The sequence below is a fragment of the Zea mays genome, chromosome 1 (assembly GCF_902167145.1).
Source record: "Zea mays cultivar B73 chromosome 1, Zm-B73-REFERENCE-NAM-5.0, whole genome shotgun sequence".
NCBI lineage: Eukaryota > Viridiplantae > Streptophyta > Magnoliopsida > Poales > Poaceae > Zea > Zea mays.
This window is the reverse complement of record NC_050096.1, coordinates 96,810,165-96,881,969: the sequence shown is the minus strand read 5'-3', so window position 1 is coordinate 96,881,969 and position 71,805 is coordinate 96,810,165. Positions and strand designations below refer to the sequence as shown.

General features: G+C 47.5%; 3 protein-coding genes across 4 annotated transcripts; 1 reads left to right on the top strand and 2 right to left on the bottom strand.

Annotated features, from left to right (window-relative positions):
• Window positions 1–45,960: 45,960 nt before the first annotated feature.
• On the bottom strand, window positions 45,961–47,078 carry LOC103637677 (glutathione S-transferase T3-like). Its single transcript, XM_008660263.2, has 2 exons — window positions 46,644–47,078; window positions 45,961–46,554 (listed from the first exon to the last, which is right to left on the bottom strand). Exons 1-2 carry the CDS (start codon window positions 47,076–47,078, stop codon window positions 45,961–45,963), a joined length of 1,029 nt encoding a protein of 342 aa, XP_008658485.1.
• Window positions 47,079–51,022: 3,944 nt separating this feature from the next.
• On the top strand, window positions 51,023–52,967 carry LOC100279269 (putative RING zinc finger domain superfamily protein). Of its 2 annotated transcripts, NM_001152290.2 has the most exons (4): window positions 51,023–51,374; window positions 51,479–51,600; window positions 51,744–52,024; window positions 52,107–52,967. In NM_001152290.2, the coding sequence occupies exons 1-4, from the start codon at window positions 51,316–51,318 to the stop codon at window positions 52,653–52,655; spliced, it is 1,011 nt and encodes a 336-aa protein (NP_001145762.1). In that variant the 5' UTR covers window positions 51,023–51,315; the 3' UTR covers window positions 52,656–52,967. The 2 variants fall into 2 exon arrangements, with proteins under 2 accessions (NP_001145762.1, NP_001311050.1); NM_001324121.1 differs by having other exon boundaries at window positions 51,179–51,600; window positions 52,107–52,960.
• A 5,499-nt stretch (window positions 52,968–58,466) lies between these two features.
• LOC111590598 (uncharacterized protein At4g15545) lies at window positions 58,467–59,375 on the bottom strand. Its single transcript, XM_023301395.1, has 2 exons — window positions 58,815–59,375; window positions 58,467–58,719 (listed from the first exon to the last, which is right to left on the bottom strand). Exons 1-2 carry the CDS (start codon window positions 59,013–59,015, stop codon window positions 58,627–58,629), a joined length of 294 nt encoding a protein of 97 aa, XP_023157163.1. The 5' UTR covers window positions 59,016–59,375; the 3' UTR covers window positions 58,467–58,626.
• Window positions 59,376–71,805: the final 12,430 nt, after the last annotated feature.

The following is a 71,805-nucleotide window of genomic DNA, read 5'->3' as shown; positions in this document are numbered from 1 at the left end:
CTTCATACGCAAACTAAGCATCTTATTTCACGATTATAAAATCAATAGAAAAATAGTAAATCAGCTCACCGTTCCAATAGCTGACTCGAATCCGCGAGATCGGTAATGATTCTCCGATTTATGCAATTTGTCGAGTGCGCTTGGCAGATACTATCCAAACTTCACGCACCCCACCATCCAACTTTTGGACATCTTCTTTTGGGGATTCTTTTGTCAGCACGATCATAATTCGGAGGCATCACGTAGGGACCGACATCGAGACGGGGTGACCGAACGATGACAGCAAGACAAAGGTTGGGGACGACCGGATATCAGTGACAAGCACTAGAGTTTTACGACGGCCTAGGACGGGTGTGGAGGCTGACAGCAGGGAACTTTGGGATGGGCAGCGAGGCTCGACAGCATCGGGGTTTTGTGACAAGACAAAGTCGAGCACACAAGGCGACACGAAGATGTTGGGCACCGACTAAGCCGTGCTGGGCAGAGCAGAGAGCTAACCCCGCGTTGCGTCCACAGCGAGCGCGTTTCGGGTAAGACCACGCAAGCACTAGACAAGGAAAACGATGAGCTCGATGGCACGCGAAGCTATCACCAGCGACGACACGACGATGGCGACATGGATGAGTGCGGATCGGCGCGGGCCAAACACCGGACAATCGTGGCAGCGAGGAACTCACCATGGGAGCAGTGGAGTTCGCGGCTGCGCGCACAGGGAGAACGGAACACGCGCGTAGGGCAGAAATCTGAGCTGAGAGCTTCGCGCCTGGGGAAGAAAGAGACTACGCAGGAAGGGGGGCCTCGGCCATGGGCGCAGCAGAGAGCTTCGACAGTGGCCATGGAGGGGCTCTGAGCTATGGTCGGGAAACAGGAGCGTGGCACTAGGGAGTTTCACGGTGCCGGAGCTGGAGGAGGAAGAAGAGTGGCTATGATGGGCGCGCCATAGGAGGATTGCGTGGCTAGGGAAAAGGAGCGGCGCTAGAGAGAGATGGAGGGAGAGAGAAGCCAGGGCGCGACACTGGAGGGCAGAGGGAAGGTTGCCGACTCGCTGCGAGGGAGCAGGGAGACACGGTCCGTGCAACATGAAACGAGCAGAGCTCCGGCCAGAAAAATTGCTCCTGGGAGCCGAGCACGAGAGGGGATAAGCACCGGCGGCCAGGAAATATCCAAGAGAGAATGACGGTGGGAGCTTTCCAGGTGCTGAGTGGCGGCCGGAAAAATCTGCCGATGGCTGAGGACGACAGCAGAGAGGATAAACGAGAAAGAGAGACGTCGAACAGTGGGAGGGGAGATATTTTTCCCATTTTTTATAGAAATTCATAGATATTTCGAATTGGGATTTTAGCGATGAATAAAGGGTCGACAGTACTTGTGACACGGTTTGATTCGATCCGAAATCCTGATAAATTTATCTGCGGTCTAAACGTCTGATTCCATGGTTGCGGGCCATTTGTGTGATAATCGGATCTCAATTATAATTCCTTGATTATCAATCTTGCGCACAATTTCTCTCGGACGATGCGCGATTCGGATTATTTTGCACTGAGTATTTTAGTCGTTGAATTCTAATAAATGTATTTGGGACACGGATCGCAATGGTGGATCAAGCTTCCAAGTTCGTATTTGTGCGAGCGATGTATTTTAAATAATCACCGGACGCACCGATTTTCGGAACAACGATGTTCTGAATATCACGAAAATTTAGGAAGAGCCCGAATAGATAAAAATAAAAACGATGTCGAACTCGCGACAGACGAAACAGATGCGATATTAAAATCGCAATAGACGAAGATGATTAAATTTTAGCATCTGTTTTATTCACTGATATCACGTGCTTAAATCCATACTCGTTGTCGAGCGGAATATAAACACCTGGGGTGTTACAGCCCTCCCCCTTAAAAGAATCTCGTCTTGAGATTCGCAGCGAAAGACTTTTAAGAGTAGAGAAACATGTAACCCATGTCCATATCAGCGATAATTGTGAGACATTTCCAAATATAGGTGGGTGTCTCAGGATGTTGTTGTCTATAGTGGACATAACATCGCCTTAGGTAAATTTAGAAATGTCCACCAATAGAAACGTTGTCTGCCAGGAGAACACATAAGGTTCCATGTGTGCAGTTTGCTATTTCTGATGACACTGTACTATCTGAGTCTGTTGGGCGAGCGACTAATACGCGATTTTACCCAAACAGAACCAGATGCAACCTCTTGGGTAAAACTCACAGAAAGGGGTTTACCAACAAGTGGTCACTTAAAGTTCATAGCACACGAGACGGGTGTGGATGTCGAATAACATCACAGTTAACTCGTGTTAGCCAGAGAATCCAAGTCCATCAAAATGATAGAGACTCAGAAAATATCAATGAAGAGATCCGTTAATGTTGACTTCGCAACCAATCCATTTTATCGAGCACTAGGCATGACTCGACTTGATCACACATGCTGGAAAAGCACACGTGAGGCGATCGAGGCATGACTAGAGCGATGATTAGGTGGTTATCAGTCGATTTTAACTTGATCTTTGTAAGAACTTTCTTAGGATGGGTTGAACCAAAGTGAGTTTAGACAACTCGATAAAACGATCTCTAAACTCCTTTGTTCATTGGGCAGTTACAAGTTAGTAGAACCAACTTGTTGAACTACTTTTAACATTGAGCAGGCCCTCTCAATACCATCGGTAAGCCAAGGGTTGAGGGATCACTTTTGTTAACAGGAAATTATGCACTTGGGTAGAAATCCATTAGGTCAAATTGTTCATCCGTTTCTCCATGTGAGACGAACTAACTTGGTTTAGAATACATGGAATAAATAAGAGAGCGAATGAACAAACTCCTGCATTTTAGCAGTATGGGAAACAGATCTCCATTTTGAGAGCTAATCAGTTGTCTCTTGACAATAAAAAGCTCCATGGCTTCACCTTTACACAAAGGATGCAAAGGGAATGTGTATGTGTGAAGTCACCATCAAAGTCAAGGAAAAGAGACCACACATAAAAGTGGTATGCCTTTTTGATCGAACAAAAATGATAGATGTTGCTTGATCTCTTGACAAACAACATAGAAATTGTTTCAAGGGAAGGTCAATGGAAGATAACACATAAGTGTAGTTCCATAATGGATCATGGCTAGAGACTTCGGTACCCGCATGCGCCAAGCAACAGAATCATGTGTGCGCATTCACAGGAGGCTCTCAGTTTCGCTGCGGCACCATAAGTCATTAATCATGACACCATCACCGAACTGGCACCAATAATGAATCTTACGTAGTAAAAACAGATTGTGCCAAGATAACACATTGATATAGTCTCATAATGGATTACAACTACTAACCATGATACCAGCGCGTGCCGAGCAGCACAACCGTGTGTGTGCACACACAGAAGGCCCTCGGTTTCGTCGCGGCATCATCAAGTTTAGTCATAACGCCATTACCAGACATAACCAATAAGAAATCTCACACAACACAAATAGACTGGGAAAGGATGACAATATACAAAAGAGACTCCACCTGTAAGAATAGTTACAAGTAGAGAACCAAATAGATCATGGCCCGATGAAATGAACAAGACATGTCCATAACCTAAACTTAATTGATGAAGGGAATATGATGGGAGACTGTTAATTCAGCCCCAAGCATATTTCTATGCCCATCATAGAGATTACAAGGTCAAGGATTAGTATCTGATTAGATACGGAGGGAAAAACAATCATAAGATTAAGTTGGTATGCCTTCGATAGATATAGGGAAACCAGAGGCATCAAATTCAAGAAAATGATCGGACATGTCTTTCCTGGGTTAGGTTGATAAAGCGACAAGATAATCCACAAGGAGAGGCCAAAAACAATAGAGACCCCAACCTGTATCAACTGAGCAAGGGCAGGATCTAGGATGGAAACATGACCGCTAGGGGTGTGACAAGTTAATTGCCAAGATCCTTATTTGAAGTCCGAATGCATCTTATGTCCAACAAAGAAATTATCTAAGCATTTATTTGTATGAGTTTGGTCACGGAGGGATAACAGAAAAATCAACTTTGGGTCATAGTTCACTAAATAAGAACATGGCCTAGTTTTGGGTTTAGGCAAACAAGTCACAAACCTTCTATCAGCACACAAGCATAAGAGCAAACACGTATAACACCTAAATGGATTACCTAAAGAACGGAGGACAGTTATTTCATTGGAGTTCATAATACAGCATTACACCACATTATCCACAATCACTGGTTACTGGAATAAAGACGAGAGAAGCATTTTGGATGTATAGGTGACAAACACAATGCAACAATCAGGATGCATGCTTGTCCTATGCGTCCTCACGAGTTTTGCCAACATATTGTGGCAATAGCGTTCTATCTCGGTGGCATACTTACGACTCTCACGGTATTTCGCTAGTCGTCTGCTACACATACGTTTTTGAAGTTAGTGTACCTGCAGAAAAAATCCATCACAGCCTAATTTCCCATGATGCAGGATCCACACATGACAGTTTATCACAGTTTATACTCCATATATCGCTATATGGAGGCCAGCTCATCATTAAGCGTCGAGCCATGCATAGGCGTCGTTGCCACACTTTAACCATAGGGCAACTCATTATGGTAACTCACCTTCTTACCTGAGCGTAGGTGCGTCATTGCAAGTACATTACATTTCTCAGTATTCCCATGTCTGTATACCCGTACACATCCATGGGGTACTGAATTCCCAGAAAAGTAATTACTCCACATCGCAGCCTTCATATATACATATGTGTAACATGTATATAATCAAGCGCTTTTTATGCTCTTCCCTAGACCGACGGTTGTTTGGTCATGCTCTCACATCTCACCTTACCTGAGCGTCGATCCATTCAGAACTGAATAGCCTCAAAAATAACAATACACATGTATGCAATATCCAGCTGGTTATGGGTTATGGTTTTCAACTAAGCCACCTGATAATCCTTATTTTAGGGCTTAACAGAGGATGTCGCTAGCATTATAGTTTTTTAAATCTGTTTTTCAAAACCAAACAATGTGTTTAGTTGAAAATAGGTTTTCTAAAACCAAAACTTTATTTTCAAAATACATATGTGACTGTATTATACTTAATCCTGCTCCGATACTAGCTGTGGCAGAACCTCCCAAGTTATTAGGCCCACATGCACCTGTCCTTGTCTCAAAGACCTCAGACGGTTATGCATGTGCACCAGATAACTTAACAGGATCCGTCCGAGTGTCCCAAGGACCCCGGATAAACCACTTACAACCAAGATCGCTAGATTAAGTAAACACAAATCACACACCAACATTTTGTAGCGGAAATCTTATTACCAAATTTTACAAGTTACATCAAGTTTACATTGTTTATCGGAGTGATTACAAAAGTGATTCAAAGAAATAAACATTGAACTGTTATAAATTATTTATAGTTTTGAAATATAGGCTAGCTCAAGTGACCATCCTCAATAAGAAGTATAGAAGAGTTACTTAGACTTATAAGAAGGTCGTGCCCACCGGCGCTTAACACCAATCACAATCAAAATGACTCGTGACCTGCAGCAACAATGGGTAAAACCCTAAGTACGCAAGTACTCAGCAAGACTTACCCCACTAAAGAAAAGACTCTCAAGGATATGCTGGTTAAATAGGAATCAAGGAAAAGGCTTTAGCAAGAATCAACTTAGATACTGTTGGGGGCCTTCGTCCTCCGAAGGTCCTCAAAAACGTAATTTAACAATGTCTTCCAAGCATGGCTTATGGACAGGTACCTTCGGACTCAAATTAAAAGCATACACGATGGGAAGAGCATGATCATGACGAAGGTCACCATTGCTCCGAAGCTACGCGCATGGGAGCTTCGGCTCAATCGCGGAAAAAAGGAACCGACTTAAAGGGGAAAAGGCTATCTAGTCCTCATAGATTTGTCTATAAGTCAATAATAAGTGTAAAGGGCACGGATATAATTTCTCATAGGCTGCGTCCTGTGTTTATAAATAGATGAACAGTACCCCCGTACTGTTCATGCTATCTTATATTCGGTTGTGCACAACACTCGGATTTTTGCCTTCTATCAAGCCGAAGGAACAAATATAATTAAATATTGTATTTAAATATTCAAGTTTATATAATGAAGATATGTGGATGATGTTATATGATTATTCATGCTATCTTTCATGTTTCATATGCTTTGTCTTTTCATTATCGCATACCATGATGATGAAGGTACGTCCTTCATGACCTTCATCCGAAGATCGTTATATCCTAAGGGAAATAATGCTTCGAAGGATGAAGGATATTAACATTTAATACTTTGTGTTGCCTTGTTCTTGACTCATAGCATTTTAGAACAAGTCCAGGAAGAAGAGTTGGATCAAGAAATCAGAAACATGGAGATAATCCATCAGCAAGTACAAAGGAAGAAGGAGAAGATGGCCCGACTGGCTGATCTTCAAAGGCAGATCGACGAAGCCACTAAAGAAGTACGCCATCTTGCTCAAGACGAACAAGATCGAAGGCCACAACACAGGGAGCTTCATCAAGAAGGCTTGTTCAATGAGGATGGATGGTATGATGATTTTAATCATGATACCTTTACCTTTGATGATGCTTCTCCCTTGGTAGCAGAACTGCAGGCTATCCCATGGCCCCCATCATACAAGCCACCTCAGCTCCCATGTATGATGGGCATTCAGATCCGAAGCAATTTTTGATGAGTTATGAAGCAACTATATCTTCATATGGAGGCAATGCAGTAGTCATGGCCAAGTCCTTCGTCATGGCAGTTCGGAACGTGGCACAAACATGGTATTCTTCTCTTCGTCCAGGGACTATTACTTCATAGTAGAAGCTCAAGGATATGCTAGTGACAAGTTTCCAAGGCTTTCAGACGAAGCCAGTCACAGCTCAGGCCCTATTTCAGTGCACACAAGACCACGAGGAGTATCTCTAGGCATATGTCCGAAGGTTCTTGCGTCTGAGAGCACGGGCGCCTACAATGCCCAATGAAATTGTCATTGAGGCCATGATCAAGGGGCTTCGTCCAGGACCCACTGCCCAGTATTTCGCTAGAAAGCCTCCACAAACTCTGGAGAAACTGCTTCAAAAGATGGATGAATACATCCGGGCTGACAATGACTTCCTCCAAAAAAGGGAGGAAGCTTACAGGTTCTCTGAGATGACCAGGGGCTTCAGAGGAAGGATCCACCCGAGGCATGTCTGGTCAATTCACAACTCCACTCAGAGTGATGACAGAGGAAGTCAGCTGCAGAGGCCGTAGTATACTTCACAATCTTCAGGGCAGCAACAAAGCTCTTTTCGGCCGCCAGCTCCAAGAGGCAGAGGCGCCAGGGGCTTCGGAGGAAGATATGGGGACCAGCCCAGAAAGATCTACTGCCTATTTTGTGGTGAAGACAAGGGCCATACTACAAGAATGTGCCAAATCACCATCCAAAAGCAGAAGGAGATCGCAGAAGCCGAAGGCCGGCAAAGTCAACCGAAGTAGGTCCTGCACACTGCTTCGTGTCACTCACCCTACATAACAGAATATGTGGGTAATCATCCTGCAGCTTCTATTGCTTCGGCTAGTCAGCCACAGGCTTCTTGGCCATAGCTTCCACCTCCGCCGCCACTACAACCTGCCTATTCACGAGGTCAGCAGCTAGAAGGGAGCCATCAGACTCATCAGCAGCGAGATCTCAGGGAGGAATCCGAAGCTCGCACAGTCAACAGTACTGTGCCAGAATCAAAACACATCTATTGAGAGATATCCTACCTCTGAAGCATTTTTACATTCATTGTCATTTTATTTTTAATAAGGAACAATCAATGTAAATCTAGTCTTCTTGTCATTTTTAATTTCTTGTAATAGCTTCGTTCTTGTCATAGTGAAATATATCTTTCCCACAGACTCACGAAGCTCAAAAACTGACGAAGCTCAAAAGTCGTTCCTAAGGGAATGCAGAGCTAAAAATCGCATTGCAAGTTTTACCGAAGCTACAAAAAGTCGTTCCTAAGGAGCGCAGCGTAAGTTTGCCGAAGCTACAAAAAGTCGTTCCCAAGGGAGCGCAGTGTAAGTTTTCTGCTCAAAAGTCGTTCCAAAGGGAATGCAGAGCCAAATACCGCCGAAATATAAGGCGAAGCGCGAAAAGTCAACGCAAATACCGCCGAAATAGAAGGCGAAGAAGTTCAAAAGACGTTCCTAAGGGGATGCAGAACTTACACCGAAAAATAAGCGGTGAAGCCAAAAAATAAACGACAAAGAGATTTTGATGGTTCCCAAGGGGACGCAGAGATTGTGTTTCAATGTGGGTATGTGTCTTCGGCATTAGCATCATTCTTTGCATCATATCATCGCATCATATCGCATAGCATCACATCATATATTATATCACATGAACAACATCAATTGGAAACGAAGCCGATCTTTGGAGAATGCTTTATAAAAAATGAAAAGATGCCAAGGCACAAAGTAAGCTGAGAATTACAGCTTCATTGGTTCTGATGTGGAAGAAGGGATCTATTGTTTATGAAGCATTGATGTTTTTACAAAGTGTGGATGATTCTTATGAGGCATAAAAACTCTTCTTTACGAAGCATGAAAAGAAGGGAATGTGTTTTTTCGCCGAAGGCTAAAAAACGGTACGTACATAAAGTTTCATGCATCGCAAAGAACTGAATTACAAACAATTTGCATATTGCATTCAAATTTATAAACACCAAATATTACACACATAGTTCAGCAAATATTATATTAATATCTTAGAAATGTTTTTACAATAGCTACTATTCTTCCTTCAGAACTTTTTATGCAGCTTCGCTAAGCAGTTTGGTAACAACTTCGTCCATAATTGCTTCGGCCATATTAATGATTTCTATCGATTTCTTTGTCTCCGGATCGGCTAGGGGGTCGAACGGCTCCGGTGGAGGAGGTAGCTCAGCTGCGATAGAAAAAGTCAATCAGTTTGAAGCCACGAAAACAAATGACGAAGATGCAAGCCATTAAACAATACCTATCTGTCTTTCAAGTTCTGCAGCTTTCTCAACTTTCTTCGCTGCTTCTCGAGGGTCGTGGATATCTTTTTCGCTCTTCTTCATTATTTCATGGGCCATTTCTCGGCTGCCATTTTCCCAAATATTAGTGAAAAATTTGCCGCCCAACAAGCTTGCTTCGGCCGAGGGATCCTTCGTGTCTTCCACGGAGAGGGCAGCTTCGGCCTTGGCCAAGGCTTTAACATGATCGCAACCCGCCTTCTCCAAGACGTCTGCAATTCCCCTCGCACCAGAGAAGGCGTAGACATCCCCACAATCACTCAAGATTTCCTCAAAAGCTTCGGCTTCACCACTGATCCACTCGATAACGCCCTCGGGGTCGCCTCGTATGAAGTTGTCTTCGCTTGAGTAGGCGCCCACGTTGGCGAAGCTAGTTTTTATCTTTTTCACGCACCCCACAGATTTTTCAAAACACCTTTCCTTGGATGCGTGAAGCTCTACAACTGTCTTTTCAAAATAATTTTCCCAGTATTCGCTGGCATCTCGATCAGCTTCAACGACAGCGCATTTTACTTTGGATTCAGCTAGTTGTTTCCGAAGGTCTTCGATTTCATTCTTCTGGGCCTCAGCTTGAGCTTTGGAGTTAGATTCGTCTTCTTTTATCTTGTTTACCAATGAAATTAATATCTTGTCTTTCTCATGACCCTCATTCCTTAGTTCAATCACTTCTGAACGAAGGTTGTTCAGAGCTATTGTATACCCTTCATCTTTAATATTTTTCTGGGCTCTAAGGGCATTGCTAAGGATTAGGCCCTGCAAGAGAAGAACAAGATTAAATATAAGCAAAAGAAACAATTCGTTTTCAGATACAAATTAACTTTTATACCTTTATGCTATTATATGCTAAACTGTCAGCCAATTCATCCTTCGACAATACTGAGAGGCCATCTTCTAACGTTGGAAATCCGAAGCTTCTACCCATCTCCCGGCAAATAGATATCTCTTTGCTGTCCGGGAGACAGTACAAAAAAATTTTCTCTCTGCTGCCATTAAACACTAATGCCCCCTTCGGATATTTCAGTTTCTGGGCATAGTGTTGAGCTTCTCGTTCTTCTTCTTTAGAGAGTCTTTTTCCCGAAGCATGTCGGATGATATATTCAATACTTTCTTTTAAAGCTTCAGGAGCAGGAGTGGCAGCTTTTTCAGACAAAGTCTGTTCTATAGCCTCTTCCTCTGCGGCCTTCTCTTCAATTTTCGAAGGTTTTTTCTAAGTAGGCTCTGAAGGCCTAGCTTCGGCATTAGCCTGGCTTACTGCAGCTCCAATTTCGGTCGGTTTTGTTTCAGCTTTGGTTTGCATTTTCGAAGCCTCGGCGATTTTCCGTGAAGGAGTAGACTTAAAGCCTTCACTGTTTCTAACACATCTAGTACATTTGCCATCCTTCTTTTGGGAGTTGTCGCAAGACTTTTCTATGCCTTCGGCACTGTTGAGAGCACCTAGAGGGGGGGGGTGAATAGGTGATCCTGTAAAAACTTAAACTTATAGCCACAAAACTTGATTAGGTGTTAGCACAGTTTATGCCAAGTGGCTAGAGAGGAGTCAAAACACAATAACCACAAGAATCCAATCACAGAGATGACACAGTGGTTATCCCGTGGTTCGGCCAAGTACAAAACTTGCCTACTCCACGTTGTGGCGTCCCAACGGACGAGAGTTGCACTCAACTCCTCTCAAGTGATCCAATGATCAACTTGAATACCACGGTGTTCTTGCTTTTCTTTTCTCAATCCCGTTTGCGAGGAATCTCCACAACTTGGAGCCTCTCGCCCTTACAAAAGATGTTCACAGAGAATCACAGAGCAAAGGAGGGATTAGCAACTCACACACGACACAAAGATCACTGCGAATACGCACACACAAGACCCAGACTTGAGCTCAAAAGACTAGCACACTAGAACGGAGCTCAAATCACTAGAATGTCGAACAAGTGCGCGAGATTGATGTGTGAGTGATCAAGAGTGCTCAAGGAATGCTTGGTGTCATCCTCCATGCGCCAAGGGGTCCCTTTTATAGCCCCAAGGCAGCTAGGAGCCGTTGGGAACAAATCTGGAAGGCCATCTTTGCCTTCTGTCTCGTGGCGCACCGGACAGTCCGATGCACACCGGACACTGTCCGGTGCCCGATTTGTTTCCATAGAAAGCGAAGCCGACCGTTGCCGACCGTTGCAGATCTGGCGCACCGGACAGTCCGGTGCACACCGGACAGTCCGGTGCTCCCTTCCGACCGTTGGCTCGGCCACGTGTCGCGCGCCGATCGCGCGGCCGACCGTTGGCCCGGCCGACCGTTGGCTCACCGGACAGTCCGGTGCACACCGGACAGTCCGGTGAATTTTAGCCGAAGTCGCCGGAGAAAAACCCGAGAGCGGCTGGTTTGCGCTGCGCTGATCTGGCGCACCGGACACTGTCCGGTGCACACCGGACAGTCCGGTGCCCCAGCCCGAAGCAGCCTTTGGCTGTACACAGCCACTCTCCACTTCTTTTCTTTTCTTCTTTCTCCTGTTTCTAACACTTAGACAAGATGTTAGTACACAAAACTAATGTACTAAGGCTTAGAAACATACCTTTACTTGTGATTTACACTTTGTTCATCCATGAGCATATTTTCACATTTAGGCCCTTGTGTTTGCACTCAATCACCAAAATACTTAGAAATGGCCCAAGGGCACATTTCCCTTTCAATCTCCCCCTTTTTGGTGATTTATGCCAACACAATATAAAGCAACTAGAACAAGTGCAAAATCACTTTAAATAAAAACTCAAATTGGTTTTATTCAATTTTGGCATATATGGATCATCCTTTGCCACCACTTGGTTTGTTTTTGCAAATCAAACTCAAATCTCTATCTCTAAGTCAAACACACATGTTGAAGTATAAAGAGAGTCATTCCAAAAGAGATTGATCAAAGATTTCAAAAACTCCCCCTTTTTCCCATAATCAACACTTCTCCCCACAAGAAGCCAACTTTTGAAAATAGAGACAATAAGAGACAATAAAAGCTTTTGACAAAACAAAAACTCTATTCTACTATTTTCAAAATCTCTCAAGTGGTAGCTGATCCATTTATCACTTTGGCCTTTATTTTCTCCCCCTTTGGCATCAAGCACCAAAACGGGATCAATCTTGGCCCGTTAACCCCATTGCCTCACCAAAGTCTTCAATTAAGAGCAAATGGCAATAAGATTTCATGAGATGAACTTGGAATTAGTTACCCTCTCATCGGAGTGCAGTGGAAGTCTTTCATGGTCCAAGTCCACCTTTTCCCTTTCAATCCTCCTTCGAGACTAAATTATCAAACTTAAGCACAAGGTTAGTCTCAAAGGGTCAAGTTGTAACACATCTCCCCCTAAACATGTGCATCACTTTGCAACGGACTTGTGAGGTCCAGGGAGTGTTTGTACAACTTGAGCACCATAATAAGTAACATAATGCAAAAAAGGAACATGATCAAAAGCATAACTACATGTATGCTACAATTCAATCCAGGTTCCGCGAATCTAAGACATTTAGCTCACTACGCAACCTGCAAAAGGTCTTCTCATCTAGAGGCTTAGTGAAGATATCGGCTAGCTGGTTCTCGGTGCTAACATGAAACACTTCGATATCTCCCTTTTGCTGGTGGTCTCTCAAAAAGTGATGCCGGATGTCTATGTGCTTTGTGCGGCTGTGCTCAACAGGATTCTCCGCCATGCGGATAGCACTCTCATTGTCACATAGGAGTGGGACTTTGCTCAGATTGTAGCCAAAGTCCCTGAGGGTTTGCCTCATCCAAAGTAGTTGCGCGCAACACTGTCCTGCGGCAACATACTCGGCCTCAGCGGTGGATAGGGCAACGGAAGTTTGTTTCTTAGAGTTCCATGACACCAGGGACCTTCCTAAGAATTGGCACGTCCCCGATGTACTCTTCCTATCGACCTTACATCCAGCATAGTCGGAGTCTGAGTATCCAACTAAGTCAAAGGTAGACCCCTTTGGATACCAGAGCCCGAAGCAAGGCGTAGCAACCAAATATCTAAGAATTCGCTTCACCGCCACTAAGTGACACTCCTTAGGATCGGATTGAAATCTAGCACACATGCATACGCTAAGCATAATATCCGGTCTACTAGCACATAAGTAAAGCAAAGAACCTATCATTGACCGGTATGCTTTTTGATCAACGGACTTACCTCCTTTGTTGAGGTCGGTGTGTCCGTCGGTCCCCATCGGAGTCTTTGCGGGCTTGGCGTCCTTCATCCCAAACCGCTTTAGCAGATCTTGCGTGTACTTCGTTTGGGAGATGAAGGTGCCGTCCTTGAGTTGCTTCACTTGGAACCCAAGGAAGTAGTTCAACTCGCCCATCATCGACATCTCGAATTTCTATGTCATCACCCTGCTAAACTCTTCACAAGACTTTTGGTTAGTAGAACCAAATATTATGTCATCGACATAAATTTGGCACACAAACAAATCACCATTACAAGTCTTAGTAAAAAGAGTTGGATCGGCTTTCCCAACCTTGAAAGCATTAGCAATTAAGAAATCTCTAAGGCATTCATACCATGCTCTTGGGGCTTGCTTAAGTCCATAGAGCGCCTTAGAGAGCTTACACACATGGTCGGGGTACCGTTCATCCTCGAAGCCAGGGGGTTGCTCCACGTACACCTCCTCCTTGATTGGCCCGTTGAGGAAGGCGCTCTTCACATCCATTTGAAACAACCTGAAAGAATGGTGAGCGGCATATGCTAGCAAGATACGAATTGATTCTAGCCTAGCCACAGGAGCAAAAGTCTCCTCGAAATCCAAACCTGCGACTTGGGCATAACCTTTTGCCACAAGTCGAGCCTTGTTCCTCGTCACCACCCCGTGCTCGTCCTGTTTGTTGCGGAACACCCACTTGGTTCCCACAACATTTTGCTTCGGACGAGGCACCAGTGTCCAAACTTCATTGCGCTTGAAGTTGTTTAACTCCTCTTGCATGGCCAACACCCAGTCCAGATCTAGCAAGGCCTCTTCTACCCTGAAAGGCTCAATAGAAGAGACAAAGGAGTAATGCTCACAAAAATTAACTAATCGAGATCGAGTAGTTACTCCCTTGCTAATGTCACCCAGAATTTGGTCGACGGGATGATCCCTTTGAATCATCGCTCGAACTTGAGTTGGAGGTGCCGGTTGCGCTTCTTCCTCTATCACTTGATCATCTTGTGCTCCCCCTTGATCAAGCGCCTCCACTTGAGGTACCTGTTCGTCATCTTCGGTTGGGGGTTGCACCATAGTTGAGGAAGAAGGTTGATCTCGTTCATCTTGTTCCTGTGGCCGTACTTCTCCAATCGCCATGGTCCGTATAGCGGCCGTCGGAACATCTTCTTCATCTACATCATCACAATCAACAACTTGCTCTCTTGGAGAGCCATTAGTCTCATCAAATACAACGTCGCTAGAGACTTCAACCAAACCCGGTGATTTGTTGAAGACTCTATACGCCTTTGTATTTGAGTCATAACCTAATAAAAACCCTTCTACAGCTTTGGGAGCAAACTTAGAATTTCTACCCTTCTTTACTAGAATGTAGCATTTACTCCCAAATACACGAAAGTACGATACATTGGGTTTGTTACCGGTTAGTAGCTCATACGACGTCTTCTTGAGGAGGCGATGAAGGTAGACCCTGTTGATGGCGTGGCACGCCGTGTTCACGGCTTCCGTCCAAAAGCACTCGGGGGTCTTGAACTCTCCTAGCATCGTCCTCGCCATGTCGATGAGCGTCCTGTTCTTCCTCTCTACCACACCATTTTGCTGTGGTGTGTAGGGAGCGGAGAACTCGTGCTTGATCCCTTCCTCTTCAAGGAACTCCTCCACTTGAAGGTTCTTGAACTCGGACCCGTTGTCGCTTCTTATCTTTTTCACTTTGAGCTCAAACTCATTTTGAGCTCTCCTGAGGAAGCGTTTGAGGGTCCCTTGGGTTTCAGACTTATCCTGCAAAAAGAACACCCAAGAGAAGCGGGAAAAATCATCAACAATAACTAAACCATACTTACTTCCCCCTATGCTTAGATAGGCGACGGGTCCGAAGAGGTCCATATGCAGCAGCTCCAGGGGTCTTGAAGTGGTCATCACATTCTTGCTGTGATGCGCTCCTCCCACCTGTTTCCCTGCTTGACAAGCTGCACAAGGTCTATCTTTTTCGAATTGAACATTGGTTAGACCTATCACGTGTTCTCCTTTTAGAAGCTTGTGAAGGTTCTTCATCCCCACATGTGCTAAGCGGCGATGCCACAGCCAGCCCATGCAAGTCTTAGCCATTAAGCATGCATCTAGACCGGCCTCTTCTTTTGCAAAATCAACTAAATAAAGTTTGCCGTCTAATACACCCTTAAAAGCTAGTGAACCATCACTTCTTCTAAAGACAGACACATCTATATTTGTAAACAGACAGTTATATCCCATATTGCACAATTGACTAACAGATAGTAAATTATATCCTAGTGACTCTACTAAAAACACATTAGAGATAGAGTGCTCATTAGAAATTGCAATTTTACCTAACCCTTTTACCTTGCCTTGATTCCCATCACCGAATATGATTGAATCTTGGGAATCCTTATTCTTGACGTAGGAGGTGAACATCTTCTTCTCCCCCGTCATATGGTTTGTGCATCCGCTATCAATAATCCAGCTTGAACCCCCGGATGCATAAACCTGCAAGGCAAATTTAGGCTTGGGTCTTAGGTACCCAACTCATGTTGGGTCCTACAAGGTTAGTGCAAATATCCTTAGGGACCCAAATGCAAGTTTTGTCTCCCTTGCATTTTGCCCCTAACTTCCTAGCAACAATTTTCTTATCCTTTCTACAAATAGCAAAGGAAGCATTTAAAGCATAATAAATTGTGGAAGGTTCATTCACTACTTTCCTAGGAGCATGAATAGCATTCTTTCTAGACACATGATGAATAGTATTTCTCTTAGGAACAACATTTCTCCTAGTAACATTTCTATCATACACATAAGAGGAACTAGGAGCAAACATGGCATGAGAGTCAAAATCATCAAAAGCATTATAACTCCTATAAGCATTTCTAGTTTGTCTCCTATCATAATACATAAAAGCATGGTTCTTTTGCACATTACTAGCCATAGGGGCCTTCCCTTTCTCCTTGGCGGGAATGGGAGCCTTATGGCTTGTTAAGTCCTTAGCTTCTCTCTTGAAGCCAAGTCCATCCTTAATTGAGGGGTGTCTACCAATTGTATAGGCATCCCTTGCAAATTTTAGCTTATCGAAATCATTCTTGCTAGTCTTAAGTTGAGCATTAAGACTAGCCAGTTCATCATTAAGCTTGGAAATTGAAACTAGGTGTTCACTACAAGCATTAATGTCAAAATCTTTACACCTAGTACAAATTTCAACATGTTCTACACAAGAATTGGATTTATTTGCTACTTCTAATTTAGCATTTAAATCATTGTTGACACCTTTCAAAGTAGAAATGGTTTCATGACAAGTAGATAGTTCAAAAGAAAGCATTTCATTTCTTTTAACTTCTAAAGCATAGGATTTTTGTGCCTCAACAAATTTATCATGCTCTTCATACAACAAATCCTCTTGCTTTTCTAAAAGTATATTCTTTTCATTCAAGGCATCAATTAACTCATTAATTTTGTCTATCTTAGATCTATCTAAGCCCTTGAACAAACATGAATAATCTACTTCATCCTCATCACTAGATTCTTCCTCACTTGAAGAAGCATAGGTAGAGTTGCGAGTACATACCTTCTTCTCTCTTGCCATAAGGCATGTGTGACGCTCGTTGGGGAAGAGGGTTGATTTGTTGAAGGCGGTGGCGGCGAGTCCTTCATTGTCGGAGTCGGACGAGGAGCAATCCGAGTCCCACTCCTTGCCTAGATGCGCCTCGCCCTTTGCCTTCTTGTAATGCTTCTTCTTTTCCCTCTTGTTCCCCTTTTCCTGGTCACTATCATTATCAGGACAGTTAGCAATAAAATGACCAAGCTTACCGCATTTGAAGCATGATCGCTTCCCCTTGGTCTTAGTCTTGCTCGGCTGTCCATTGCGACCCTTTAGCACCGTCTTGAATCTCTTGATAATGAGGGCCATTTCTTCTTCATTAAGACCGGCCGCCTCAATTTGCGCCACCTTGCTGGGTAGCGCCTCCTTGTTCCCTGTGGCTTTGAGAGCAAAAGGTTGCGGCTCGTTGATCGGTCCATTCAAGGCGTCGTCCACATACCTTGCCTCCTTGATCATCATTCGCCCGCTGACGAATTTTCCTAGTACTTCTTCGGGCGACATTTTGGTGTACCTGGGATTCTCACGAATATTATTCACCAAATGAGGATCAAGAACGGTAAAGGACCTGAGCATTAGTCGGACGACGTCGTGGTCCGTCCATCGCGTGCTTCCGTAGCTCCTTATTTTGTTGACAAGGGTCTTGAGCCGGTTGTATGTTTGAGTTGGCTCCTCGCCCCTTATCATCGCGAACCGTCCAAGCTCGCCCTCCACCAACTCCATTTTGGTGAGCAAGGTAGCGTCATTTCCCTCATGAGAGATCTTGAGGGTATCCCAGATTTGCTTGGCGTTATCCAAGCCACTCACTTTATTATATTCATCCCTGCACAATGAGGCTAGAAGAACAGTAGTAGCTTGTGCATTCTTATGGATTTGCTCATTAATGAATATAGGACTATCCGAACTATTAAAGTGCATTCCACTATCTACAATCTCCCATATGCTAGGATGGAGAGAGAATAGGTGACTACGCATTTTGTGGCTCCAAAATCCGTAGTCCTCCCCATCAAAGTGTGGGGGCTTGCCGAGTGGAATGGAAAGCAAATGTGAATTTGAACTATGCGGAATACGAGAGTAGTCAAAAGAAAAGTTAGAATTAACCGGTTTCCTTTGTTTGTCGTAGTCGTCGTCCTTTTGGGAAGAAGAGGACTCATCGCTGTCGTAGTAGACGATCTCCTTGATGCGTCTTGTCTTCTTCTTCTTCCCATCTCTTCGCTTGTGGCCCGAGCCCGAGTCATTGGACTTGTCATCCCTTGGCTCGTTGACGAAGGACTCCTTCTCCTTGTCGTTGATCACAATTCCCTTCCCCTTAGGATCCATCTCTTCGGGCGGTTAGTCCCTTTCTTGAAGAGAACGGCTCTGATACCAATTGAGAGCACCTAGAGGGGGGGGTGAATAGGTGATCCTGTAAAAACTTAAACTTATAGCCACAAAACTTGATTAGGTGTTAGCACAGTTTATGCCAAGTGGCTAGAGAGGAGTCAAAACACAATAACCACAAGAATCCAATCACAGAGATGACACAGTGGTTATCCCGTGGTTCGGCCAAGTACAAAACTTGCCTACTCCACGTTGTGGCGTCCCAACGGACGAGAGTTGCACTCAACTCCTCTCAAGTGATCCAATGATCAACTTGAATACCACGGTGTTCTTGCTTTTCTTTTCTCAATCCCGTTTGCGAGGAATCTCCACAACTTGGAGCCTCTCGCCCTTACAAAAGATGTTCACAGAGAATCACAGAGCAAAGGAGGGATTAGCAACTCACACACGACACAAAGATCACTGCGAATACGCACACACAAGACCCAGACTTGAGCTCAAAAGACTAGCACACTAGAACGGAGCTCAAATCACTAGAATGTCGAACAAGTGCGCGAGATTGATGTGTGAGTGATCAAGAGTGCTCAAGGAATGCTTGGTGTCATCCTCCATGCGCCAAGGGGTCCCTTTTATAGCCCCAAGGCAGCTAGGAGCCGTTGGGAACAAATCTGGAAGGCCATCTTTGCCTTCTGTCTCGTGGCGCACCGGACAGTCCGGTGCACACCGGACACTGTCCGGTGCCCGATTTGTTTCCATAGAAAGCGAAGCCGACCGTTGCCGACCGTTGCAGATCTGGCGCACCGGACAGTCCGGTGCACACCGGACAGTCCGGTGCTCCCTTCCGACCGTTGGCTCGGCCACGTGTCGCGCGCCGATCGCGCGGCCGACCGTTGGCCCGACCGACCGTTGGCTCACCGGACAGTCCGGTGCACACCGGACAGTCCGGTGAATTTTAGCCGAAGTCGCCGGAGAAAAACCCGAGAGCGGCTGGTTTGCGCTGCGCTGATCTGGCGCACCGGACACTGTCCGGTACACACCGGACAGTCCGGTGCCCCAGCCCGAAGCAGCCTTTGGCTGTACACAGCCACTCTCCACTTCTTTTCTTTTCTTCTTTCTCCTGTTTCTAACACTTAGACAAGATGTTAGTACACAAAACTAATGTACTAAGGCTTAGAAACATACCTTTACTTGTGATTTACACTTTGTTCATCCATGAGCATATTTTCACATTTAGGCCCTTGTGTTTGCACTCAATCACCAAAATACTTAGAAATGGCCCAAGGGCACATTTCCCTTTCAACTGTTACTTCCGCCGAAGGGCTTAAAATTTCTAACATTTTTGTTCCTTCAGTTTTTGGCTCGTCGGCCTTATCTCTACCAGTCTTTGACTCAGCTAGCTCGGCTGAGAGTACCTTCGGTATTATAGTCGGATCTTCAGCTTTCTGCGTAGGAGGAATGGGCTCCTTTGCTTCAGCAACTGAAGAAGTCTCCCCGCCAAATTCAGGCACCACAGTCGGCTCAATATAACGTGGCCTGTGGGTAAGGACTTTTAACTTCTTGCTCTTCGGCGCAGGCTCATTTGGAGTGGCTGAAGCAGCAGTCTTGGTCGAAGCAGCAGTTTTCGTCTTCTTTCTCTGTCCCCGCAGCGGGTAGCAATAGTCGGGGTAAACAATACCAATGGCATCAAAAACTCTATTCAATCTCTTTTTTCCTCGGCCCCCGAAGGATGTGGATAAGGCATTATCTTCCGCTTTGGAATACGGCCCAAGCAGTTCATCACTTGTAGCTTCGACACATCTCAGCCAGTCATCATTCGGTTCATCAAATTTATCGCCATATCTGAAGGTGTATTTCAGTCGAACCAGCTCACCTTCGCCAGACTTGGTGACAGTCTCCTTTGGCATTTCCCAACTCTCTACAAGCGGCCATACTCTGAATGCTATATGTTCTTGAATCAAGTCTCTTGTACCAATGAAGAAGCATACAGTGCCAAAGGCCTTCTGGCATGCTTCGGTGGCTTCATCGATCTCAACCTTCGGCCTTCGGAGGCCGAAGCGGGACCAAATGGGGCGCATAATAACCTCCTTAACATCCTCCCTAGCTACCAAGTCGTTCTTCACATAAAACCATTCCTCCATCCAATTTCACGGCCATCTTTTCCTAAATATTAGTATTGGGTAGCTGAGTTGGGACGGGCAATAAATCCATAACAACCGAAGTTGTTGTGGTACTGTTCTTTACCCATGGCTTTTGTCTCATATAAAAGTTTGTTCATACTACAGAAGCACTTTGCGCTCGGTTGTATCCCTTGACTCCTTACTGCCCAGACAAAAATCCCCATCCTTAATATAGCTTCGGGGGTAATCTGGTGGAGGAAGATCTAATAAATTTTCAACACTTTGACCACAAACCTGCTCAGTGGGAACCGAAGCCCAGCTTTGAAGAAGCTTCGGAAAATCACAACTTTGTTCTCCTCAAGCGTAGGAATGTTGTTGTCTTCGCCAGCCCTCACAATAGACATGTCCCGAAAGTATCTTCCCCTCATATTTTCAAGGTGACTTTGCTTGATGGTCGATTTTCCAAAAATTGCATGACTTGGTCTCCAGGGTCGATCCTCGGAGTCTTCGCCTCCACTCTTTGCATCATAACTGTCACTGTCACCAGTGTCTTCAGACAGGCCTTCCAGGATTTCCTTGGTAATCTTCTCTGTATTTGACTTCGCCATTGACTCGATAAACCTAGCTATATAAGGATTAGCAGCCTTCTTCTGCTCAAAGAGCTTCTCCTCTTCAGTGAGCTTCGTCTCAGCAGCAACTTTCTTGTCTTGAGACATCTTTTCTTCGGAAATGACAAAAATGTGTCCTTCAAACCGAAGCTTAGAAAGCCTGAGAAACTAAGCAAGCGTTGGTTAGCATGAGCTATAAAATTGAGCAAACAAGGCAAGTGGCACAAACAGTGTACCAAATCTGGTCAGGGTGAGTTCTTATTTATATGCTCGGCGCGCTCCAAATTGGAGGGTCCCGCCTGTCATTGACTGTTGCTATTCTAGCAAAGGGAAGGTGTTTTTTCGGACCTTCGGCTTAAGGCCTTCGTCCATGTCGCAGTCTGAATTCTTTATCCTAAACAAATTAATACTGAGAGGGGCTACTGTTGGGGGCCTTCTTCCTCCGAAGGTCCACAAAAACGTAATTTAACAATGTCTTCCAAGCATGGCTTATGGACAGGTACCTTCGGACTCAAAATAAAAGCATACACGATGGGAAGAGCATGATCATGACGAAGGTCACCATTGCTCCGAAGCTACGCGCAAGGGAGCTTCGGCTCAATCGCGGAAAAAGGAACCGACTTAAAGGGGAAAAGGCTATCTAGTCCTCATAGATTTGTCTATAAGTCAATAATAAGTGTAAAGGGCACGGATGTAATTTCTCACAGGCTGCGTCCTGTGTCTATAAATAGATGAACAGTACCCCTGTACTGTTCATGCTATCTTGTATTCGCTTGTGCACAACACTCGGATTTTTGCCTTCTATCAAGCCGAAGGTACAAATATAATTAAATATTGTATTTAAATATTCAAGTTTATATAATGAAGATATGTGAATGATGTTATATGATTATTCATGCTATCTTTCATGTTTCATATGCTTTGTCTTTTCATTATCGCATACCATGATGATGAAGGTACGTCCTTCATGACCTTTGTCCGAAGATTGTTATATCCTAAGGGAAATAATGCTTCGAAGGACGAAGGATATTAACATTTAATACTTTGTGTTGCCTTGTTCTTGACTCATAGCATTTGAGAACAAGTCCCCAACTGTAACGCCCTGAATTTGGGGGTAGAATTTTTTCTTCTTTTCTCTCACCAAATTCAGGTGTTACCCTTTCCTTTTCCCTTTTCCCCTCGCTAAACCTTGATCTTTTCCAAAGTTATAGCGGGTTTTGGCTTTAGACCTCGTGTAAAGCAAAACCTTAAAATACTTTATTTTGTGTGATGCACCATGCCGAACCATGCATACTTTTTGATTGTTTAAAAATGTGAAAGCATTCATCTAGAGGAAATTAGATTTTAGAAAAAAGAAAAGCTTTTTCTTCTCCTCTCCCCCCTCCTTCCCCATTTTCGGCCCAGCCGCCCCCCTTCCCCCCCCCCCCCCGCGTGGGCCTCGCGGCGGCCCAGCCGCCCCCCCTTCCCTTCCCGCCGTGGGCCGCCTGGCGGCCCAGCCGTGCGCCCCCCTCCCCCTTTGGGGCCAGCCGGCCCAACCGTCCCCTCCTCCCCTTTTCTTTTTCCAAAAATCCCCTCCCCGCGGGCCCCGCCCGTCATCCCCTCTCTCTCTCTCTCACCCTAACCCTAGCCGCCGCCGCCTCTCCCCTGCCCTAGCGCCGCCGCCGCCGCCTCCCCGGCGCCGCCGCCGCGCCGTCCTCCCCTCCGGTGAGGTTTCTCCCTCCCCCCTCCCCCCTCCCTCCTCTCCTCCCCTCCCTCCTCCTTCCCTCCCGTCGGCGTCCCCCGCCCCCGCGCCATAGGCGCGCCCGCCTCGGCCCCGGCGAGCTCGGCCTCGGCCCCGGCCCCGGCCCCGGCCCCGGCCGCCCCGGCCTCGCCCGCGCCCGGTCGCCCTCGGCCGCCCCGCGCTCGGCCGCCCGCTCAGCCGCCCTCCCCGCGCCGCCCTCGGCCGTCCCCGGCCCGCGCCACCCTCGCTCGGCCGCTCCCGGCGAGCTCGGCCCCGGCCCCGGCCACCCCGCGCCGCGCCGCCCCGCCCCCGTCGCGCTCGGCCCCGGCCTCGGCCGTCCCGCGCCCGCCCTCCCCGCGCCGCTCTCCGGCGAGCTCGGCTCGGCCGCTCGGCCTCAGCCGCCTCGCCCCGCTCGGCCCCGCCCCCGGCCGCCCTCAGCCACCCCGTCCCGCGCCCCCTCGGCCCTGCCCCATGCCCGGCGAGCTCGGCCGCCCCCCGGCGAGCTCGGCCGCCCCCCTCCTCGGTGAGCTCGGCCGCCCCCGTGCCCCGATTCGATCGCCCGCCCTCGCGCCCGGCCTCGCCCGGCCGCGTCCTCGCTCGCTCGTGCTCGCTTGCCCCGGCGTGCTTGCCCGCTCGCCCCACCGTGCCTTGCTCACGTCGTGTCGGCCCCTGCATGGCCTCGAGCTTGGCCCAGCGTGCCTATGGCGCGCGGCTTTGAGCTCGGCTAACATACGGTCCCGACATGCGCACGGCTAGTCCGTGGCGTGTGCGTGCGGCCTCGCGCGCGTGCCCGCGTAGTGCACGTGCCTTGGCACGACTCGTCGTGCCTTCGTCTACCCCCGGACGCCCCGTCTACCCCCCCCCCCCCCCCCCCCGTGTCCTATGCGCGCTAATCCCGTTGTTCATATTAATAAGATAGGGGTCTCAATTTGGAAATTGGTTACGTCAGTTAATTTGTATAGCTAATCATCTATCTCATTCAATGTTAATCTACTAAAAGTGGCCACGTTTACATTAGTGCATGTAGCTAATTCTTTTGTTAGAACCAATTGGAACTAGAGCACGTAACGTTTAGTTATTCATTTACCTGTAGTGCGCCTCGAGCATAAGCTTTAACTATCACGAGACCTTTCCCCATTTCTTTGTAACCAAGGTAAATTCATTATCGTATGTGATATTCTATGCATATTTACTTTATTTGTTCTCTTGTATGGTGTACTGTTTGTTTCCTAATTTGAATGGATGGATGTATGTGTGCTTGCAATCGCATAGAGAACGATCTGGTTGAAGAGCCCGAGGAACTCGCAGGAGAAGCCCCTGAGCAGCAGTCGGTTGGTGGAGGCAAGTGTCCCTTGACCTATCTCTGTCCTATTCATTCTTTAATTCACCTCCCGCATTATACACTTATGCCTAAGGATTGACTAGCTTTGTTATCCATGTCCTTGTTTACCTATTTGGGTTGGATTATTATTGTTTAGCTTTATGCTATTGCTCAACTCTAATCAATGAACATGATGAGATTATCCATGATACGCTGTTTTCCCTTCTCTTATTATGATGTTGTACTTGTGGCCTTTAAGGGGGCTCGAGCGGTTTCTCGAGTGCCTCTCCGTAAGGACCTATTCTATGGATGATCGCCCGAGAAAACAGTGCAACCATGAGGGTGGAATGGGATGCCCTTAGCTGAATAATTAGAGGATCCGGGGTGTAGTTTGCTTTGCCGTCGTGCCGTCAATGGGGCTCGGTGTATGCGGCTCGCTCTGCTAAGGTTGATTTGTCCCTTGGGGAGGAGTGTGGTACATTTAGGAAACCTAACGGGCGGCTACAGCCCCGAGGAATCTTTGTAAAGGCTATGTAGTGATGCCCTGCTGGGTCACCTTGGTAGTGATCAATGGAGAGTCATGATCTCCGGGCAGAATGGGAATCACGGCTTGTGGGTAAAGTGCACAACCTCTGCAGAGTGTTTGAAAACTGATATATCAGCCGTGCTCGCGGTTATGAGCGGCCAAGGGAGCTCCAGTGATTAGTGGTACTTGATCAGAGAGATTTTGGTTTACAGGTGGCAACGAGATTGATGGTTCTGGTTATGACTATGGTGCTGGTAAGTGGTATTCTTTCCGTTTGGAAAGGGTACATCGGGCTAATAACTTGGGTTAATGCTAAAACCTGGCTTTCTATTAGTAAATAATAATTTGACCAACTAAAAGCAACTGCTTGACTTATCCCCACATAAAGCTAGTCCACTACAGCCAAACAGGATACTTGCTGAGTATGTTGATGTGTACTCACCCTTGCTCTACACACCAAACCCCCCATCCCCAGGTTGTCAGCATTGCAACCACTGCTCAGGAGAAGATGAAGCTGTGGAAGGAGACTTCCAGGAGTTCCAAGACTACGACGAGTTCTAGGTGTGGGTTAGCGGCAACCCCCAGTCGGCTGCCTGTGAAGGCCGCGTTTATCTACGTTTCTTTTCCGCACTTTGATTTATTGTAAGGACTATATGGACGTCTCAGACGTATGATGTAATCGACTATTATTTCCCTTTTAATACTATTTTGAGCACTGTGTGATGATGTCCATGTTATGTAACTGCTGTGTACGTGAATAACTGATCCTGGCACGTACATGGTTCGCATTCGGTTTGCCTTCTAAAACCGGGTGTGACATAAGTGGTATCAGAGCCGTGCTGACTGTAGGACCGCTAACCTAGAGTAGAATGGTCGTTCTAAGGACTATAGACCTCTGCCCCTGCCTTGACTTTGATATCCCTTCAAAAGTTGGTCATACCGACCAAACCTATGTTCTACTATATATTATACCTTGCTGAAAAATTGTGTTTTATTCTAATCCTTCATTTATTTATGATTCATTACTTGCTGGTCATATTAATTCTGTTCTCACTCTTTTGCTTACGGTGTCTTTTGTAGATGGCTCAACTTAGACACACTGCACGAAAGTCCGTCATCCCCTTCTTACCCTCCCGCCTTGCTGAGCGTCCGCTTCGCCGTCCCGTGGCCGGACAGTCCAGCCACTTGGAGAGACTGCACCACCGCCTGCATGAGGAGCAGGAACGTCGACGACAGGAGCAGGAGCAGCAGGGCTCTTCTTTCTCGCTCCAGCAGGAGATAGAGTCCGTGAGGAGCTGCTCCCCTGTGCTTCCTGTGGAGGCGCCCCCTGCACCACCACTGGGCGCCCCAGCTTCTGGAGTAGCTGCTGGAGGAGACCCAGACGACGGAGGTGGCGACGACAGCTCGAGCCACGACACCTACCTCTCTGCTGACCATGAGCTGAAAGGATGGGTTGATCGACCCATCACTCGTGACGCTGCTCGCGGGTGTCACTTCCACGATGCGCTCGACACCCTGCTACGTCGGGCACTTAACCGGCGTACTTGGTCCATCGAGTATCGCTGTGTGGTCTACCAGCATAGTCGCGGGGTCTACCCGGACCGCTGGGAGGCGACCTGCTTGGTGCGCCGCCCGAAGAACAGTCTCTAGGGTGCGGAGGCCTGCTCAGAGCACTATTCTATCTCTGAGCGGGACTCAGCTGAGGCAGCCATGCAAGATGCTGCACGGTGTGCGCTTTCGCACTAATGCTCGGTTCTCGATGGGGTAGCTGACGGTCTCAACATAAAGTATTACCCCCGCCGTCCATCTGGCAGCACAGGAGGCGTGATTGTCTCACCTGTCGGTGAGGACAATCCTAGGTTGAGTAGCACAGTCAACCTAGCCGCCATGCTAAACACGGAGCTGGACCATGCATTAGACGAGCTGAGTAGGGCTCGTGCTGAGATCGCCCTGCTGCGGGCTGAGCGCGCGGAACGTCGTCACCTGGATGATGGTTCCCCCGCTCCCGTCGGGACTCAGCACCCGTACCGCTCACCTCGGCGTGGACGCCAGCCTTACGGCAATCCCGACTGCAAGACCAAGATAAATCTAGAACCATAGATCGTTAGAGTTGGATCTTGTAATTAATACAAAATATATACATAGAAGCTTCAGTCTTAGCGTTAGTCTCGCTTTTAGTTAGTCTTAGTTAGACAGGGTAGTTTGCTATATCCTGTGCATTTATGTTTGTCATGATGAACTATGTTTGGTTTGGATCTTTGTAATGACTGTCACCAGAGTGTGGGTATCCCCTGCATTTTGGTTTACCTGTTATATGTTAATGGAGTTAGCTATATAGTTGGGAAACCTTTTATTCCACTTTCCTCTTTATCTAAGAAGCTGTGTGGTCTGTGTTGGAGATCAGTGAAGATGCTCATCTGTTCAGTGCTGTTGAAGAATTCTATACTCTTTTCTTATGCTGCAAGATTTGCCAGATCAGTTCTGATGTGTGGTTGCATTCTGCAGATGTCAGAGAACAGGCGCAGAGGAGGAAGGCGTGCTCAGCAAGAGCGAGCCGCTCAACAGGATGAGGTACCCCAGCAACAGCACCTGCCACCCCCGCCCCCGATGTCGATCGAGCAGATGTTTCTGATGCAGACTCAGGCAGTTCAAGCCATCGGTCAGACTCTAGCCGCCATTCAGCAGCAGCAACAGCAGCAGGCCCCACCTCAGCCTCAGATGCCTCAGATGCCAGAGACAAGCGTGCTGAATTCATGAGAGGTCATCCACCAACGTATGCTCATTCTTCTGACCCCATGGATGCTGAAGACTGGCTGCGCACTGTGGAGCGGGAGTTGCACACCGCTTAGTGTGATGACAGGGAGAAAGTCCTGTATGGTCCCCGTCTGTTGAGAGAAGCAGCTCAGTCATGGTGGGAGTCTTACCTCGCCACCCATGCCCACCCTGACGCCATCACCTGGGAAGAGTTCAGAGGAAGCTTCCGTCAGTACCATGTTCCTGCAGGTCTGATGACAGTGAAGAAGGAGGAGTTTCTGGCCCTCAAGCAAGGGCCATTGTCTGTCAGTGAGTACCGGGACAGGTTTCTGCAGTTGTCTCGCTATGCTCCTGAAGATGTCAACACCGACGCCAAGCGGCAGTACCGTTTCCTGAGAGGCTTGGTTGACCCTCTGCACTATCAACTGATGAATCACACCTTCCCGACATTTCAGCACCTGATTGACAGAGCAATCATGACAGAGAGGAAGCGTAAAGAGATGGAGGATCGTAAGCGCAAGATCAGTGGACCCCAGCCTGGAAGTAGCAGTCGTCCTCGTTTCTCAAGCAATCAACCTCAGCAGTTCAGGCAGAACCAGCGTCCACCTCAGCAGCATCAACAGTTCCAAAGGCAGTATCCTCAGCATCAGTACCAGAACCGTCAGAGCAATCAGTTAGGAGGTCAGTTTCAGAGGCAGAATCAGCAGGCACCTCGTCTTCCTGCCCCAGCAAACCAGCAGAACCATCAGGCAGCACCAGCTCAGGTTGGAAACAGGGCATGTTTCCACTGTGGAGAGCAAGGCCACTGGGTGATGCAATGTTCGAAGAAGGCAGCCCAGCAGCAGTCGGGCCCCAATGCCCCAGCAAAGCAGAATGTGCCTCAGCCTGGAGCAGGCAACCGCTCTCAACCGCGCTATAATCATGGGAGACTGAACCACTTGGAGGCTGAAGCAGTTCAGGAGACCCCCGACATGATAGTAGGTATGTTCCCAATCGACTCCCATATTGCAGAAGTGTTATTTGATACTGGAGCAACACATTCTTTCATTACTGCATCATGGGTAGAAGCACATAATCTTCCAATTACTACCATGCCAACCCCCATTCAAATTGACTCAGCCGGTGGTAGAATTCGAGCTGATAGCATATGTTTGAATGTATGTGTGGAAATAAGGGGGATAGCATTTCCCGCCAACCTTATAGTAATGGGTACTCAGGGAATAGATGTCATCCTAGGGATGAATTGGCTAGATAAGTATCAGGCAGTCATCAGTTGTGATAAAAGGACAATCAAGTTGGTGTCCCCACTAGGAGAGGAAGTGGTGACCGAGTTAGTCCCGCCTGAGCCAAAGAAAGGAAGTTGTTATCAGATAGCTGTTGATAGCAGTGAAGCAGACCCAATCGAGAGTATCAAGGTTGTGTCCGAATTCCCAGATGTGTTTCCAAAGGACTTACCGGGTATGCCACCAGAGCGGAAAGTTGAGTTTGCCATAGAGCTTCTTCCTGGAACCGCCCCCATCTTTAAGAGAGCTTACAGAATATCCGGACCAGAGTTGGTTGAACTTAAGGAGCAGATTGATGAGCTGTCAGAGAAAGGTTACATCCGGCCAAGCACCTCGCCTTGGGCCGCTCCTGTCTTGTTTGTGGAAAAGAAAGATGGCACTAAGAGGATGTGTATCGATTATCGAGCTCTGAATGAAGTCACGATCAAGAACAAGTACCCTTTGCCCAGAATAGAAGATCTGTTCGACCAGTTGAGAGGAGCCAGTGTGTTCTCCAAGATTGATCTGAGGTTAGGTTATCACCAGCTCAGGATCCGACCTTCAGACATTCCGAAGACAGCATTCATTACCAAGTATGGTTTGTATGAGTTCACAGTGATGTCTTTTGGTTTGACCAATGCGCCAGCGTTCTTTATGAACTTGATGAACAGTGTGTTCATGGACTATCTCGATAAGTTTGTGGTGGTATTCATTGATGACATTCTGATTTATTCTCAAAGCGAAGAAGAGCACGCAGATCATTTGATGATGGTATTGCAGAGATTGCGAGAGCACCAGTTGTATGCAAAGTTGAGCAAGTGTGAGTTCTGGATCAGTGAAGTCCTGTTCTTGGGTCACATAATCAACAAAGAAGGATTGGTTGTGGATCCGAAGAAAGTGGCAGATATTCTGAACTGGAAAGCGCCAACAGATGCCCGAGGAATCAAGAGTTTCATTGGAATGGCTGGATATTATCGGTGATTCATTGAAGGGTTTTCGAAGATTGCGAAACCAATGACAGTGTTGCTAGGCAACAAGGTTGAGTTCAAGTGGACCCAGAAATGCCAGGAGGCCTTCGAAGCGCTGAAAGAGAAGTTGACAACAGCGCCTGTCCTAGTCTTGCCTGATGTGCACAAGGCCTTCTTGGTGTATTGTGATGCTTGTTACACAGGTTTGGGATGCGTGTTGATGCAAGAGGGAAGAGTTGTGGCTTACTCGTCCCGACAACTGAAGGTTCATGAGAAGAATTACCCAATTCATGATCTAGAGTTGGCAGCAGTGGTTCACGCACTGAAGACATGGAGGCACTATCTGTATGGACAGAATTGTGATGTTTACACAGACCACAAGAGTCTGAAGTACATATTCACTCAGTTAGAGTTGAATATGAGGCAACGAAGATGGTTAGAGTTGATCAAAGACTATGAGTTGGAGATTCACTACCATCCAGGTAAAGCGAACGTAGTGGCAGATGCTTTGAGCAGGAAGAGTCAAGTCAACCTGATGGTCGCTCGTCCGATGCCTTATGAGTTGGCCAAGGAGTTCGACAAGTTGAGTCTCGGATTTCTGAACAATTCGCGAGGAGTCACCGTTGAGTTGGAACTTACCTTGGAGCGGGAAATCAAAGAAGCGCAGAAGAATGATGAGAAGATCAGTGAGATCCGGCGACTGATTCTAGAGGGCAGAGGCAAAGATTTTCGAGAAGATGCAGAGGGTGTGATATGGTTCAAAGATCGCTTGTGTGTTCCCAATGTCCAATCCATTCAGGAGTTGATTCTCAAGGAAGCTCATGAGACAGCCTATTCGATTCACCCTGGCAGTGAGAAGATGTATCAGGATCTGAAGAAGAAATTCTGGTGGTACGGAATGAAGAGAGAAATCGCAGAGCATGTGGCTATGTGCGATAGTTGTCGAAGAATTAAGGCAGAGCACCAGAGACCAGCTGGATTGTTGCAACCATTGCAGATCCCTCAGTGGAAATGGGATGAAATCGGTATGGATTTCATAGTCAGATTGCCTCGCACTCGAGCCGGCTACGATTCCATCTGGGTAGTAGTGGACCGTTTGACCAAGTCAGCCCACTTCATACCTGTCAAGACCAACTACAGCAGTGCAGTATTGGCAGAGTTGTACATGTCTCGGATCGTTTGTCTTCATGGGGTGCCAAAGAAGATAGTGTTAGACAGAGGAACGCAGTTCACCTCTCATTTCTGGCAGCAGTTGCATGAAGCCTTGGGCACACATCTAAATTTCAGTTCAGCTTATCATCCGCAGACAGATGGCCAGACTGAAAGAACCAATCAAATTCTTGAAGATATGTTGAGAGCCTGTGCGTTGCAAGATCAGTCCGGATGGGACAAGAGATTGCCTTATGCAGAGTTCTCCTATAACAACAGTTACCAGGCTAGCTTGAAGATGTCACCATTTCAGGCGCTCTATGGAAGGAGTTGTAGGACTCCGTTGCAATGGGATCAGCCTGGAGAAAAGCAAGTGTTCGGGCCAGACATTCTACTCGAAGCTGAAGAGAACATCAAGATGGTCCGAGAGAATCTGAAGATAGCGCAATCGAGGCAGCGAAGCTATGCAGACACAAGAAGAAGAGAGCTGAGTTTTGAAGTCGGAGACTTTGTCTATCTGAAAGTGTCACCGATCAGAGGAGTCAGAAGGTTCGGAGTCAAAGGCAAGCTAGCACCCCGCTACATTGGTCCGTACCAAATTCTCTCAAGGCGTGGAGAAGTGGCCTATCAGCTCAGCCTGCCAGAGAATTTGTCTGTCGTGCATGATGTCTTTCATGTGTCTCAGTTGAAGAAGTGCTTGCGTGTGCCAGAAGAGCAGTTGCCAGTGGAAGGTCTCGAAGTCCAGGAGGACTTAACCTACGTTGAGAAGCCAGTGCAAATCCTTGAGGTTGCAGACAGAGTCACCCGAAGGAAGACCATCAGAATGTGCAAAGTCAGATGGAATCATCACTCTGAGGAAGAACCAACCTGGGAGCGTGAAGATGATCTGACGGCCAAATACCCTAAGCTCTTTGCTAGCCAACCCTGAATCTCGAGGGCGAGATTCTTTTAAGGGGGATAGGTTTGTAACGCCCTGAATTTGGGGGTAGAATTTTTTCTTCTTTTCTCTCACCAAATTCAGGCGTTACCCTTTCCTTTTCCCTTTTCCCCTCGCTAAACCTTGATCTTTTCCAAAGTTATAGCGGGTTTTGGCTTTAGACCTCGTGTAAAGCAAAACCTTAAAATACTTTATTTTGTGTGATGCGCCATGCCGAACCATGCATACTTTTTGATTGTTTAAAAATGTGAAAGCATTCATCTAGAGGAAATTAGATTTTAGAAAAAAGAAAACCTTTTTCTTCTCCTCTCCCCCCTCCTTCCCCATTTTCGGCCCAGCTGCCCCCCCCTTCCCCCCCCCCCCCACGTGGGCCTCGCGGCGGCCCAGCCCCCCCTTCCCTTCCCGCCGTGGGCCGCCTGGCGGCCCAGCCGCGCGCCCCCCCCTCCCCCTTTGGGCCCAGCTGGCCCAACCGTCCCCCCTCCCCTTTTCTTTTTCCAAAAATCCCCTCCCCGCGGGCCCCGCCTGTCATCCCCTCTCTCTCTCCCTCACCCTAACCCTAGCCGCCGCCACCTCTCCCCTGCCCTAGCGTCGTCGCCACCGCCTCCCGGGCGCCGCCGCCACGCCGTCCTCCCCTCCGGTGAGGTTTCTCCCTCCCCCCTCCCTCCTCTCCTCCCGTCCCTCCTCCTTCCCTCCCGTCGGCGTCCCCCGCCCCCGCGCCATGGGCGCGCCCGCCTCGGACCCGGCGAGCTCGGCCTCGGCCCCGGCCGCCCCGGCCTCGCCTGCGCCCGGTCGCCCTCGGACGCCCCGCGCTCGGCCGCCCGCTCGGCCGCCCTCCCCGCGCCGCCCTCGGCCGTCCCCGGCGCGCGCCGCCCTCGCTCGGCCGCTCCCGGCGAGCTCGGCCCCGGCCCTGGCCGCCTTCGGCTCGGCCGCCCTCGGCCGCCCGCGCCCGGCCACCCCGCGCCGCCCCGCCCCCGTCGCGCTCGGCCCCGGCCTCAGCCGTCCTGTGCCCGCCCTCCCCGCGCCGCTGTCCGGCAAGCTCGGCTTGGCCGCCTCGCCCCGCTCGGCCCCGCCCTCGGCCACCCCGTCCCGCGCCCCCTCGGCCCTGCCCCATGCCCGGCGAGCTCGGCCGCCCCCCTCCCCAGCGAGCTCGGCCGCCCCCGTGCCCCGGTTCGACCGCCCGCCCCCGCGCCCGGCCTCGCCCGGCCGCGTCCTCGCTCGCCCGTGCTCGCTTGCCCCGGCGTGCTTGCTCGCTCGCCCCGCCGTGCCTTGCTCACGTCGTGTCGACCCCTGCGTGGCCTCGAGCTTGGCCCAACGTGCCTATGGCGCGCGGCTTTGAGCTCGGCTAACGTACGGTCCCGACGTGCGCACGGCTAGTCCGTGGCGTGTGCGTGCGTCCTCGCGCGCGTGCCTGCGTAGTGCGCGTGCCTTGGCACGACTCGTCGTACCTTCGTCTACCCCCCCCCCCCCCCCCCGTGGCCTATGCGCGCTAATCCCGTTGTTCATATTAATAAGATAGGGGTCTCAATTTGGAAATTGGTTACGTCAGTTAATTTGTATAGCTAATCATCTATCTCATTCAATGTTAATCTACTAAAAGTGGCCACGTTTACATTAGTGCATGTAGCTAATTCTTTTGTTAGAACCAATTGGAACTAGAGCACGTAACGTTTAGTTATTCGTTTACCCGTAGTGCGCCTCGAGCATAAGCTTTAACTCTCGCGAGACCTTTCCCCATTTCTTTCTAACCAAGGTAAATTCATTATCGTATGTGATATTCTATGCATATTTACTTTATTTGTTCTCTTGTATGGTGTACTGTTTATTTCCTAATTTGAATGGATGGATGTATGTGTGCTTGCAATCGCATAGAGAACGATCCGGTTGAAGAGCCCGAGGAACTCGCAGGAGAAGCCCCTGAGCAGCAGTCGGTTGATGGAGGCAAGTGTCCCTTGACCTATCTCTGTCCTATTCATTCTTTAATTCACCTCCCGCATTATACACTTATGCCTAAGGATTGACTAGCTTTGTTATCCATGTCCTTGTTTACCTATTTGGGTTGGATTATTATTGTTTAGCTTTATGCTATTGCTCAACTCTAATCAATGAACATGATGAGATTATCCATGATACGCTGTTTTCCCTTCTCTTATTATGATGTTGTACTTGTGGCCTTTAAGGGGGCTCGAGCGGTTTCTCGAGTGCCTCTCCATAAGGACCTGTTCTATGGATGACCGCCCGGGAAAACAGTGCAACCATGAGGGTGGAATGGGATGCCCTTAGCTGAATAATTAGAGGATCCGGGGTGTAGTTCGCTTTGTCGTCGTGCCGTCAATGGGGCTCGGTGTATGCGGCTCGCTCTGCCAAGGTTGATTTGTCCCTTGGGGAGGAGTGCGGTACATTTAGGAAACCTAATGGGCGGCTACAGCCCCGGGGAATCTTTGTAAAGGCTATGTAGTGATGCCCTGCTGGGTCACCTTGGTACTGATCAATGGAGAGTCATGATCTCTGGGCAGAATGGGAATCACGGCTTGTGGGTAAAGTGCACAACCTCTGCAGAGTGTTTGAAAACTGATATATCAGCCGTGCTCGCGGTTATGAGCGGCCAAGGGAGCTCCAGTGATTAGTGGTACTTGATCAGAGAGATTTTGGTTTACAGGTGGCAACGAGATTGATGGTTCTGGTTATGACTATGGTGCTGGTAAGTGGTATTCTTTCCGTTTGGAAAGGGTACATTGGGCTAATAACTTGGGTTAATGCTAAAACCTGGCTTTCTATTAGTAAATAATAATCTGACCAACTAAAAGCAACTGCTTGACTTATCCCCACATAAAGCTAGTCCACTACAGCCAAACAGGATACTTGCTGAGTATGTTGATGTGTACTCACCCTTGCTCTACACACCAAACCCCCCATCCCCAGGTTGTCAGCATTGCAACCACTGCTCAGGAGAAGATGAAGCTGTGGAAGGAGACTTCCAGGAGTTCCAAGACTACGACGAGTTCTAGGTGTGGGTTAGCGGCAACCCCCAGTCGGCTGCCTGTGAAGGCCGTGTTTATCTACGTTTCTTTTCCGCACTTTGATTTATTGTAAGGACTATATGGACGTCTCAGACGTATGATGTAATCGACTATTATTTCCCTTTTAATACTATTTTGAGCACTGTGTGATGATGTCCATGTTATGTAACTGCTGTGTACGTGAATAACTGATCCTGGCACGTACATGGTTCGCATTCGGTTTGCCTTCTAAAACTGGGTGTGACACCAACAGATACTTTTGTAGAAATAGCTTACTAAAGTGAGTCCTTACTTTCAACATTTTAATGCTAGATTAACTATTAATAGACCTTATTTGCATCTAGTCTAATTTCATCATCACATTAATCAATCCAACATGATTTTTGCTCATTAAGATTCCATCCATGACTTAGATTACAGGGCAGTGACCAAGTCTTCATGTCCGAGAAGTAACGGCGATCCGAATCGATTAATACCCAGCTAGGGATCTCCAATCACATGACATATGTAGCACTTAACCCTTGCATATGTCAACTCGCCACCGAGGTTCTTAAGACCAGATCAGGTTCATGCCAGCCGAGAGCACAGATACACCACCGTCCAGCCTCTTGCCATGGAGGGTACACGCTACTCTCGCCATCTCTCCACTCCCATTGCGTGTTGTCTTATTCTGGTATTAGTCTGCCCGAGGCAAAGCTTACCCATGATGAGGCATGTGACCAGTTAAAAGGTCCTCGATCAGCAAACCTACATTCAGTATAATCCTTAATCAACCTGGGTAGAACATCTCCTATTCCTAGCCCAAGTCCCGATTTAAGTACTTCCATCCTTAGGATTGTTTGTGTTCCTTAGAATGAAAAGAGCATTATAGGGAACTTTGCAGTAAGATCCCACCATTGCTCCCAATGAAAATATTCTTGCAGGCAGAAGCCCTCCTTCCTCAGGATAACCCCTGAGCTAGGCATTAACGCAAAGGACAGCCTCTATCCGCAAGATTACCTCTAGGCAAGGCTAAGCAATTTTGTAAATCATATTTGATACTTCACCAGAAGTATCTATAACAGGATTGGATTTCAAGGTAGCCAATGCATCAAAGGGTTTCCAAGCAACTCCTATAAACCTAATGCACATTTCGCTAGACTTAAAGTGTGTAAAAATCATTTAAAAACACAAGGAAAGGGGTTGCATGCACCGGGGCTTGCCTGGATAACACTAGGTTAGTGTTGTTAGACGACGTCCGCTTGACGACCATCTTTTGCCTTGACATTCGTTAGATTATCCATCTTCAGGTTCGTCCGACTGACGACGTCGTCTTGCGGAGATGCTCACGCTTTCCGGCATCTTGTGGTCGACTCAGTTCTGGTTCTCCGCATCACGTGGTTAATTCACGTACCTAAATGAAATGCATTATGCACATGAATGCATATAGACAGGAATAGCACAGATCTAAATAGTGCTACATCGACAAGAATTAAACACTTAGCGATAAAGCGTCGTACTATTTTATACGAAAACACTAGTTATCGACGTACGACTAAGCGCAATAATTACGCTTCTCTTGTTTAATCATATTTAATCCTATTATCAAGCAAGAACAAATTATAAACATACACTATCATCCTTAGTTACAATATATCGATGTTACTTGATCCTAAATATTCGAAGTAGCAATCAACATCCATTCAAATCGCAAAATCGACCAGCATACATTCATGCCTGGTTTAGAGAGTATACTAATTGACTTACAATTTTAGCTTTACGGTTCTGGGACACCTAATGTTTATAAAATTATAGAAGAACCTTTATTAACCTTCTAAACTATTTTCCAGATTAATTTATATAACACATTAGTTGGTTACGACATTTACCGATCATAAACATAGACTGATTATACTAACTACTAGAGCATGACATCGACTCCATCGTGCAAACACACCGAATATAATTAACATCGACAGACCTACCGATAATTGCTTAAAACACTAAATTTACCTACGCGTCACCGAAATACTACACTCTGTAAAATACAACTAGTTCGAATATACTCGGCAACTAAACTTCTCGAAGCACACCTCACATCACTGGTATTTCTAACTTAAACTTCATACGCAAACTAAGCATCTTATTTCACAATTATAAAATCAATAGAAAAAATAGTAAATCGGCTCACCGTTCCAATAGCTGACTCGAATCCACGAGATCGGTAATGATTCTCTGATTTAGGCAATTTGTCGAGCGCGCTTGGCAGATATTATCCGAACTTCACGCACCCCACCATCCAACTTTTGGACATCTTCTCTTGGGGATTCTTTTGTCAGCGCGATCATAATTCGGAGGCATCACATAGGGACCGACATTGAGATGGGGTGACCGAACGACGACGGCAAGACAAAGGTTGGGGACGACCGAATATCAGTGACAAGCACTAGAGTTTTACGACGGCCTAGGACAGGTGCGGAGGCTGACAGCAGGGAACTTCGCGATGGGCAGCGAGGCTCGACGACATTGGGGTTTTGCGACAAGACAAAGTCGAGCACACAAGGCGACACGAAGATGTTGGGCACCGACTACGCCGTGCTGGGCAGAGCAGAGAGCTAACCCCGCGTTGCGTCCACGGCAGCGCGTTCAGGTAAGACCACGCAAGCACTAGACAAGGAAAACGACGAGCTCGACGGCACGCGAAGCTATCACCAGCGATGACACGACGATGGCGATATAGACGAGTGCGGATCGGCGCGGGCCAAACACCGGACAATCGTGGCAGCGAGGAACTCGCCATGGGAGCAGTGGAGTTCGCGGCTGCGCGCACAGGGAGAACGGAACGCGCGCGCAGGGCAGAAATCCGAGCAGAGAGCTTCGCGCCTGGGGAAGAAAGAGACTGCGCGTGCAGGAAGGGGGGCCTCGGTCATGGGCGCGACAGAGAGCTTCGACGGTGGCCACGGAGGGGCTCCGAGCTGTGGTCGGGAAACAGGAGCGCGACACCAGGGAGTTTCACGGCACCGGAGCTGGAGGAGGAAGGAGAGTGGCTGGGCTGGGCGCGCCATGGGAGGACTGCGAGGCTGGGGAAAAGGAGCGGCGCTAGAGAGAGATGGAGGGATAGAGAAGCTAGGGCGCGACACTGGAGGGCAGAGGGAAGGTCGCTGACTCGCCGCGAGGGAGCAGGGAGACACAGTCCGTGCAACATGAAACGAGCAGAGCTCTGGCCAGAAAATCTACTCCTAGGAGCCGAGCGTGAGAGGGGATAAGCACCGGCGGCCAGGAAATATCCAAGAGAGAACGATGGTGAGAGCTTTTCATGTGGTGAGCGGCGGCCAGAAAAATCTGCCGATGGCTGTGGACGACGGCAGAGAGGATAAACGAGAAAGATAGACGTCGGACGATGGGCGGGGAGATATTTTCCCATTTTTTTTTATAGAAATTTATAGATATTTCGAATTGGGATTTTTAGTGACGAATAAAGGGTGGACAGTATTTGCGACACAGTTTGATTCGATTCGAAATCCTGATAAATTTATCTGCGGTCTAAACGTCTGATTCCATGGTTGCGGGCAATTTGTGTGATAATCGGATCTCAATTATAATTCCTTGATTATCAATCTTGCACACGATTTCTCTCGGACGATGCGTGATTCGGATTATTTTGCACTGAGTATTTTAGTCTTTGAATTATAATAAATGTATTTGGGACACGGATCGCAACGGTGGATCGAGCTTCCAAGTTCGTATTTGCGTGAGCGATGTATTTTAAATAATCACCGGACGCACCAATTTTCAGAACAACGATGTTCCGAATATCACGAAAATTTAGGAAGAGCCCGAATAGATAAAAATAAAAACGATGTCGAACTTGCGATAGACGAAATAGATGCGATATTAAAATCGCAATATACGAAGATGATTAAATTTTAGCATATGTTTTATTCACTGATATCACGTGCTTAAATCCATACTCGTTGTCGAGCGGAATATAAACACCTAGGGTGTTACACCGACTGTTCTTACGAATCAGCGGGACTTCTTCTTCATCATCATCTTTATCAAATATACGGACAACAGTCGGTGCACGGTCACACCCATTGCCCATTGGGTTCAACTTCAGGATGGTCACACCCATTGGGATCAACTTCAGGACGGTCACACCCATTGGGTTCAACTTCAGCATGGACGCAACCATTAGGATCAACCTCAGGAAGGACCTCTGTTGGCACTTCACCACAAGCTGGAGCAGAAGGACCTGCATCCTGGTCCAAACATGACAGTCGCCGAAGTCGCCTCTTCTTTTTCTTCTTTTCCTCAACAGGCACAGTCGGGCGGCTAACTTGGTGAGGACGCTATTTATAGGCCGGTAGCAACTGTTCATCTCCTACCACGCCCACCGAAAAGTCGCAAGTATTCAATAAGCAATTCAAATCGCCTGCAGGCGAGTCAGGCAGCAGACGACGCTTCACGTAACACGACACCATTTGGACTAAGGTCAACTGCTTGGGTAATATGATTACACTCAGCGGTCACGTCAAGTTACCACTCTAGGACAATGTGCTAAATGCTTTGCGTACCAAGACGTCCCTTGGTCACACCCATTGGAAAACACCCATTGGGTGGGGGACGGCCAGGAATTTTCAATAGATTTTCTGAAGCAGTCACATCCATACAGTATACACAATGAATGTGTTAAGACAGAAAGAAGATATTGATAGAGATCAAAGAAAAGCCAAATATAGCTATTGAACTGCAAGTCTAGTCAGTAGAAGCAATGAAGCACAAAGCGAAATGAAGACCAGCCAAGAGCCATCTACCAGACGTCCAATCTGTCACCGATCAAATAAATTTCAAACCTAACAGGACATGGGCAGACCACGCTGCTAGTTTCTAAAGCACGAGGTGAAGATAAAATGATGATTTTTAAAGCATAAGATGAAGATCTTTGAGTGGATTATTTTCAATAATCCACTCAAAGCTCGGGGGCTACACCCATTGGTGCACCCAATGAATCTTTAACCCCAAAGGACAGAATGTTGATCTCCAAAGCATGATCCGATGGTAAAATGCTGGTTTCTAAAGCATGAGACGAAGATAAAATGATGATTTCTAAAGCATGAGATGAAGATCTTTGAGTGGATTATTTTCAATAATCCACTCAAAGCTCGGGGGCTACACCCATTAGGTGCACCTCTGGTGCACCCAATGAATCTTTAACCCCAAAGGACAGAACGCTGATCTCTAAAGCATAAGTTGATGACAGAGTGCCGATTCCTGAAGCATAAGGCAAAGATCGTCGAATGTACCAAAGGAGGACAACAAAAGATTGTTTTTTACTAAAGTCACTCAGAGTTCAGAAGAAACACTCAATAGATGCGCTTCCCAAGCGCTCATCACCAAAATGGAAATCAAAACCGCAAGCTAGACCTAGAATCTTCGGACTAATTATTTCAAAATCAACTCAAAGATTGGGGGCTTGTGGGGGACAGATATCCCCCGGGCCCACTAGAAGGTTAGAAGGCCTTGCAAACGGTTTTGGGCTTACTGTCTCGCAAGGCCATCCCTTCGTGGGCCAGGAGAGAAATGCTGGCAGAATGGGCTGACGCAAGGAATGAACAAGCGCGGGCCAAGGCGGTTCCGGGGTTTTGAGCGTTATCCGCAGCTCTGATCCGATTCTCCCGCGCGACCACCTTGGACATCGGAACTAAGTGAGAATAAGTTGGCAAGATTGTAGGAAGATAAGTTCTATCGGTTCACTATTACTTAGGCATGCAACGTTATCGTACACATATGTAAGTGCCCCACGGTCGGATATATAAGGCCTAGGGGGCACCCCATCAAAAGGCAGGTCATTCATCAGCCATCTACTCAATTCTCTAGCATCCTTCATACTAGAGCATTCCCCTGTAACCCACTATATAAAGATCCAGACCAGGAAGTAGGGTATTACGCCTCTCCAAGCGGCCCGAACCTATAGAAAATTGTCTATCGTCTCTTGTGCGTCTTGCACGAACCATCGAGCTACAATCATCAACACCGTCCTACCCAAAAGCACCTCGAGGGGTAACCCTGGGTGCGCGGTCGGGTCCCAAACACCGATAGTGGGGACGAACACTTTTCAGCCCCCAGAAGGCTGAAGGGATTTAACGTACATTATGAGGTGCCTATGGCAAGCATTAATGCCCCACAAAACCCCAACCCATGGGCTAGGGGGAAACGTAACATAACCCAAACATCCATACCTTTGGACTGGTCACCATTGACATAGTGAGGGAGGAGATATCTGTGGCATTCTGAGACAAACTTGGAGTTAACATGACCCATGGGGGGCAGTCGTATCAGAAACCCTATGACAACCAATTTGGCTATGACTCATACCCACATGGGACAAGGATACCCAAATTTTTAAAAAATTAGGGTGACCAGGAAAAAAGCACACATGAGCACATAGGCCAGTTCCTAGCACAATTGGGAGAATTGGCCGATAGGGAAGCTTTTCGTGTTCGCTTGTTTTCACTATCCATAATCAGTACAACTTTTGCATTATATGCCACCCTATCACCTAATTCTGTCTAAGGCTTTGTGGGCTCATAGAATATCTAAACACTGTGATACTAAAGTGTCTTCTTTTAAGCTTGTTTATGGACAAGAAGTTGTTTTGCCTACGGAGGTAATCCTAAATGCTATTAGGTTCACCAGGAAAAATAATCTAGTTTTCGGTGATTATCATGATCTGATGATGGAAAATATTGATGAGGTGACCATCAAGAGGCTGATGGCTCTAAAGGACATTGAGAAAGACAAGATCATGGTTGCCAAGGCCTACAAAAAGAAGGTATAGGCTAAAACATTTCAAGTTGGATATCTAGTTTGGAAGACAGTCTTGCCACTGAGAAGCAGGGACCAGAAGTTTGACAAATGGTCATGAAGCTAGGAAGGGCCTTATAGAGTTACATAGGTAATCGCTGATAATGCATGAATGCTACAGACTTTGCAGGGTGATGAGTTATCTAAGACATTGAATGGTTGTTTTTTGAAGCTATATCATCCTAGTGTTTGACAATATGTTTAGAAAACCGATGTTCTCACATCGAGTTGATAATAGCATGTAACAAGTGTTTTTGGTTCGCTTAGATTCCCCAAAAGACATGGGGCATGTGTTGAGCACCATATGTGCCACCTGGGAAGGCCGGACATTCCGACCATGTGGCCCAGACAGTCCGCGAGTTAGCCCGGACAATTCGCGATTAGATTAGATCTAGCGAGATATCCCCTTTTTCATGCATGTTTATCCAAATTAATCACATGAATTCTGTTGGGGAACGTCTATTAACTGTTTCAGACCTCCTCTCCTATATATATGAAGTGGTACAGCCAATTGCACCCCCCGACAATCGAACCAATCAATCAAATCTACTTTCATTTTTCAGTTCCTTTAATTTTATTGTGCTATGTGTAGCAGTTAGATGTAGTATAGTCTCCCTCGACCTATTTCTTCATCACTCTAGAACTCTATGTCGCTCTAGGATGTCCTGGGTGGCCTGGCGATACCAGGGCACCCCTTGGAACTCTCCTCTCTGACGGGGTCCGTCCCAGAGGCAAGATCTAGGGTCCTTTGACCCTCTGCGCACGTGTGGACTGTTCGGTCTAGAGCGTGGACCTTCAGGCACGACACAGGGAAGACCCGCTCCTACAGCGAGGTCGCGGACTGTTCGACCTCGCACTTTGGACCGTCGGTACTGCCATAGAAAGCACCGTCAGGCAGTATATCTCCAATGTTTGGCTCCGAATCAGAGCCAACAAATAGATAAGACTCTTAGGTAAAAGGGATAAAGTGAGGTGTTCAGTTCAATTTAATGTGCACAAGAAATTTTAGATCCGTCCAATTCGCCTTTACTTTTGAGCACCTTGATCTTTGTAAGCTCCGATTTCATTAATTCACCTGTCACACATAGGACACCCGGTATTACGTTTACTTAACCCGAAGCTATATAAAATGTTTGTGTGCTTGTAGCGTTGATTCATCGATCTTCAGTCTACACCCTTTATTCTCTTTGACTAATTTCTTTGGTACCATTTAGGGCATGTACAGTGGTGTTTAATATAGAGACTCTTAAGGTGTTTAAGGGGGTTATTTGCAAAAAAATCTTAGAGCCGTCTCTCCGTGAAGAGACGCCTCTGGCTCGTAAACCAAGTAGCAACAGACGTCTCACTTCTCACTGTACGAATTTGTCGTCTGTTCTATCGATCTGATGCTATACAAATACATTTAATTCTGTATTTATTAATAGACTACGTTTATAGACACTCCACTGTACAATAGAGTCTCTTAGTTGTCTCCTGTGCTTGGAGAACTGTTTTAGTGTCTCTCCACTGTACATGCCCTTATATCTGGTGTCATATCGACGATAAGATTAATCAGCCGTTAAACAATTTCTGTGTACATCCTTTTTTGAGACAGCATGTGAGTTTAATGTTTTCTAAGCAAATTTTTAGTTGTGTCCTTTCTAGTTCCTGTTTACGTTCTTGTTTTGTAGATAGAGATTAGCCTTCTTCAACACGGAGAACTAAATAGTGCATAGCTGATCAGGAGAAAATAGCTTCCCAGGCAGACGAAACTTGTTGGAACGGTTTTGCCTAAATTTAAAGCTTTTATCAAACGGGTCCAAACGTAGTTTTTTGTCGTCGGAAACCGAATCGAATTTCTAATAAACTAAGAGGTGTCAGTCGAGCGGAAAGCCGGGTATTTTCAGCGATCTTCCTTCGATCTTAACGATGGGAACAAGGCTTCAGTAGACATCGCGTGTATAAAAAAAAATGGAAGATATATGCGTCCAGATCATTTTCAGCGTGTATTTCTGTTTCCGCGAGGAAGGACGGCTCCACACATCGTGGTGAGGACGACGCTCAGTAGGCGGTAGCCGCCTGCGTATGAATTGATGAACCGATCAAACTGAAAACGTCTGGATTGAAACACTCCATTGATTCTTCCATTCTCCCAAGGCAGGAGAAACGGAGGTCGTGAATGCCAAGACGTTGCTGCTGCCACTGCCAAGCACATGTTGTTGGGGTTCTGTTTTTTCAGTTTCTAAGGCTGTCTCCAGCAACGTCCTCTAAATTTCGTCCCCTAAAGGAATATTCCCTGTACTTTACAGCACACTCTAAAAGATTCTGTCCTCTATATATTCTGTGTCTCCAGCAACGTCCCCTAAATTCGATCCCCTAAAGCTACAGTGTTAACAGACTTCCTTTTTCCATTTCTTTTTTTGTTTTCTTTGATTTGTACCCATTTCATCAAATTGTAAGGATGATAAAAATAATGTATTCAATAATTTTACAAATAATAATCTAAAAAATGGTTCATTCATAATTTCGAATTGTAACAAAAAATAACATTCCATTTTATGATTTCTGTAATTGTTGTTCAAAAACGTGTCACAGTATTTAAATCGTATGCAAAAATGTTTAGAAATTGTCATGCTTCCACCGTAAGCCACGACACTTATTGAAGAAGCCATCGACTAGCTTCGGCTGCACAACAAGAGTATGGCTTCTCTCCGAAGCGTATCCCTTCTATAAATACTCACTACCTCAACACTTCACTCACACTTCGCATACACTCCTCCACAACAATGAACCCGTTCGTAGATTCCAATATTTTTGTCGCATGGCGCAAGACATGGAAGATGAAGACCATGACCTCGAGGTTGCGACGTACCAACATCGTAGGCGTCGTGCACTTAACGAGCGACGGTATGCTGGTTCCATTCCCGGTCGTGTTCGAATCCATCGTGACCATATCAGCGGTGATGCAAGAATCCGAGCCGACTACTTTTGCGCGCAACCGGTGTACACGGATGCACAATTTCGGAGGAGGTATGTTTTTTGTTACGCACATCTATTCACGTCCATAGTACGTACTTCACACTTGTACTGAAATATAGGTTTATCCAATATAGGTTTCGCATGCGTCGTCATGTGTTCGAGCGGCTCGTTCTTGCTGTGCAACAAGTGGATCCCTACTTCGTTCAACGTCCAAACTGTGCCGATGAGCTAGGTCTATCTGCCCTTCAGAAAGTTGTTGCTGCCGTACGTATCCTTGCATATGGTGTTCCTGCGGATGCCGTTGACGAATACGTACGCATTGGTGAATCTACGGCACATGAGGCTTTGAAACACTTTTGCACCGCCATCCAAACCGCTTTTGGGGGGTACTATCTCAGGAAACCAACTCGTGCTGATATCGCTAGGCTTCTCCAAGTTGGAGAGGCACGCGACTTCCCCGGTATGCTAGGTAGTGTCGATTGCATGCATTGGGAGTGGCGTAACTGCCCAACTGCATGGAAGGGGATGTTTACCGGTCGGGGTAAACACCCTACAATGATCCTCGAAGCTGTTGCCTCATATGACCTATGGATTTGGCATGCATACTTCGGCATGCCCGGTAGCTGTAACGACCTCAATGTTCTTCAACGTTCTAACCTGTTTGATTCACATCTTACCGGTGATAGTCCACCAGTCACTTTCTCTGTCAATGGACACACGTACAACATGGGATATTACCTAGCAGATGGTATTTATCCGGACTGGCCAGCGTTTGTCAAGACAATCTGTCATCCGTATGATGTCAGGACACAACACTTTGCCACTATTCAAGAGTCCGCTAGAAAAGACATTGAAAGAACATTTGGAGTACTACAGAAGCGATGGGCCATAGTTCGTGGTCCTGCATATGGTTGGTCTCCACAACACATTGGAGATATCATGAAAACTTGCATCATATTGCACAACATGATCGTAGAAGATGAAGGTCCTTCGTCTTTGAACACAAGCTTCGACAACATCGGAGTTTTGGCCGACACTTCTCATGGTTCGATGTCCGAGCGCAATGAGTACATAAACAATAGGTACGACCAACTACATGATCCAGTTAAATATAATCAGTTGCAGGTTGATCTAATCCACCACCACTGGGCGCGGCTTGGATCGGGAGCTACTTAAGTATGTAGTTTATGTTTCTACCATCAATAAAATGTCGTAGTGAGATGTGTAATGTCGTATGTTGTGTTTGTCCCAAGCTAGTATGCAGTAATGTCCTAGGTTCTATTTGTCCCAAGCTACTATGCAGTAATGTCGTAGGTTCTGTTTGTCCCAAGCTATTATGTGTACTGCAAACAGATGAACTTGGTCACATAGTACGTACTTCAATGTGTAATGCTGTAATGCAACTACTGCAATATGATTAAGCAAGTCTACTATTATTATGCAACAACAGTATTGAAGAACCACTACAATGCGCAAGTGCAGAAACATAAACTTGTTCTCCATTCTCAGAAAAATGACAAGTGCAGAAACATAAACTTGTTCTCCAAACCATGACAGAACAGGAAAATGTCAAGTGCACAAGTGCTGAAAATAAACTTGTTTTCGCAAACAACTAACAATACTTCCTCAACCACTACAATGTCTTCATGAACATTCACTTGCTTGACGACGAGCTTCCAGTAACCCTTGCCAGAATCTCCTGTTGTTTCGCCTCATAGTACTGTCGAAGGAGGGGGTTACATTTTGTCAAATCCATGCTCAATATGAGAACCTCCTGTTCCGTCTCCTCCTTGACCTTTTGTCGTTCCATCTTCATCTTCTCTAGATTAAGCTTCTTCCTCTCCAATATGAGTTTCTGCCTCTCCTGTTTCTTCATGAACTCCAACTTCTTCTCCTCAGTTGAAGCTACTGATTTGTACACAGATAACCGTTCCAAAGAAAGCTCACCCATCCGTGTTAGGTACTCCGAATCAGTGGATGATGTGTTCTCTGATCTTTGCTTCTTTGCCTTTTCCTTGGCTGAATCACGACCAAGCGGTCTCTTCGAAGTAAAACTTGATGGAGCTGAGTCTTCACCAGCATCTAAGTCAATAGTATTTGATTGGGTAGCAATAGGGTTCGGTGGAGGATTTTGGTTACCCATGTGCTGGTCCATCCATTTTGGTTGATCCTTCAATATGGACCAACAATGTAAGAAATGGAAGGGCTTCTTTTCAACAGCAGCAAACCGAGTAGCCGCAAGAGATGTCTGCAAAACATATAATGCATTTAATGAACCACTGGGATGTAGTAAAGTACATTGATGAAGAACATATGCATAATAGTACATACACTTACCTTATCTGCATCAGTCATGCCACTTGGGTTTTGTCGAAGCACAGCCATCATGTATCCAGCAAATGTAGAACATGGAGTTTTGATACTGTCCCACCTGCTCATGAGAGATTTTGTAGACCTCTCTGGCATTGATCCTCTGCGAGAGTTGTATGCCTCTGTAATCCGATTCCAAAATCCTTGACGCTTCTGACCAGTGTTCACAATGGGATCACAACTCACAGCCAACCAAGCTTGACAAACCCTCATATCCTCTTCAGACGTGAAATTTGCTAGCTTTGTGCGTTGAGGAGCCTTCTTCACTGGAGGTGGTGCTGGTGATCCCTGGGCTGGTATCTCAGGCGAAGGAGCAAATGCAGTGTTCTGAAACTGAGTGGCATCATCCTCGGATAGGTAACTTCCATATTGTGCCATAACTTGGTTCCAGTCGGTACCCATGCTGTACAATGAAGGTACTCGCACAAAAAATACAACATATTGAACTAAATAAGTGTAGTACATTTCAGGCAACCATATGAAATGAATAGAAACCATGACACTGTAAACATTCTCATGCACAACAAACTCAGAAGTGGCGAGGACTACATATATTGCAAAGTTCATATCATTAAGCATTACCAAAGATAGGTATCGACAAACATAAACAGCACATGAACTAAAGCAGGAACTTGTGGCACACATCAGTTGTGTTCACATACAAAAGACTAGTACGACATACATAAACCTAGCACATACACATATTTCCTTAGGTGCTTGCTAATCTAGTAGGGATAGGTGTCGTCGGTGGAGTAGTCACGGCCGTCGTCATAGCCGACGATATCGTCATTGTTTAACTCTGAATCATAATCAATCAGAAGCTCATCCTCTGTTTGTGATGATTCAGCAATTGGTGAAGGGGCCATGTGCTCCATCTCCCAGTCTTTTTCCAGTGCAAGCTGATCAAGGTCGTTGGCGAGGTCCTCGATCTGAACTAATGCACGATTCATTTCATTCAAGACTGGTCCGCTAACTGGTTGGAAGGCACCGTGGACGACATCGACGATGTCGGCACAACGCTCCTCCACTACTCTGATTAAATGAGCGAGTGCTCTTCGGAGCTTTGCGTTCTCCGAATCCATGGTCTACATAAAACATATGGTTGTGTTAATATATGTACGTCAAAATTTTATGTATACCGTGGCCTAGTTCATAAATTATAATGGTAGAGAGTGTGTACAAGTGGATTGTGAATACCAGTCGATATGTTTTTGTCAATACACAGGGCAATGAAATGTTGTGACTGTCAAAATCAATAATGAAGACAGGACCTAGTGGTGATCATTCTGTGTGTGAAAACCATTCGCCAAGTCATTGTGAATACACAACGTTTCCTACAACAACATAACCTTTAGCAGAATGAAATTTGGTTAATGTGAACATCAATTATGAAGACAAAACCTAGTGATGATGATTTAGTGTGTCAAAACCTGTCGCCAAGTATTTGTGAATACACATCCATTCATACAACAACAAAGCTTGTAGCACAGTCAATTGTTCTCACTGTCAATAGCAATAATCAAAACAATACCAACTGGTGAATGAAGCTTACAAGCATGGAATGTGTGTTGGCGTAACCATAAACCCTAGATCTGGACGAGTTCTACAAAATCAATTACTTCAATCATAGAAACCACAATGGATCTGCAATGGGTACCTTTTTCTCTTCGGATCTGGAGCACCGGAGCTAGTGGAAGACGATGAAGATGGCGGTGACGAGATGCGCTTGCGTTTCTGCGCACCTTCCTTCGTCGGCGCCGTGGATCTTCTCAGCTTCTTCGCGATGGCGGTTCGACGGCGACGAACACCGACGGTTGCACCGGACCCTTGGATCTTTGTCTCCTCGCGGGCCACCTCCTTGCCTCCAACCACCGAGAGCGGTCCGCTGCCGGACCCGCTCGAGCACGGCCTCTTCGAGCCCAGCTTGCCCGGCTCCGCCGACGAGCAGCGCCGCGAGGCCCCCTCGCCGAGATGGATCGAAGTCGCCAGCGACGGGAGTACAGCGCGCTCGGATTTTTCACCCCCGCGCGAGCCCGACGACTCGCCCGGATAGTGCACGTCTCCAAGTCTCCACATCTAGGGTGCGTGCGGCGTCATCTATAATTTAGAGTGTCATTTAGAGGTCCTTGCTGGGCGTCTAGAGGACGCTTCTGAACTCTAAATTTAGAGTACAGAACGCTTTACAGTGCGTTGTTGGAGCTAGCCTAAGGGGCTGCTACCTACTATGCACAAGTTGAGAAGCTGCGGGGTCAGCAGGCTCCGACGGGTTTTAATTCTGCAGCCTCATGGATCAGCAGATTTGGACGTTTTGCAACCGAGAAGAGTTAATTCCTTGCCTTGCGGTGCATGCCACGAGACGAAATGGCCATTTCACACAAAAAAAAAAACCGCGCAGGCATGAAAAAGAAGGCTCAGAATCGGCGTTTTTCAGGCTGGACTCTCTGGAGTGATCAATTGCCAAGCCATTTTCAATTTTCCAAGACCGAATCTTGCTGTACTAAAAGAACGTTTCTCTCTCTCTCCCTCGAATTGTACTAGCTGGTGCATCGGCATGACATCGACCGGAGCAGACGGTGCTACAACTTCAGAACGACTCTACATGTGTTTTATTCGACGTGTCTTCGTTTTCAGTCGCTTTTGTGAGTTGAGTTACTAATAGTTACGATAAAGTAGACATGTTCAGCTTGTTCGCTGCGGCTTGCTGCGGCTGCAATCCGGCTGCGGCTGCGGCTTCTACAGTATTTTTCTCTCTATGGATTGCAGCTGCAGCAGTCCAAACAGCTGCAACAGTGTCGGCTTGTAGCCAGCCGAACACGCCCGTTGTTTTCCAATCTTTTTACTCGGGGTATTCCCAACGGGGCCTTGGATATTTCACCCACCCATCCATATCCATCCGTAGAGATATACTGCAAAGGTTGTTCGCTGCGGGTTACTGTGATTTTAATCCTGTTATATCTGTGGTTTTTACAGTATTTTGTTTATAACTACTTCATTTATTTCTTTTTATAAGTCGTTTCTAACAATCAATCTATAAATAGCGACGACATCTAAAACGAAACAGAGGGAGTATATCATTTCAAAATGTGCTGTAGTGCCAGTGTGCCACCGAACGATTTGCTTACCGAGTAACATATCACTCCAACAGCCTTGTGACATGATGAAATATGTCACTGGCATGGCACCAACCGCGCCCCCACCGTGTTCTGCTTTTAACATTTTTTTTGCCAACATTTTGTGCTCACCGCTACGAGGCAGTATATCCTTAGAATAAAATAAAAGAAAAGAAGTGGCCAGACAATATATTGCAGTTTCATCTGTCCTCGATGGCGAATATTGTTTTTAGCTCAACTTAACGGGTGTTTTGTTTTTATGCACTAATTATTAGTCTTTCAATTTTATTTTATTTTAATCTCTAAATTGCTAAATACAAAAAACTAAAGTAGAGTTTTAGTTTCCGTATTTAGTAATTTAGACACTAAAATGAAATGAAATGAAATGAAATAGAGAAACTAAAAATTAGTCTCTAGAAACCTAATACTCTTAGACTTTCGGTGTCATCTGTATCTCTTTTTACATCCTAATTTTAGAGTATCCTTTAAAATATTCCCTTTTCTATATGTTATTTATCTCTAGTAACGTCCTCCATATCTTATCATGTATATTAGAGATAAATTTTGCTTTAGATTTTTACCTACCGCACCCTTAAATATTTAATACATATTTTAGTTTTGCTTAATTTATTATTTAAAGTATTAAAAAGAATAAAAAAGAGAAGGGATAAAATCTGTATATATGAATGAACCTATGTTTATAGGACGTTGTTGGAAGAGAGAGCTGAGAAAATCTACTCTATATTTAGAGAAGAGAAGCGTTTACATGCTCCGGCCAGCCTTAAAAGTACATAAATTATCATAGAAATATATATAAGGAAAAAATTGTGATTTCTAACCTCATGCTAGTTTCCTTCAACCATAGGAACTGGAAGAAATAATTTAATTCTCTATATAAAATGAAGATATAACAATTTTTATAGGTTTAGAATTCTCTAAGACCGATTTGTTTCTTTTAGAGCTAGTTTGAGAGCTCAATTTTCTCAAGAGATTCTTATTTTTTCAAAGAAAAATGAACTAATTTCTTTAGGAAAATGAAAATCCCTTGAGATAATGTGGTTTCCAAACTAGTCCTTATTTTTTAAAAAGGTCTAAATGTACATAGTTCCAATCGTGTGTATCAGTATATGGTAGTAAATCACAAATTGCCAGACAGTTCACGCTAGCCATCGCTAACGTTAAGCATCTCCTTTGATAAATATGAAAGGAAAACGGAAAGGCACCAGCGCATCAGCACCAACCCTCTCTCCTCATGAAATCGAGCCAGCACCAGCCACGCCAACAGCCTGCCACCCGTGTCATCCCTGCATGCGCGAAGCAGGTGAGACTGGACAGGAGCAGCCAGCCCCATGACGCCCTCTTAAGACGAGGACGAGGAGGAGGCGGTGGACCAGTTCGTTCGCGTTGCCCGCGACTCTCTCCGTCCTCCTACTGCCCACCCGACTCACACGCTTGGCACGCGCGTGCTTCCACCCGTCCGTCGCCTCTCTCTCGGCTGCCTGATTGATTTGGTTGCCCCGGTTCCAGCAATGGCGGTCCAGGCGCATTATCACCACCACTACCACCGCGAGTCCCCTTTCCTCGTCAGGTACCTGCCGTGGCCGCTGTGCATCTTCTAATCGTTTCTTCCGCGTCGATCGTCGGTCTGCTGGATCGTATTCGGATGGGTGATTTGAGCGTCTGGGTTGTCAGCGGCGCGCCGGAGGGCAGCCGGTTGGCGGCGGCGATGGAGCTGCATCATCAGGCGCAGAAGGAGGCTATGGCGCCGCAGCAGGCTCAGGCTCCGCCCCTCTTCTTGGACTTCTCGCATGGAGGTAAGCAGATCAAACAAAGCGCACTCCTTGGCTCCGCGGCGGATTTCGTCTTCTTGGGCAGCAGCACCGCACCCTTCTGTTCCGATTTCGGATCGTGAAAAGGTCGCCGGGGACTTAATTGTCGGGTTGCTGTGTGCACATAGATTACGGCGGCGGGAGGAAGCGGCAGCGCGAGGCGGAGCCCATGTCGTCGCAGTTCTTCTCTCTGCAGCAGCAACCGCAGGCGCAGGGGCCCAAGGTGATCAACCTGGCGCAACTTCAGAAGCGGACGGCGATGGGCCTCCGGCTCGACTTCGACGAGGGCTCGGAGCACGTGTCGTGCACGTCCCCGGCCTCGGCCTCGGCCTCATGTCTCCTCTCTAAAGAGCTCGCCGCGCAGCGCGATCAGCACAGGAACGAGATGGACCGGCTGATCCAGGAACATGTAAGAACCGTGCGTCGTTTGTCGCCGTCGGTATCCACCAGAGACCGTCCTATGTCGCTGATGTGCTCCTTGTGCCTTGCAGGCGGACAGGCTCCGGCGCGCGCTGGCCGACACTCGGCGGCGGCACTACCGTTCGCTGGTCGGCGCGGCGGAGGCGGCGGCTGCTCAACGGGTAAGGGAGAAGGAGGCGGAGGCGTCGGAGGCCGCGCGGCGCCGCGCGGACCTGGAGGACCGGGTGGCGCGGCTGAGGGCGGAGGCGGCGGCGTGGCAGGCCAAGGACGCAGCGGATCAGTCCACAGCCGCGGCGCTCCACGCGCAGCTGCAGAAGGCGGCGGCGGCGCAGGCGAGGGGCAAGGCCGAGGAGGAGGACAACGTGGGCGCCGCGGCGGACGACGCCGGGTCCTGCTTCGTCGACCCGGACAGGGTCGTGGAGGTCGCCCCGCCGCGCCCGCTGGCCAGGCCGTGCCGGACGTGCGGGCAGCGTTCGGCCTCCGTCGTGCTGCTCCCGTGCCGCCACCTCTGCGTCTGCGCCGAGTGCGAGCCCGCCGTCCCCGCTGCCGGCGCCGTCGCGGCTGCCTGCCCCATGTGCCGTGGCGCGGTGACCGGCACCGTGCAAGTGTTCTTCTCCTAGCAAGCTTTAGGAAAGGGGAAAATGCTAAAAGAAAAAGCAAGACAAAATCGTTGCTCCTGCCAAAAGGAATGATCCGTGAAAATGGGGAATTGTTCATGATAGTCCGTTCTCTGCTTCTTTTTTTTTTCTCTCCCTCTCTCAGTTGTTTATTATAATCCTTCTATTAGTATATAAGTCGATCTCTTCTAGTACTGCTAGGAATAGGATTAGGTTCCTGCTTTATTTTCCCTTGGTTTCTTCTGGAAGGCATATGATCGACCATGGACCCCAGTACGTACATTTTGGAAGGCAATGAATGATTGTGCAAAATTTTCACTTTTTTACCGCCTAATTAATGGCTTTATCGCGCACTAGTAGTCTAGTAGTACACATCTGGCCCTGCAGTTGCTGGTACCCTCCTGCTCCGTACGTGACATACACACAGTGCAACGCTTGAACGCTACAGCTGCAGCAGCGTCTTGGGGACGATGCGTTTTAAAGGCGAGGCGCGGATTCGCGTGATGCGTGGTGGCGGGAGACGCGGCCAGTCACGTGACGACCACGCCCGATCGCCGAATCGCCATCGTACATACGCTGGCGTCGCCGTGCGATCCTGATCGGGCGCGCGTCGCGGCTGCCCTGTCGGTTGTTCGCCGCGCAGGCGCAGCATTCAGTCAGAGAGAGGTGGTGGTGGGAGCGGGGTCTTTCTTGGAGGAAAGGAGATGGGGGTGCGCGGCGGCGTGCGGTTGCATGGCTTTTTGGCCAACAATTGAATTCGGCGCGAGGGCAACCGCAACCGTCCATGGCGGGATGACCGGATCGCGTGATCGCGAGAAGTTCGCAACCGGTCACCAGATCTCAGTCTTTGGTGAGAGGTTGGGCCGCGCGAGCCCACCTGCACTGATGGGCTGATTCAAAGTAGGGTCGGCGTCTGGCGGGGCCCACTTCTGCCGCGGGAGACCGTTGGTTCCCGCGTATTCTGGCCTCTGGTTCTGTGTGCCGGGGCCGGATGGGTGTGCCGGAAGACTACACGAGTTATTGATCTCCCTGATCGTCACGGCGTCACGCAACACTATTGAGTGGTGTGCAATTCCATACTATGCCACACGCCCCCACACAACCATCACTGCATAAAGCATGGCACCACGGTTGACTGCCTGGCTTGCACTTGAGATATACGTCCTGCAGCTAGCGGTGGCCGGTGGAAGGGAGGCATCAAGCCGAAATAGCGCAGACCAAAAAAAGTTACCTATGTAAACCCGATTTATCTAAATCCAAATTACCGATCACTAATTCCGATAGCAAGTCTGAAAACCCGATTTAGTTTGGATAATACGGACTGTGAGTTTGGGTACCCGATTTATCCGAACCATTGTATTATTGTATTATGATTGCAAATTTATGGTGTACTAATATATAAATAATGAACACCAATCAATATGTATGAGACTTATGAGCAGTGTAGTGTGTTTGATGAAAAAAAAATATATTATTTTGTTACATGTAATATTTACTTTAATTTCATTGTCTTTACTACTTGATATTACAACCGGGTAATTCGGGGAAACCCGAACTCAATTTTTTGGGTACCCGAAATTTCGGGTAGAGATTGTGAACGGGTATATTTCGGATCCTGATTCTTATTACCCGATTTTTAAATATCCAAATTACCCGACCCGGAAAAATCGGGTAACTCGAACGCTAGGCCTAATCTAGAATATAGGAAGAGATAGGATTGCGAGCCACAGTGGGGTGTGTTCGGCTGACCATTCTGTTGCTCATGCTGGTTATAGCTGCTACGGTGCTATGGTACCTCGTGAGTAAGGATGCAGTCAACGACGACAACTATTGAACATTTTATATATGAAAAAATATTTATAATATTATTAACATGATTTAAAATAAAAAATTTATTGCAAAAAGCAATATATATGAAGAAACTAGTGTGCTAAAAATCATCTTTGCCACTATTATCCACCTACAGTTGCGGGTATCTAAGACACCGTAGATGTTTCTCTCTCTACACGCATGATGGTAGCACACATGCGTCATGGTATTTTTATTCTTACACTTGTAGATACCATAAAGATATGTTGCCACGGTGTTAATCAGCAACGAAATTAAGGAGAAAGGGTGAAGGTGTTGCTGCTGATGGTACATGAAAATGTGTGACTACTTCCACTATATAAATGTGCTCTTATTCCGTTGTGTTGTGTGTGTAGTTGTAACGATCAATGCTTCTTTACTCACTAGGTATATGCCCGTGCATTGCAACAGAGGGCACTTGTGCACGCGCAGGTCATTATTTAGTGATGCTATCAAGCATCAACATAATAATCATAATAAATGTTGAAGTCTACCATTTCGAATAACCAAAATTTGGCTCAATGTCATTATTAATCGAAATAGGCATCTCCTAAGTTAATAATACATGATCGAAATGAATAAGAGGTTCCTATTAAAAACATTTATTGTTTAGATAAGAGATTCCTATTGAAGGAGATCATCCTTTAGACCATCTCCAGCAAATCAGACTACACCCATACCCATATTCAAACTACACTCTATAAACAGTGCAATCTACAATATAAAACGATGCAAAACAGTGTTTTTAGTGATCATATAGGTGCAATGTACAATAGTTCACCCATATGGTCACAAAAACACCTTTTGCACTGTAGATTGTATTGTTTGTAGAGTGTAGTTTGAATATGAGTATGGGTAAGCTGCTGGAGATGGTCTTATTATTTAGTATTATACAACATTCAGAGCACACATGATATATAAATACGGACGTAGCAAAACATACTCCCAGTACCAATTATACAGTGAGACACCACAATACATCTCGTGCACATCACAAATGTCAATGGTCGTCCAACTTAGAATTAATCAGTCCCAAGAAAAGCGCCGACACCGACTCCTGCGCACGCGTGTCACGGCCTACACCATAATCTCCGGCCTCCATCGGTACAACTCTTTGTCCGACATGAGCAGGTCGACGGACACGAGGCTGATGTCGACATCGTAACTAAACTCCACTTCCGCCGAGTCTAGCAGGCACCTCACCGGCTCCCGTGAGCAGTAGACGACGAACATAGTTCGATGATCATGCAAAAGGAAAAGACCAACACTAAAAAACAAGTATGTGGTATCACTCATCTTTTCTTATCAACATTATCTACAATCCCATACACTTATAAGCATCATAATCAATTTTATCCCTTTGTAGGGTAATCAAAAGTAGCAAACCAGCTACCAATAAACAAGTGGACTACTTTTCACAGTCGCTTTGTTAGGATGCATGCAACAATCCTAAAAATCGATGTACTGCTTTTGGATGGACAGAACAACTGCGGAACCAGGATATTAGGCAAAGGATAGATTGTAGACTGATCAATTCAAGCAAATAAAGGAAACAAAAACTTAATCAGTGAGGCAATGACCTATAACAGATGATTTTTTGTATGAGACACACATGATGAATTTAATTTCTCTCATATATTATAATAGTGCAATGTTTGTGTGTTGCAACAACATATAATCATATTCTCCCCTCGAGATCCACAACATAGTACACAGTGTTGGGCCTCAATAAGGGACACACCCTGGTGGGCGCGGCCATAGTGTCCCCACATCCATGATCGCGGCGGCATCATGTCTCCTTGCTTTTATCCACAACAGATATTGCCAATCGAGCGAAAGGGCCTCTAGCCTAGTGGTTAAAGGTTTCTCAGTAGCACCTCCAAGTTTCGGTTTGATTCCCCTCAGGGACAATTTTTAGGCTTGGTTAAAAAATCCCCTCGTTGTGCCCCATCTGCTCTCTGGTTATGATGTCATGTGCGCCCTCCGGTTGGGCCGTTATAGAGTGGACGGTTGATGATGACCCGTTAGTGATGGGTGCCAGGGTTCGGGGATTTTCTCGACCGGGACCATTGTTTTGGTCTCTTCTTAATATAATACAGGGAGGGTGGTCATTCCCACCCCGGTCGAGTTTTTTTCTTTTTGATATTGTAATAGATGTTTCTGCACAAGAGTGTTTCGCAAATAAGATGTCTGACACCAAGATGTTCATTTTCTAATCTATTCATGATGACCTTGCAATACAAGTGCAACATCTTGTGTAATCTACATATGTCTCTCCATGTGAGCATTTGTGTACAGGAAAGTGCAAACAGAGTACAAGCGGAACCAATAATGGACTAAAATGATAAATGAAAGTACAGTTCAGTGTAAAGCATGAATAACCAGATCTTCTCTACCGGTTCTCTCCTAATCCTAAAGATCTAGTGTCAAAAGACAAAGAGCATGCTCAATCTCAACTCTCCAGGAAAACTTAACATTCCAAAAAAATCATAAAGCGTTGCTTTCAAGGTAAACTTAGCATGGCAGGTTCAGAACACATGTATAAACATAACTTGTGAAGTATAACTGACAATTGGAGACATATAGGTATGATCAAAGTTATGTGGCTATTCGAGCAAAGTTGTACACTATACTGACTATTGATTGAAATTTTCATCTCTAATGAAAATCACAGTTAACTTGATCTCTTTATTGTCAAAAGGCACCAAAAACCATTGCTTTTTAGTTTCTCAAAGTTCATCAAAGTAAGCAATCTAATAAACTTCTTGTTTCTATTTCTAAAGAAAACTAAATGACAATTCCAAGGTTAGGGTCTCCAAATTGTTCTGCCACTAATATTATGTCACAGAGATGTGGCACAAAGAGTTATATAGCAGGGCAAAAGCGTTTTTTGTACAGGTTACAGAAACAAGCAAGAGAGTGCTAGAATCTCATTTTATGAATTAAAACATTTTAGAATTTCTTTTTACGAATGTAGAACATTTTTGGATTGTGATATGGCATAACTTTCTGGTTAGAATTTTATGAAGCTTTGGCTAGGAACTAATGCTCTATCGGTCGAACTATGGATTAAGATTGATCCTTCCAAGAAATAAAAGGTTATGAGTTACTCCATTTTAGTCAGATGTTCATGGCTTGTCCTTTTCATCAAGCAGCAGGTTCAGATTTGTTCTCTTGGCGACAGTAAGGCCATGCTCGCTCTCTTCATTAAAACGATGCATGTTGGGGAAAAATATGCCTGCAAAGATAAGAGCATCTCAACTTCAATTGAATTATCATAAAATACAAATCTATACAACAGGTAAGTTTGGACCCCCAAGAAAATGGTATGCTCACCCTATTATAGATCAGAGTCACAAACAAATTATTATAGTTTCTGGAACACTGTGCCTGAAACTGTAAAGTAAAGTAACTGGCATTAAAGTAGTAACTGAACCTGCCCTTATATCTATGATATTTCTCTATTGAATCAGTTTCCACAAATTGGCTTGACAATCTGGTACTAATAACATTGCGTTCAAAATTATTTACTACGGGCGGGCTTCTCTAAACTATCATTAATTAAATTTGTCACAGTTTCAACTTTCAATGTTTGCAGCAAAATTATCTATTTTCCATACAAAATCCTTAACTAAGACTGAAAGATAGAAAAACGCCTGCAGTTGTCACAATTTTGTACCCAGCCAAAGCTGAACCATCTGGTCAAACTAAAAAAATCTACTGTGTTGTCCAAATCATCAAGATCAAATCACAAATTGTATTTTTTCGATCATACATAGTAAGTAAGAAATCATAAAATATAAGACATACTCTCCCGTCTCCACTGCGATGACAACTACGGTACAAACAAGGCTAGACACATCGTATCATACAAAGTGACAACAATCAAATGTGTGTTTGTCCCATCTCTACCAAGTGACCAAAACCAAGGTCACTGAAAAGCACATTTCTGACATACACAAGCAAACAACACTAAAAGAACAGTGTCTGATCAAAGTCCCCAACAATTCCAGTAAATGTACACTTGAAACACACCTCTAATCAAATGTTGCAGGGTTCACATAACAATTCATGCCAAAGCCAAAACTTCAGATCAGAATTGATAGAATTCGCACATCAGATGGACCTAGAAAGCTAGTAAAGGACGCACCTTCGCCAAATTCCTGGTCAGCTTTTTGACCGTCGCCGCGAGCGAGTCCCTTTCCTTCGCCAGCTTCGCCTGCACGCCAAAGGATGAGAGGCAAATAAGCCAATTACATACCACAACTCTACGGGAACAATTTTGGCAAAGGAAGGTTCGGGCGGGGTGCTTACGTTCTCGTCGAGAGCGGCGGCCAGGCGCGCGTCGGAGTCGTCGAGGCAGGCGCGGAGGTTGGCCTCGGCGCGGTCACGGTCGGCAAGGTCACGGCGGAGGCGCGCAGCGTCGTCCTCGAGGCGGGAGACGCGGGAGGCGATGGCCATGGAGGTGATCTTGCGCGCCACGTCCAGCTCCTCGTACGGGTCGGTGGGGATCATGGCCAGGATCTCGTCGGGAAGGTGGAAGTCGACGCCCGGCGCGACCGCGGCCCCCGCCTCGTTCCTCGCCGTCTCCGCCGCCGGGGGATGGGCGGGTGCCTGGCCTAGGTGGATCAACTCTTGGTGGCGCTGGTGGTGGTCCCCAACGCCACCGGCCGTGTACCAGTAGCGCCATCGATAGCACCACGACGAGCGCCACCAGTACCAGCAAAAGGGCCACCGCCGAGGACGACTCTACCTCCTCCTCCATTAGTGCACGGGCGACTCCGGTGGGTAGGGCTGGGGCAGGGATCCGGATTTGGCGACGCAATGAGGGGGAGAGGAGGAGGAGGTGGCGTAGGGGCGCGGACGCGCCGTGCGAGATTAGGGGCGTGGACCCGCGGAGGCAGAACCGTGCGTGTGGACGCCTACACTCTGCTCTTAAGGAGTAGTAGAGATATGCTATTTTGTTTGAATATAGTAGATATGTTAGTACGTAGTATACACATTACCAACAATGGCACCAGAGCCTATCTCACTGCATAGGACGAAGAACTTCATGTCGTTGAGCCCATCGACTAATATCGTTGAACCAATCTAGTCAGAATTTAGTGGTAATAGATCTGTTTAGCATTCTGTAATAAGCAATAATTGATATCAATACATTGACATATTGCTTTTTATAGTTACATTACTGGTTGCCACTAATAAATGGTGATTACAAGGACCACACATATGTTATTTTCCATAAAATGCATAAATTATTTTCAAGGACTCAATCTACTATGCATGATTTAGGAAAATAATGCCTATTTTATCAATTTGAAGGGTGACCAATGGACAAGTGGTGAGGATCATCACTATCGGTACCCTGAAACAGGGGTACCCCTTACTACAATATGAAGGCACGGTGCCCACGCGGCTATCTCTAATCGCGTGGTAAACAGCACCCGACCCCACCACGTGGACGGCTCCGGGGTCGCCACGTGGCCAGAGGAGACGATATACTCCGGGATATCAACAGTGGACCCGGACCCCCATGGGAAAGTGTCGGACCCCTGTGTGTATGGACCGGACCTCCGGGTAAGGTCTAGAACCTCCACGGTCGTGCCCGAACCCCTCTGTGAGGGGTCCAGGCCACTCACAGCAAGGTCCCGGGATTCTAGGACAAAGAATACCCAGGCCTTAATCAAGGCCAGGCGGGGGTCCGGAGCCGACACGTGTCCGGACCATACCGTGTACGCTTCTGCTCCTCGCTCAGGCGGAGACCCGATGCTGCCACGTGGCCTACTGTCCGTGACGTAAGCCAGTGGGCGGAGCCTGACGTAAGGCCTCTGGGCCGCGTGGCCGCTGCATTTATTGCGGATAAGGCGCGCCGCCTATCTATTCCACTGGCAGGTGATGTGCCGCCTCGGCATTTAATGAGCCCTGTCGGCAGGCGATGTGCCGCCTCAGCATTTAATGTGCCCTGTCCACTTCGCTGACGGGCGGCGACCAGGCCATCCTGCAGGCGGCGTGCCTGTCCATTCCATTGGCAGGCAGTACACCCGTGCTGCGGCATACACTGTGCTGATCATGACTCGCGCGTTACCGAGGAAGCAGCCGTGAGATATTAATACTATATGAACTACGGACATTATGGCGATCTTCTGGGCGACACTGGCATTGGATACTTCTATATGGATTCCCTCCGTTTTGCCCTTGGGCCCACATGTCGGGGCTCAGCACCCTTGTACGTTCCCCCTTGAGCTATAAAAGGGAGGGCACACGGCGTTACAAGGCAGACACAACTTAGGCTCAAGCTCACTTAGACTCTCAGACTCACTAGTTCATACAAGCTCTCGAGCTCAATACAACACACAGTGGAGTAGGGTATTACGCTCCGGCGGCCCGAACCACTCTAAACTCTTGTGTGTTCTTGTGTTCATTCTGAATCCATGTAACAGGAAAAATGCTTAGGCCTCTTCCTCATCTAAGGATTTAGGGCGGGTGCGTTCCGCCACCCGGCCGGAGAATTTCATCTCCGACATTTGGCACGCCAGGTAGGGGACATAGGCTTAGGTTTTTGCTTGTTTTTCCTGCTCGACATCATGGTCCACATCGTCGAGCACCAAGATTTCATGCCCGAGGACTTCATGGTGGAAGAAGCAGCTGCGTCTTCCACACCGCGGGCCACCAACCTCCCCACGCCTGGTGCTGCTGCTGTGCACTCCGCGCGGCAGCACACTCCTGCGCAAACATCAAGGGCATCTAGGGCTGCGCCTAGGGCGCTTTCTGTGGCCAGAGAATTGCTGCACCACCCTCCTAGCTCCACGGCCTCGCCAGGGGCCATGAAGTAATGGCGTGATGATGTCGACCGTCTACTCGGCATGGCGCATTCTGGCTCAACCAGGCCCAGACCTCGGTGATCCCGGCGTCAACACGAGGCGTCGGCGTCAGTGCGCTCCCCCTTGGTGAGTGCCGCACCGACTGAGGACCTGTGGGTGGAGCTCAACCGTTAGCGTGCGGGAGAAGACACTCCAATCTCTCTGGAGAGGTCTAATGACCTGCGGGTAGAACTCAACCACAGGTGTGCGGGCGAGCATGCCCGCGTCTCTATGGAGAGGGCGCGTGAGCGCCGACAGAACGTCGAGGGTCGCAACCTCGACTACGACTTTGCTGCGCTTGCACCGCAGACTCCAACGGGCACCCGGATCCAGGCGGGTGTCCCCTTGGCCGGCGTGGGCTGCGCCGCGCTCGCGGATCATCTCCGTGCGACGACTTGGCCATCCAAGTTCTGGCCCCACCTGCCGGAGAAGTACGACGGTACGTCAAATCCATCGGAGTTCTTGCAGGTGTACGTCACTGCCATTACGACAGCAAGTGGAGACACCGCCGTAATGGCAACATACTTCCATGTTGCCTTGTCTGGGCCAGCCCGGACCTAGCTCATGATCCTTACCCCATGATCGATCTACTCCTAGGAAGAGCTCTGCGCGCGGTTCATAGCGAACTTCGCCAGCGCTTATCAACAGCATGGCATGGAGGCTCACCTCCACGCAGTGAGGCAGGAGCTCGGGGAAACTCTCCGGGCGTCCATCTCCCGCTTCACTAAGGTACGAGGGACTATACCCCGTATCATCGATGCTTCCATCATCACTGCTTTCCGCCAGGGGGTATGTGATGAAAAGATGTTGTTGAAGTTGGCCACGCATGACGTGGAAACTGTCACCACGCTCTTCGCTCTGGCCGACAAGTGTGCCAGAGCTACCGAGGGCCGTGCATGGCACTTGGCACCATAGACCGGGGTTGCCCAGACAGGTGGCTCAGGTGCCGTCGCTCGGGGCGACAAGAAGAAGAAGAAGAACCATGGCCTCGAGAGGCCACTGTCTGCTGCTCCGATCATTGCAGCCGCGAATGGGGGCCAAAGCGAGCGCAACAAGCGCCCACGACCGCAGAGGGGTAACAGCGGCTCATGCCCTGTGCACCCCAACAGTCGCCACAACACTGTGGAGTGTCGCGAGATCATCGAGCTCGCGAAGCGCGTCAGCGAGCGGTGCGTGCAGACTTCTAAGGATGGCTCCCCCGCCTCGTCGCCGGCCTGGCAAGGAAAGGGACGACGATGGCGAGGTGGCCGCGGGAGAACGGGACCTCGGTTACCAGTCACCCGAAAGGGTCCTGAAGGATGTTTTCATCGGATACTCCGACTCCGGTGACGACAGCTAGTCAAACTACCGAGGAGACCCCGTTCTTCCCGGTCTACGGGGCCGAAGCCTGCCTTCCCCAGGAAACCCTTATGGGCTCCCCACAGGTCTAGTCTGTTGATAAGTCTATGCAGGAACAGCTGCGGCGTGAGGACGTGTACTTCATCGACGGGCGCAGATGGCAAGCAACGATCCGAAATGCACGATACGACCAGGCGCTCAAGCGCTACCACCAGTGGATCGTGCATAGTAGGGAGCTCAGGGTCAGGGACCTAGTCCTACGGCGAGTACTGAACCGAGAAGGGCTCCACAAACTCCCCTACAGTTGGGAAGGACCCTTCAAGGTGACGGAAGTATGCCGACCCGAGTGTGTCTGCCTTGCCACAGCTGAAGGAGTGCCTCTTCCCAACCCCTGGAATATAGAGCATCTCTGTTAGTTCTACCCATAGGAGCAAGTCTGAGGGGTTAGGGTTTTTTTCTTTTTGTAACTAGGTTGTGCATATGTGCACGCCAGCCCGGTGAGGTCCGCCCTCATAAGCCCGGCCTGTTGGCATGCACCCATGCATGTCAAGTTATAAAGAAAAGATTTACCCCCTTTCAGACCTGCTTCTGTGATGATTTTATTCTGTTGCAGCTCCCAGATATTATTTTTTATCTAACCCACCCATACAGTTCCCACCTTTGCTGGTATGAGGACATCCGAATTGAGAAGCCAGGCTTGCAGTTTAGGACCCCTCTACGAAAGCAGGGGGTCCGGTAGCCTGGGGGCTAGTTCTAGAGAATGGATACTCGTTCCATGGGGTGGTTCGGAGCTGTGTAGCCGTTTAGCTTAGTTCCGTACCCTAAGCCTGCACGCTCCACCACTCTGTGACGAGTACCCTAGTATTTAGAGCTATAGTCCTGTGGATCCGACAACCTGGGGTCCAGTTCTAGAGAATGGACACACGTCCCCTGGGGTGGTCTGGAGTTGTGTAGCCGCTTAGCCTGGTCCCGTACCCTAAGCCTACATGCTCCACCACTCTGCGACGGGTGCCCTAGTATTTGGAGCTGTGATCCAGGGGGTCCGGACACATGGATTGGCTTCCCGGTCTAAACCCTGCAGGTCCTGTTGTGTAAATCAAAGGATGCCTGATACCAGACGATGGGTCTTATGGGTGTGCTACTAACACTCCCTAGCTGGAGCTGTGTACAGGTCCAGGTCCCAGTCGAGGCTACCTCCTGAGGGTCGGGTCACCAACCCTTTATTAAGGTATGCTAGTATCCAGCCTCGACACCTCGAGCCTACATCCCAGGGGGCCAAGTACCAGGAGAGAAGGTGGCAACGCCACACACAACAAGAACAAATGCCATATAGATAAGAGCTGTTTCATTAATAGCTCCCAAAAGTATCTTACAAAAAACAAAAGTTATTACATCTGCCTTCAAGCGGAGCCCTAGCCTCATTTCTACAGGTATGAACTACTCGACATCAGCATGGTCGCGCTGGAAGCGCACGACCGCCGTCTCCACGACATCTTGTACGACCTCCTGGGCGGCGTCTTCAGTGTCGGTAGCCAGACCAAAGATCACTACCACTGCCTGTGGGTATCCTCCCTCATCGCCATCGTAGCGCAGCTGCCGGGCGCAGACTTACCGCTCACCCTGAACACGGCGATGGCTTCCTCGAGGCGTACGTCAAGGCAAAAGGGCCCTCATCGTTGGAGGCGACGTTAAGGCCATTAAAGCCAAAGAGATGGAGGCGCGGTAGCGCATGGCGCTCGGCGGCCTAGCCGCTGAGACGGAGCCGGAGCTAGACCAGTTCATGGAGGCGTACCATGAGGTGATGGTGAAGTTCCGGGAGGAGATGACGAGGCTGCTGCAAGAGGTAATGAAGTTCATGCGAAAGATGGAGCCGCAGCTCAGCTCGCTTTCCATCTCCGGAAGGTCGCTGCACAACACCCTTTCGCCCGAGCGCTGGCGGAAGAAGCACCACCCCCACAAACATCTCGCAGAGGTGGGCAAAGATGCCCGCCTGGAGAATGGAGTGGGGCGTGAGGTGCTGAAGCTGGAGGCCGAGCTCCTCCAGCAGCGACAGGAAGAAAGGCGAGATCGGCAGCACCAACCCACAGGAGAGGTAGGAGACGAAGAGCACGAACTCCCCGGCGGCAAGATCGCCGAAGGGAGAGGCGCCGGCGCGAATCCTTCTGGCGAATGCCGGCGCACCCCATCCAAGCAGGTTGCGCACCAGGTTGAGCGCCACCTCGGACTGGAAGCACTCGGGATGGGCTAGCGAGGCCATGGCGACTACGACGGCAGAAAGCAGGAGAGCTCGAAGGTGAAAGGGCGCAACAGTTGGGAGAAAATGCTAAAGTGTAACCGCTGCACGCAGGGTGAATCCCTTTTCAAGGAAGACTCCCTTGCTCGTGCCCCGAGATGCCGCAGAGAATCTCGCCCGACGCGCACCAATGAGACCCAGTCTATGACACGGGGGCCCGGGCCCACAAGTCATACAGCTGGTGTGCGGGTCTCCGAGTGCAAAGAAGGCAAACCGCCACGCAAGGAGCGAATTGCTACCCGCAATAGTGCGCCTCTTCATCTCCGCCGAAAACAACGACCCAGTCTTTGACACGGGGGCCCGACCCACGGGTCATCCTCCTTAGGCGTCGGTCTCCGAGTGCGGAGAAAGCAGACCGCCGCGCGCGCCCGAAAAGTGAACCGCCGCCCGTTGTTGTGCGCCTCTTCATCTCCGCCGAAAACAACGGCCCAATCCCTGACACGGGGGCCCAGGCCCACGGGTCATCCTCCTTGGGCGTTAGTTCCCAGGTGCGAAGAAGGCGAACCGTCACGCAAGGAGCGAACTGCTGCCCGCAGTAGTGCGCCTCTTCATCTCCGCCGAAAACAACGGTCCAGTCTATGACATGGGGGCCCAGGCCCACAAGTCATACTCCTTAGGCGTCGGTTCCTGGGTGCAGAAAGAGCGAATCGCCGCTCGCGCCAGTACTACGCCTCCTCGGGGCCGATGCAGAAGATAGAGAAGGAGATTTTTCAAAACCAATGCAGCGGCATCGAAGCGCCTCGCGCGTGGCCCGACGAAACCATCAGGCGTCGGGGGCGCAGGTCAGTCAGCCGCGGGTACAGACATGGCAGTTGGCATGCTCGAAGGTGGACTGACAGTGATTACATCAGCAAGCGCACGGAAGCGGCGCGCCAATCGCCAATCAGGCTTTGTCCCCACTTGCAGGCTCGTATCCTCCCCTGAGGTGGGCCCGGGGACCACTGTCGGTACCCTGAAACAAGGGTACCCCTTACTACAATATGAAGGCATGGTGCCCACACGGCTATCTCTAGTCGCGTGGTAAACAACACCTGACCCCACCACGTGGATGGCTCCGGGGTCGCCATGTGGCAAGAGAAGACGATATACTCCGGGATATCAACATTGGACCCGGACCCCCATGGGAAAGTGTCGGACCCCTGTGTGTACGGACCGAACCTCTGGGTAAGGTCCAGAACCTTCACGGGCGTGACCGGACCCCTCTGTGAGGGGTCCGGGCCACTCACTGCAAGGTCCCGGGATTCTGGAACAAAGAATATATACCCAGGCCTTAATCAAGGCCAGGCGGGGGTCCAGAGCCGACACGTGTCCAGACCATACCGTGTACGCTTCTGCTCCCCGCTCAGGCGAAGACCCGATGCTGCCACATGGCCTACTGCCCGTGACGTAAGCCAACGGGCGGAGCCTGACATAAGGCCTCTGGGCCGCGTGGCCGCTGCATTTATTGCGGATAAGACGTGCCGCCTGTCTATTCCACTGGCAGGTGATGTGCCACCTCGGCATTTAATGAGCCCTGTCAATTCCACTGGCAGGCGATGTGCCGCCTCAGCATTTAATGTGCCCTGTCCACTGAGCTGACGGGCGGCGACCAGGCCATCCTGCAGGCGGCGTGCCTGTCCATTCCGTTGGCAGGCAGTACGCCCGTGCTGCGACATACACTGTGCTCATCATGACTCGCGCATTACCGAGGAAGCAGCCGCGATATATTAATACTATATGAACTACGAACATTATGGCGCTCGGAGATCTTCTGGGCGACACTCGTATTGGATACTTCTATATGTATTCCCTCCGTTTTGCCCCTGGGCCCACATGTCGGGGCTCAGCACCCTTGTATGTGCCCCCTTGAGCTATAAAAGGGAGGGCACACGTCGTTACAAGATAGACGCAACTTAGGTTCAAGCTCACTTAGACTCTCAGACCCACAAGTTCATACAAGCTCTCGAGCTCAATACAACACACAGTGGAGTAGGGTATTACGCTCCGGCGGCCCGAACCACTCTAAACTCTTGTGTGTTCTTGTGTTCATCCCGAATCCACGTAACAGGCAAAACGCTTAGGCCCCCTCCTCATCTAAGGATTTAGGGCGGGTGCGTTCCGCCACCCGGCCGAAGAATTTCATCTCCGACAATCACATATGTACTCAATCGACAAGCAATATCGACATATATAGAATGTTACTGTCATTGCCATGCAAATTTTTAGTGTTTTTACTCTACACCTAGCTGTAGGATCTAGGACACCGGCTAGAGGGGGTGAATAGACGATTTTCACTAAAATAAAATACACTAGAGAAATTTAATCAAAACAACAAGAGATATAAATTTACTAGCCTTGATAGGTCAACAAAATATAATGAGAAATATATGCTAACACTACAAAAGATAGACAATACATAAATTACTAACTACTTGCAAGTAATGAGTAAAAGGTGAGAGAATGACACTGAGATTTACCTCGTGGTATCGGTGATTTGCCGATCACCCCTAATCCACGTTGAGGTGGAATTCAAGCTCTCACTTGCTCCTCTATCAACACACGGCTTGATCTTTGAGCCAAGTGGACAAGAACTCACTCAATACCTCGATTCCACTAGCGTCGCCTTTGCCGCTCCAGTGAGGTGGGCGCAAACCCTCACAATCAACACCGTGGCTCCTCCACAATAATCACGCAGAGCTCAACGGAGACAACACCCGAGCCGTCTAGGAGGCGGCAACCTCCAAGAGTAATAAGTCAATGACGCTTGCCCAATGTACCACCTAGTGCCTCAAAAGATCACAAAGGATACAAATGCACTACACCTTCTCAATCACTCACTAGAATGCGATCTCAAGCAACGAGTGTGAGAGTTTGAGTTAGAGGATCACAAATGAGCTCAATGTATGCTAGGAGTGGCCAAGAGAGCCCTCACACATGAGCTCCACTTCTATTTATAGCCCACAACTCAAACCTAGCCATTATGTGCAACTAGCACAACTTCTGCGCACACGTGGACGGCCCGCGCCCCATGGCCGGACGGTACGCCGTACCAGTAACAACTATAAAGGCCGTTTGAAACCTGTCAGTGCTGTTAGAAAAAGTCAAGCCCGAACGGTCCACCCTCCTGGGCCGGACAGTTCGGGGCCTGTCAACTTAGAATATCAGAGCACTACCAGTTAAAACAACCCGAGCGGACTATCCAGCATTCATGGCCGGACGGTCCGCACATGGACCACTTACCGTCCGACTAAAAACCTCGGACGGTTCGTAGTGCTAAAACTAAAATACACATTGTCCCTGCCCAAATTCAATTCAGCTTATGCAGACGGTCCAGCTTCCTAGCCCGGACGGTCCATGAAGGGAGACAGAGACAGGGCGCCAATAGACTTCTCTAGCAGAGTCGCAGACGGTCCGGCCTCATGGCCCGAACGGTCCACCGACCATAGAGTTGATATTTTGAGCTTTTTCGAAAGATTTTGTATTTTGAAAAACGAAGCACTGTTAGCCCTCATGCAAATGCAACTGTTTATGCTCTACGAGGCACTAAGTTTTACACCGATCAAGTTTGTTGACCTCTCTTAATAGTATGACTGTCTATCCTATTAATCCGGTCAATTTCTTCTCTAAACACCCGCAGACCGACAAAAACAAAACCTATATTTTGCCTTTGCCGTCACTTGATCCACAATCAATGGTTATAAGTCTCAAAGACTTTACTGTTTCCTGTGCTCCAATCCTACATTCTTATTTTTCCAAGAATTGTTAGTCCACAATCAGTTGTCATTAATTACCAAAACACCACTTAGGGGCCTAGATGATTCACAATCTCCCCCTTTTGGTAATTGATGACAACATTGCATATTTTATAAAAAAGTAGATTTTGTTTTCCAAACCTTCCTTACATACTGGGTATAAGAAAGATTTGAGATGAGTTTTGAGTGACTTATCTTGATTTTAATGTTCATCTGAAATGTTGATAAGTCAGCACAGAAAATCGAAGAATAGGAATAGCCCCCCTATGTCTGTGCATGAAGAATATCCAGTTGATGAATTCACACACATAGTATATCATAGTTTTGGCGGAGATCTTCCTATAATCATGGTTATCGAACTACAAAGGAATAATAGTATGAAAAATAAACACAGCAAGAGAAATAACACTTCGATTAACCATTACAAGTTCAACAGATAGAACCATAAAAATTCAAACATAGTTCGAAACAACATAATAACTTAGTAATATAAAACGTAAACGGAATAAATATGCAAACTCCCCCTGATTTCTCCATCCCCAATTTCATTTCTCTCCCCTTTTGGCATCAATTTCCACAAGGGGGCGTCATTGTGCACTAGGTGGGGGACGCAGATACATACTGTAATAGTGGGAGCTGAAGCTATCAAAGATAGAGGTGAACTGACTGAAGTCATTTTGAAGCTGCTGATGCCTTTCATCCAGTGAGTGAATGTCGTCACTGGTAGACAGAGACTCGAATTGACTGGACAGAGCACCCATGTTGTCTTAAAAACTTTGCTGCATGTTGTTCATTCAACTCATAATTGGATCATGCACACTAGTTTGAATATGAGAGCGAAGATCAGTAAACTGTGAATGAACCCCATCCAGCTGAGAGTCAACAACAGAAAATTGATCATGCAGATCAGGGAATTGGCCATCAAAGTGAGATTGCATGTGATCAAAGCGGCAATCGACATGTGACATCATGCCCTGGAATTGACCATCCATATGTGTCTGGAGCCCGTGCTGTATTTGTTGAAAATAAGGATCAAAATATCCAGGTGCGGGTTGCTAGTGCTGTCCTTGCTATTGAGGAGATGGAGGAGGAGGCACTTGCTGAGCTGGACGCGCCTTAGGCTGAGTAGCAAAATCATCTACTTGAACTCTCTCAGCGTCAGGAAAGGGGGTGAGGGGCTTGATAAGAAAACCAATCTCATTCTTAAATGGTCTAAATGGAGTGTGAGTTGTTTCACACCGCCATTCAAATCTGGTTTTGGCTTTAATCAGAGCCATAATATAAGGAGCATATGCCAGGTTCTAATTTTTGTCCTTCTTGAGATCATTTAGCTGCCTCATCATAAAGAGAACAATATCCATCACCTCCTCTTTCATGACATGATCAATGATATTCTAGAATTTATCCCGGATTCTGCTTTTAACCCCACTCTTGGGAAGAATGGTGACCCTAGCAATTTTGTTGATTACTACAGCATGATGTCTCAGGCCTAGAGTCTCACCAAAACACCTAGGTATACCCAGCCTGACAGGTTCATAATATTGACCATAGTCTTCAAACAGATCCTCAGTGTAAAGATCTACCCCCTAAGAGATCATGTCATAATCCAGACTGTTAGCAGTGGCAAATTCAACAAAGGTAGCCACATAGAGCTTAAACTCAGTCATCCAGATAATCAACTGATCTTAAATATTAATTTCAGCAGTAGCAAGAAACTGTTTGATAGTCAGTTCATTGAAGTCAGTCTGTTGTCCCATAAACTCATATAATCCACAAGTCTGAAACTTAGCAAGTAATCCTTCCATGATTGTTTGATCCTGCATATATTCCCAGTCAATTACTTAATGTTTATGAAATTTGATGTCCATAAGAGTTCCCCAAAAGAAATCGAACTGCAGCTGAGTATGAAAATACTGAATGTTTGTGTCATTTGGAAGAGAAAATTGATCAATTGTCCTCTTAGGAAAAAAATTCAGCCATAGAGAATCTCATCCTAGGATACGTCCACCATGTGATGTCAATAGGATAGTCCGGATGCGATTGTGGAGCATATTCAACATCCAAAGAGACACTGCCCCCGGATGATGATTAGGCCTCGGAGTCTGTAGCAGGGTTATAATCAGAATCATCTGCACGACGACGTTTGGACAAAAAACGTCGTGCTAGCTTCTTCTTCTGACCACCAAATCCACTGAAATAGAATATGAAGAATCCCAATAATAATAAGATGATAACCTAGAAAATGAGAGCAAGATCTATAGGGAGCTCTGCCAAATGGCGGACGATCTACGCTAGGTGGCCGGACGGTCCGCGCGCCCATGGCCGGATGGTCCGCGCCACCCTGGCGAACGGTCCACGACAGACGAGGGGCGAATTTCAAACCCCAAAACGCCCCAAAAGTTCAATCTCAAAATTAGAACAAAATATCCATTGAAATGAAACCAAAATTTTGCATTGAGTTCATGAGGACAACCATAACCAATTCTACCAAACAATTTGATGAATAATATATCCAAAAACAGATCAGAGATCAATTTATAGAAACCCTAAAATCCACAATATTTGAAAAAATTGCTTAGAGAATTTGAATACTGAGAAGACATTGTTGATGAGGGTCAAGAATACTCCCGGACAGTCTGCGCTCGAATCCGAATCTTCAGCCACACAAATGACGAATTTTTTCTTTAACCGAGTGAAGAGAGTTTGTGAGACAATATACAATGAAATGTCTGTTGTCTGCTTTGGCTGACTAAAAAGCCACTCGCGGACTGTCCACGTGGGAGCTCTGACGATTCGCGCCCTAAAGAGCGCAGACGGTCTGCTCTACCCACCGGACTGTCCCGACCCTATTGCGGCGGATGGTCCGCGGTCAGAGGGCGGACGGTCCGCGACTCGACAGACAGTTCTCCATACTCTATCTAGTTTTTTAAGACAAATTTTAACCAGGGTTCTTAGCTCAAACATAGACATTTTTACCAATCCAAGGGTTAGTTTATATGCATAAACATAAAACAAAACTAAGCGACTAATATTTTGCATATAAATCATTTCCATCATGCAATGAAAATAAATCATCAAAAATA

Coding starts and splice junctions, on each gene's coding strand:
- LOC111590598 (XM_023301395.1), bottom strand. CDS start 59,015: ATGATCCCCACCGACCCGTACGAGGAGCTGGACGTGGCGCGCAAGATC. Junction 58,720..58,814: donor CCGCCGCTCTCGACGAGAAC/GTAAGCACCCCG, acceptor TTTGGCGTGCAG/GCGAAGCTGGCGAAGGAAAG.
- LOC103637677 (XM_008660263.2), bottom strand. CDS start 47,078: ATGGGTACCGACTGGAACCAAGTTATGGCACAATATGGAAGTTACCTA. Junction 46,555..46,643: donor GCATGACTGATGCAGATAAG/GTAAGTGTATGT, acceptor TATGTTTTGCAG/ACATCTCTTGCGGCTACTCG.
- LOC100279269 (NM_001152290.2), top strand. CDS start 51,316: ATGGCGGTCCAGGCGCATTATCACCACCACTACCACCGCGAGTCCCCT. Junction 51,601..51,743: donor CTTGGACTTCTCGCATGGAG/GTAAGCAGATCA, acceptor GTGTGCACATAG/ATTACGGCGGCGGGAGGAAG. Junction 52,025..52,106: donor ACCGGCTGATCCAGGAACAT/GTAAGAACCGTG, acceptor TGTGCCTTGCAG/GCGGACAGGCTCCGGCGCGC.